The 72,089-nt window shown below is 36.4% G+C and overlaps 1 long non-coding RNA gene and 1 other non-coding gene across 2 annotated transcripts; both read right to left on the minus strand.

Moving 5' to 3' along the window:
* Nucleotides 1-31,553: 31,553 nt before the first annotated feature.
* Nucleotides 31,554-31,660, minus strand: LOC125356980. The gene has a single exon (XR_007212013.1). It is a non-coding gene; the product is annotated as a U6 spliceosomal RNA (small nuclear RNA).
* Nucleotides 31,661-35,456: 3,796 nt separating this feature from the next.
* Nucleotides 35,457-42,967, minus strand: LOC125356850. Its single transcript, XR_007211967.1, has 3 exons — nt 42,858-42,967; nt 42,141-42,170; nt 35,457-35,467 (listed from the first exon to the last, which is right to left on the minus strand). It is a non-coding gene; the product is annotated as an uncharacterized LOC125356850 (long non-coding RNA).
* Between the last annotated feature and the right edge of the window lie 29,122 nt (nt 42,968-72,089).

Raw genomic sequence — 72,089 nt, forward strand, 5'->3', positions numbered from 1 at the left:
TGTTGGCCAAAAGGGAACACCACTACATTGTTGGTGGGAATGTAAACTTCTTCAACCACTCTGGAAAGCAGTGTGGAGGTTCCTCAGAAGGCTAAACATAGAGCTTCCCTATGACGCAGCAGCCCCACCGTTGGGCATTTACCCAAAAGATAACAAGCAAGATCACACTAAAGCCACAAGATCACACTAAAGCCACAAGCACAACTCCGTTCATCTTAACACAATTTGTCAGTGCTATATATGGAACTAAACCAGATGCCCCTCAGTACAGGAGTAGATCAGGAAAATGTGGTACATATATACAATGGAATTCTATGCCTCTATCAGAAAGAATGACACTGCCCCATTCATAAGGAAATGGAAAGACTTGGAAAAAATCATACTAAGTGAAGTGAGCCAGACCCCAAGAAACATGGACTGTATGGTTTCCCTCATAGGGAATGATTAGCACATGTTTAGGTTAGTCACAGCAGAAGATCACAATAGCCCAATAGCTATACCCTTATGAACACATAAGATAATGCTAAGTGAAATGAATGCCATGTTATGGAAACAAGTGGCATATCATTATTGTAGTTATTTTCAACGTATCATATGAAACCATACACTTTCTCTTCCTCTTTTTCTCTGTCTCATATTCCCTTCCTGTGGTTTTACCCCTGCTCTCACTGTATCTGATCCTGGATACTGTATATATGTGTATTTGAACTAGGGAAGGGAAAGGGAATACCAAAATTAAGAGACAAAGGATAAAAAGACAAACCATTCCAAAACAATACTTGCAAAAACCATTTGTCGTAAACCAACTCTGTAACTCATGGGGGGAGAGGGAATGGAGGAGGTTGTGAATGAGGGAGGAGGTAACAAGTTGGATAAAAAAAATGTATTCACTGCCTTACATATGAAACTGTAACCCCTCTGTACTTCACTTTGACAATAAAGAAAAAAAAAGAAAAAGACTTCAGGGTGTTTAGTTCAAAGTTATTCTTCCCTCTAAACTGATAAAAGGAAATGACTAAAATACAGTGCTGGGTTAGAGCTTATTTAAGGTATTTTACATATTTTAATTGATCTATATAGTATTTTAACCCTAAATTTGCAGTAAGCAGGTACAAAGTGGCAAGGTCTGGCTATGAGGTTTTGCGATCCAAAATGATTGCTGATCCTCTTGGGTAGAAAGCTCTGATCTTACCTTCTAGAACCAGTGAGTTTTCTGTTTGAATATATTCTGTGATACTTACCTTCTGTCTGGGTATTGCATTTATACTTGAGAATCAACTACTCAAACATTCAACTATTAGAGTTTTGTGGGTCTGGTTCATCTGTTGTGATGACGTCTTATTTGGTTGTATCAATGTTTAGGATCCTCAGCTTATGGCTGTACTGAAATGTTCTTTAATATATAATGTAAAATTTATAAAAGTTTAGAGTTCTGAATCAATTTCATCTGTAGAGTTTGGGCCTGGTTCTTTATATTTTCTGTGAACTATTTTCTTTAAAGAGTCTAATTCATTTATATTTAAAGCATATGAAGACAAAGATGGGCTTATTTATGTTATTTTTGACATTTCCTTGTTCCAGAGATAGGGAAACTTTTCTTGTCATAGAGTATATGGATATTTGTAATATGATTATGGGCCCTACAAAATTATCAGTTCAGATGGACCAGGGCAACTGACAAAAAGCATTGCTATTATTGTTGCTATTGTCCTGTACCAAATAATTTTGAGAACCTGGCTGTTTCTCTTTTCAACATGCCTTCTGGTTTCCTTTGTATTCCATTTCCCTGAAATATTGTTTCCTTTCATAGCAACTGCTTTTTCCATAACAAAAAATTAAAATTCCTTCCTCATGTACTTATTCTTCACATTTCCCATGGAGATTACATTTAACACCCCAAACTGAATTTCATGTAGCTTAGCTTCAATAGCAAAGAAAAACTCCTCCTTTCAAATAGCTCTGTCCTCACTCTTTATGATCAATAATGTCACAAAATTGCATTTTTAGAGATTTGTGCCCCAAACAGAATCTATATTTCTCTGTTACTTCATTTGTAATCACTTGCATAGCACCTCTATGAAGAACTCAAGTAGTGTGATTATTTAGAAAAACTGAGTCAAAACTCAACAAACTAAGTACCAGGAAATGGGTACTTGCAAGAGAGAGACTGGAGCCAAGTCAAGAGTGGTAAAAGAATGAAGGGGGAAGGAGGGACAATGTACTAGACAAGAATTCATTGTATATACCACAGAACTAAGAAAAGCAAGAGAAAGAGTGGGTAGAAGTCAGGTGAAAATGTTGAAGGGAGGACACAGCTCAAGATACATTGTATAAACTGTTTTGTTAAATAGAAAAATAAAATCAATATATAACCTCCCAAATTAAGAAAACTGAGGGAAGAAGTGGGTGGGAAGTAGGGGAGGATGTTGAAAGGGGTGACATTGATCAAGATGCACAGTATCAATAAACTGCTTTGTTGAATTATAACTCCTTTGTATAACTACTTAAAGATAATGAAATATTCAAAGAAAACACTAATATTCCTCTTAAAGTAATAGTCCTTAAATTATGTACAATATGAAATGCAGTTACAAAATGAAATTTCAGGAACTATATTATATCATATAAATCACTTAAATCATGCAGAAGACAAAAAATGGACATATAAATAGTTACCATGATACTAGCTCACCTTTATTGAAACATTTATCTGTTCATCCACCTACAACCTATTATTTTGTGTCTTTTCACTAACCATGACTTCCCTTAAGTATTCTTGCTGTACGGAATATTTGCACATAAAAAATTATTTCAGTTTTTCATTATCTAGAGATAACTATTTTGTTGCTATTTTCTCTTGCGGGGCTTGAACTCAGGGCCTGAGTGCTCAAGGCTAGTACTCTACCATTTGAGCCACAGAGCCACTTCCAGTTTTTGACTGGTTGATTGGAGATATGTAGTCTCATACTTCCCAGTTTGGGGTCAAACTGTGATCCTCAGATTTCAGCCTCCTGAGTAGCTGGGATTACAGGTGTGAGCCACCAGCACCCAGCAAGATATTTTATTTTCTCACACTTGTTTTCTTTTTTATCAGTCATGGGGCTTAAACTCTGGGCCTGAGCGCTGTCCTTTACCTCTTCAGCTTAAGGCTAGCACTCTACCACTTGAGCCACAGTGACACTTTTGGTTTTCTGGTGGTTAATATGGGAAAGAGTCTCATGGGCTTTCCTACCTGGGCTGACTTTGAACTGAGATCCTCACATCTCAAACTCCTGAGTAGCTAGGATTACAGGCTTGAGCCGCCTGGTGTTTACACTTCTTAAGGACTGTTTTTCAACATGTATAGTTCTATTTTTATTTATTGTTTGGTTTAGCCGATTGAATATATTACTCCACTATTACCTGACTCTTAAGTTTCTGATAGGAATAACTTATTTTGGACCCTTTGTATGTCACAAGTTAGCTCTCTCATTGTTTTCTCTGTCATATGGAAGTTTTATTACAGTGTTTTTCAATGTGGGTCTCTTTGTGTTTCTTTTATTTGAAGTTCTTTGATGTTTACATAGCTATCTTTCCACTCATTTAGGAAGTTTTCCATCATATTCTCAAAAATTCAAATTTATTTCCTCTTTCTGATATTCCCATCATATAGATTGTAGTTTGACTTAAAATGATTCATGGGTTCTTTGACGTTTGCTTACTTTTCTTACATTTTTCTTCTTTTGTTCCTTTGACATAATTTTCATTCTCTTTATTGCAATTTTGACAATTTTTCTTTTAAATTATGGTTTTATTATCTTTATGCACAAAGGACTAACCATCCGACATATCTGTTTATGAATACAATGACATCTTGATTGATGTCATCTTCTTTCATGACTTCCCTCATCTCTCCCAATTTTCAACCCTTCCGCAGTTTTCTTAATTTTGTGGGATATGCGTTGTTGTTCATGACTGTTTTCTCCTTCTTCTCTTTATTCTGTTATCCCCTACCCCCACCCCATACCATTACCCACCTTTCCAGTACCAGTTTCAGATGCATAAGTCATTGTTTTCTTTATTTCTTTTTAGATTGTTATTGTTACTATTTAGTAGTACAACTTGATTTATAGATTTGGTGCATCACTTCCTCACCATCTCATCAACTTCCTTGGACCAATAACACTAAATGTGGAATGAAAAATGTAGATATATTTCTCAAAGCATAGCAGCAGGAATAAGCATGATCTATGCTGGAAAAATGGATGCAGTAGTCTTTTGGAGATTCTTTAATGGAAAATCAGGCATGTCCTTTAGTATTGATGAGATGTCATAGACTCACTACTCTTCTCTGTAGCATATTCACCCTGACCCTGCAACAGTAGGAGACATGTAGAAGAAAAGAGCCTAGTATTCTTTTAAACTGAAGAATGAATATTCTCAGGCATATTTGTCACCATTTACTGAAAGAAATATCTATTGCATTTCATAGGTCTATGTATCAATTATATATAGGAAAGATGGAGAAGCATGGTAGGATAAGTAATTACATGTGGAATTAAGTTTGTTCTTAAAAAAGGATTTGAAATAGATGTTGCTTACTGGACAATGAAAATAGTTTAATTAAAATGGAAGTGGAGCTTTTGCTCAAGTGGTATAGCACTAACCTTGAGCACTGAAGCTCTGGGACAGGTCCTGGCCTTAATTTCTTTTTTTTTTTTTTCAAATTTTTATTATCAAACTGATGTACAGAGAGGTTACAGTTTCATACGTTAGGCATTGGATACATTTCTTGTACTGTTTGTTACCTTGTCCCTCATACCCCCCTCCCTCCTCCCCCTTTCCCTTTCCCCCCCTGAGGTGTTCAGTTCACTTTCACCAAACAGTTTTTCAAGTATTGCTTTTGTAATTGTTTGTCTTTTTTTACCCTGTGTCTCTCAATTTTGGTATTACCTTTCAATTCCTACTTCCAATACCAGTATACACGGTTTCCAATATACTCAGATAAGATTACAGAGATAGTGTAGGTACAACCACAGGAAGGTGATACAAGAACATCATCAATAACAGAAGCTACAATTACATACAGCATGTTGAAAGTAGTTACAACTGTGATATAACAATCGTTTCCATAACATGGAGTTCATTTCACTTAGCATCATCTTATGTGTTCATAAGGGTATAGCTATTTGGCTCTTGTGATGCTCTGCTATGACTGGCCTAAACCTGTACTAATTATTCCCAATAAGGGAGACCATAGAGTCCATGTTTCTTTGGGTCTGGCTCACTTCACTTAGTATAATTTTTTCCAAGTCCTTCCATTTCCTTACAAATGTGGCAATGTCATTCTTTCTGATAGAGGCATAACATTCCATTGTGTATATGTACCACATTTTCCTGATCCATTCATCTACTGAGGGGCATCTGGGTTGGTTCCAGATTCTAGCTATGACAAATTGCGCTGCGATGAACATTGTTGTGCTGGTGGCATTACTGTGATTTTGTTTGTGGTCTTTTGGATAGATACCCAAAAGTGGGGAGGCTGGATCATAGGGGAGTTCTATATTTAGCCTTCTGAGGAATCTCCATACTGCTTGCCAGAGTGGCTGAACCAGTTTAAATTCCCACCAACAATGAAGTAGGGTTCCCTTTTGGCCACATGCCCTCCAACAATTGTTATTGTTAGTTTTCTTGATATATAACATTCTTACTGGGGTGAGATGGAATCTCATTATTGTTTTGATTTGCATTTCTTTTATGGCCAGTGATGTAGAGCACTTTTTCATATGTCTCTTGGCCATTCTCATTTCCTCATCAGAGAAGTCTCTTTTTAAGTCTCTAACCCACTTGATGAGGGGGCTATTGGTTCTTTGTGGTTTTGTTTTGGAAGAAGGTAATTTTTTTAGTTCTGCATATATTTTAGAGATGAGGCCTTTGTCTGTTGAATGGCCAGTAAAGAATATCTTCCCGTCTGTGGGCTTTCTGTTTATCTTGCGAGCTATGTCCTTTCTGGCCCTAATTTCAAGTACCAGGACTGGCATGAGAAAAGAAAAAAATGTTTATTATATCAGAACTTGGAAGACGGCGGAGGAGCGGCTGTGCCCTGCAGAGCTCCCTCCGATAGCGTAGTTTCTCACCTCATAGAAACTGTTTCTCCGAGAAAGACAGCCAAAGTAAGTTCTAACAGTACAGGGATTCTCTACAGGAAGGAAAAATCGACTTTGCTGGTCTGAAAACACAGTTTTGAGCTCCAGGCGGCGTCCCGCCGCGGCGCCAGCGCCGGCTCCGGCACAGTGCCGGGCACAGCCCCTCGCACTCCGCGCAGCTAAAGCGAGAAATACTCCAGACGGCAGCCGAGCACGGAGGACCTGACATCGCAGAGACCGCGTGAGTACCCCGCCAAAAAAAAAAAAAAAAAAATTATTCTCGCTTGAGCCCACAGTCCAGCTTCTGGAAGGCATCCCTGTCCCCACCGCCAGAGCAAAGCGCCATCTTTGCCACTGGCATAGGGTCAGACCAGACTGGAACTGAAGCGGGCCTGGGGAAAGCGAGGTCAAAAAAGCCATCTTTGAAAAGGGCAGGAGGGGCGGAATCAGTGAGAACCAGCTCCGCCCAGAAGAACGCCCCCTGCCCTGGCGGGAGGCGAGTCCGGGGATTATACAGAGATGCCCCACCCTGCCCGCCGGAACTTCTAAACTTAAAGCAAAAGCTGCGAGCAGCTACCAGGGGCACGGAAACAACAGAAGGAGGAACAAACAGTTCCGGGGACAGCTAAACGGTCCCGTCACAGAGGAAACTAATTCCCAGCCCAAAACGGAGCTGCATTCCATAGCTACCTATGCCAAGGAGGCCGCCTCCCTCAGGCAAGCAACTCTTAGTGGAGCAACACAGGCTAGAGGCGCCACGCTCTGCTGAGTTCACAGTCTAGTCAAGACCAGGCATCAAAGGCAGCGGCCCCACAGCAGACAGAGGAGCCACAGTTCCTGTGACTGCCCACGTCCCCATCGACAGAGGACGCCCAAGGCCTGCCTGCAAGCTGTGCGAACCTCAGAGACCCACGATTGCACCAGCAGGGGAGAAAGTCAGAACAGAACCACCCCTTGCCAACTGAAATCAAGTCAAACCAGCCAATCAGGAAAATAGACTGCAGTCCATTGCAGGGAAACGAGAGACTGGTTTCTTTTTCTTTTCAAACATTTTTTTTTAACTTTTCTTTTAAATTTTCTTTTTAATTTTTTCACACCTGAAACATCATTGGCTGTTTTTGTTTTTTTTTCTTTTTTTTTTTTTGTTTGTTTGTTTGTTTTCCATTTTTACTGGTTTGTTTTATCAAGTTTTTTTGTGTGTTTGTTTATTTGCTAGGTTTGTTCCTTTTTGGTTATTTTCCTTTTTATTTACTTATACTTCCTTGTTAAATAATTTTTCTCTGTTTTGTGTATCTGTCTTCCAGTATTTTTACTTCATTTCTCTCATTGCGTCCTCTTCCTATAAAAATTACTTTCCTATAAATAACACCTACACCCTTTTCTGCTAACTCTCCAGTGTCTGTCATTTTATGAATGTTCTTTCTACTGATTCTACTCTTCTCCACATTTCCACGTCACTGAAACTAAACCAAAATCACCACCACCCCCCCCCAAAACACTTTATTCTCTTTACTACCTCCAACTTACCCTCCAGACTTACTGCCTGGACCTCCAGGTTCCATTGACTTCTGGCTATTGGATAGAGGATATCCCAGCTTAATACGAGTGAATCAAAGGGGTTCATAGAGAAAGCCAGTCCTAAAAGAACTTAATATAAAAACAAGAATTGCGTATAAGGTTGTAACAGTAAATAAGTAACTACTGAATACAGGGCCCAGGATCAGATGTTATATTGAAATTGTATTCTTTAGGAACACCAAATCTAACTTTATAGACAGGTATACAAGTTATCTGTTTATAATTGTGAAATTGTAAGATTTACACAACAGTGCTTGGTAAGGGCTGCTTTGTGTCTTAAACAGTGCTCACAGGTGCTGGTAGGTTGGCATTCCCAATTCAAATGGGCAGAAGAAACACAAGAAAGATGGCAAATAATGAAGTCTTATCCCCCACCCAAAACAAGCAGGAAGCAGAGCAGTCAATCAAAAACATAGAAGAAAACCCCCAAAATGCTCTACAAAGCTTACTGATAAACATGATAAATGAAAAGTTTGAATCTCTTCAGTCAATTATGTTAGAGCGTGAGGAGGCAAAGCAAAAATTAATGGAGAATTTCATGGCATCCACAAATAGAAAGATAAGTGAGCTTCAAGAGTCAAATGAAAAGATAGCTACCCAACTTAAAGATTTGAGAGACAACACTCAAAACCAAAGTAATGAAGTTAATGAAGTAAAGAAGTCCATACAGGACCTAAGAAATGACATGGAAAACATCAGGAAAGACCAGTCAGAAGGAAAAGAGATTCGAAATCAAGTAGTTAGCCTACAGTCCCGACTAACTGAAGCAGAGGATCGAATCTCAGGAGCTGAAGATTCCTTAGATTCTATGGAGAAAGATCAAAAATCAATACAAATCCAGTCCAAGCAACAAAACAGATCACTACAGGAGATTCAAGACACAATCAGGAAGCCCAATTTAAGGATAATAGGTATTGAGGAAAACTTGGAGAAAGAGGTTAATGGGATAGGCAACCTATTTAACAGAATATTAGCTGAGAACTTCCCAAATATCCAGAAGGAAAGGCCTATACAGATACAAGAAGCATTTAGAACCCCAAATCGACCAGACCAGAATAGGACTTCCCACCGACACATTGTGATCAAAACAGCTTCTGCAGAGTGCAAGGAAAAAATACTCAAAGCTGTTAGGGCAAAGAAAACAATCACATATAAAGGAAAAGCAATCAGAATTACCCCAGACTTCTCAGCAGAGACCATGAAAGCAAGGAGAGCCTGGAATGAAGTATACCAAACTCTAAATAAAAATAACTACCAACCAAGAATCCTGTACCCCGCCAAACTCTCCTTCATAGCCGAAGGTCAAATAAAAGTCTTCCACAATAAGGAAAAACTGAAACAATATATCTCCACCAAACCAGCTTTACACAAAATCCTTAAAGATGTACTATACAGGGAAAATAATCAGGATCCCAACACAGACAGAGAAATGAACCCTAATTAGTAAACACTAGATCAAGAAATGGGAAGACACAGCTTCAAACAAGACAGTGATAATGAAAGGAACAAACGATCACCTCTCAATCCTAACTGTCAACATTAATGGACTTAATTCTCCAATCAAACGACATAGGCTCATAAGTTGGATCAAAAATCAAGATCCATCTTTCTGCTGCCTCCAAGAGACACACCTATCCAGCAAAAGTAAACATCTTCTAAAAGTGAAAGGCTGGAAACAAATCTATCAAGCAAATGGCCCCCATAAGCAGGCTGGAGTTGCAATCCTAGTATCAGACAAAATTGACTTCAAATTAAAAAAGGTAAGAAGAGACAAAGAAGGTTACTACATACTAGTAAAAGGATCTCTCCAACAGGAAGAAATAACCATCCTAAATATCTACACGCCAAATGCAGGAGCACCCAACTTCATCAAACAAACACTACTGGCTCTAAAAACATTCATAGGCCCAAACACAATGATAGTGGGGGACTTTAACACTCCACTATCACCTCTGGACAGATCAACACGCCAAAAACTGAACAAAGAAACCACAGAACTAAACAATTGCATAGACCAACTAGACTTAATCGACATCTACAGAATATTCCACCCAGCAAGGACAGAATACACATTCTTCTCGGCAGCACACGGAACATTCTCCAAAATAGATCACATCTTAGGGCACAAAGAAAATCTGTACAAATTCAGAAGTATCAAAATCATTCCCTGCATTCTTTCAGACCACAATGGAATAAAATTAGAGCTCAACTCATTCAGCCACCACAGAAAATCCCACAATTCATGGAGACTAAAGAACACACTGCTGAACCATCAGTGGATCATTGAAGAAATTAAAACAGAAATTCAAATGTTTATGGACTTCAACCAAGTTGAGGGCACAAAGTACCAGCTCCTTTGGGACACAGCAAAGGCAGTACTCAGAGGAAAATTTATATCTCTGAGTACATACACCAACAAACTGGAGAAACAGCAACTCAGTAATTTAAGGAAGCACCTTAATTTTCTGGAGAGAGAACAGCAAGCCAAACCCCAAGTCAATAGACGGAAGCAAATAATTAAAATCAAATCAGAATTAAATCAATTAGAGACGAAAAAAACCATCGAAAGAATCAACAAAACAAAGAGTTGGTTCTTTGAAAAAATCAACAAGATAGACAGACCCCTGGCAAACCTGACCAAAGAACGAAGGCAGCACACTCAAATAAACAAGATAAGAGATGAAACAGGTAGCATCACCACAGAAATAACCGAAATTCAGAAAATAATAAGGGACTATTTTGCAAACCTTTATGCCAACAAATTCGAGAACTTGGAAGAAATGGATGATTTCCTAGAAAAAATTGATACCCCCAAACTCAACTATGAAGACTTAAACCTTCTAAACAGACCCATATCCAGTATTGAAATAGAAACAGCAATAAATGATCTCCCATCCAAGAAAAGCCCAGGTCCAGATGGATTCACCGCAGAATTCTACAAGGCCTTCAAAACAGAACTCACTCCAATATTTCTCAAACTCTTCAATGAAATTGAAAGAGAACGTTCACTGCCAGACTCATTTTATGAAGCCAGTATAACCCTCATCCCAAAACCAGGCAGAGACTCATCACGGAAAGAGGACTACAGACCAATCTCCCTGATGAACATAGATGCAAAAATTCTCAACAAAATTCTGGCCAATCGACTTCAACAAGTCATCAAAAAAATCATACACCACGATCAAACTGGATTCATCCCAGGGATGCAAAGCTGGTTTAATATACGCAAGTCAATTAATGTAATCCACCACATCAACCGGAGCAAGGTAAAGAACCACATGGTTTTATCACTGGATGCGGAAAAAGCGTTTGATAAAATCCAGCACCCATTTATGCTAAAAGCCCTGGAAAAACTGGGATTCCAGGGAACATTCCTGAATATAATCAAGGCAGTTTATGACAAACCAACAGCAAGCATAACTCTAAATGGTGAAAAACTAAAGCCATTCCCTTTAAAATCAGGAACAAGGCAGGGATGTCCACTCTCTCCCCTGCTCTTCAACATAGTACTAGAATTCCTAGCCAGAGCAATTAGGCAAGAAGAGAATATAAAGGGGATCCAAATAGGAAAAGATGAAGTTAAACTTTCTCTCTTCGCAGATGACATGATCCTATACCTAAAGAATCCCATAGACTCTACCCCCAAGCTACTAGAGCTGATACAAAACTTTGGCAAAGTTGCAGGATATAAAATAAACCTTCAAAAATCAACGGCCTTTCTCTATGCTAACAACCCGAAGACCGAGGCTGAAATCAGGAAAGCAACTCCTTTTGCAATAGCCCCCAAAAACATAAAATACCTAGGAATAACCTTAACCAAAGAAGTGAAAGACCTCTTTGAAGAGAACTTTAAAAGCTTGAAAAATGAAATTAAGTCAGAACTAAGAAAATGGAAAAACCTCCCATGCTCCTGGATTGGGAGGATTAATATAATCAAAATGGCAATATTGCCAAAGGCTATCTACAAATTCAATGCAATACCCATTAATATCCCAACACCGTTCTTTAATGAAATAGAGGAAGCAATCCAGAAATTCATATGGAACAATAAAAGACCTAGAATAGCAAAAACACTCCTAAGCAGAAAGAACAGTGCTGGAGGAATTACAATACCCAACTTCAAGCTGTATTATAAAGCTATAGTAATAAAAACAGCTTGGTATTGGCACCGGAACAGGCCTGAAGACCAATGGAACAGAATTGAAGACCCAGAATTAAACCCACAGAACTATGCCTACTTAATCTTTGATAAAGGAGCTAAAACAATAGTATGGAAGAAAGATAGCCTCTTTAACAAGTGGTGCTGGCAAAACTGGCTCAACACATGCAACAAACTAAAACTAGATCCTTATATATCACCCTGCACCAAAATCAATTCCAAATGGATTAAAGACCTTGAAATCAAAACAGGCACCCTGAAGACACTAAAGGAAGGAGTAGGAGAAACACTTGGGCTCCTTGGCACAGGACAGAACTTCCTTAACAAAGACCCTGAAAGGCTACAAATCAAAGAAAGGTTGGACAAATGGGATTGCATCAAACTCCAGAGCTTCTGCACGGCAAAGGACATAGCTCTCAAGATAAACAGAAAGCCCACAGACTGGGAGAAAATCTTTACCGGACATTCAACAGACAAAGGCCTCATCTCTAAAATATATGCAGAACTAAAAAAATTACCTTCTTCCAAAACAAAACTGCAAAGAACCAACAGCCCCCTCATCAAGTGGGCTAAAGACTTACAAAGAAACTTCTCTGATGAGGAAATGAGAATGGCCAATAGACATATGAAAAAATGCTCTATATCACTGGCCATAAAGGAAATGCAAATCAAAACAACATTGAGATTCCATCTCACCCCAGCAAGAATGTCATATATCAAGAAAACTAATAATAACAATTGTTGGAGGGGATGTGGCCAAAAGGGAACCCTACTTCATTGTTGGTGGGAATGTAAACTGGTTCAGCCACTCTGGCAAGCAGTATGGAGATTCCTCAGAAGGCTCAATATAGAACTCCCCTATGACCCAGCAGCCCCACTGCTGGGTATCTATCCAAAAGACCACAAACAAAATCACAGTAATGCCACCAGCACAACAATGTTCATCGCAGCACAATTTGTCATAGCGAGAAGCTGGAACCAACCCAGATGCCCCTCCATAGATGAATGGATCAGGAAAATGTGGTATATTTACACAATGGAATTTTATGCCTCTATCAGAAAGAATGACATTGTTCCATTTGTAAGGAAATGGAAGGACTTGGAAAAAGTTATACTAAGTGAAGTGAGCCAGACCCAAAGAAACATGGACTCTATGGCCTCCCTTATTGGGAATAATTAGTACAGGTTTAGGCAAGCCATAGCAGAACATCACAAGGCCCAATAGCTATACCCTTAGGAACACATAAGATGATGCTAAGTGAAATGAACTCCATGATATGGAAACAAGTGATATATCACAGTTATAACTACTTTCAACGTCCTATGTATATGTGTAGTTTCTATTATTGATGATGTTTTGTATCACCCTCCTATGTTTGTACCTACACTATCTCTGTAATCTTATCTGAGTATATTGGAAACCGTGGTTACTGGTATTGGAAGTAGGAAATTCAAAGGGAATACCAAATTCGAGAGACACAGGGTAAAAAAAGAGAAATAACTACAAAAGCAATACTTGCAAAACTGTTTGGTGTAAGTGAACTGAACAACTGGGCGGGGGGGAGGGAAAGGGGGGGAGGGAGGGGGGCATGAGGGACAAGGCAACAAACAGTACAAGAAATGTATCCAATGCCCAACGTATGATACTGTAACCTCTCTGTACGTCAGTTTGAAAATAAAAATTTGAGAAAAAAAAATGTTTATTATAAATAGAAATACAAATGCAATGGAGGCCTCAAAAAAGCTTATAACTTCATAACCTCTTGAAAATTACATAATGGAAACATAAGACGTAAAATTATATTTTGACCTAAGATGTAACATAGCAAACTATACATAGTTGAGAAATTAAGCTAATTTATTCTGAAAAGATAGTATAGATTCAAGCTAAAATCCATGAGGGTAAACAGCTCTAGGTACCAGGTTTAGATTATGGGAAAATTTGTAGTTGGTGAAGAATGATTTTCTCAGTCCCCATTCCTCTACAGAGTTACCTACTGGGCACAGATGAGGATATCATCATCATGACCAAGGAATGTTATTGCTATAAGTGAATTTATTGATCTCTGAAACTTTTCTCTTTTGAAATCCATTGGTTCCTACAAGTTGAGGTGGGCTGGCAGGAGACAGCATGAGAATCTAAAGGGGGATTTTCCTATGAGGGGAGGGAGATTGTAATGGATGACTTAACAGGCATGCCTTGAGAGTCGTGGATGCTTTCAAAACAGTTTATGGCTGAGACCAGAAGCTCTATATGGTCCCAGTATACCTAAAAATTGTCAGAAGGCTTCTTTAAATAATGGCTGAGGATTATGTGTACCATTGGGACATTGCACGCAGAAACACTGGCTACTTCTTTGCCCAGTAAGGGACTCTGGAAATTTGTGATGTGAATTCAGTGGTGAAAACAAAAGGAGACATTTTATAGAATGATTTCCCAATTCTATGGCACTGTACCCACTACAGAATGAGTCGGGAAAGAATGTAACACACTCTACTTTTACAAGCACACTGTACGGACAGTACTTTTTCAGGAAGGAGTTCTAGAGATTATATTTCCTATATGTATGTGCCTATGGGACTATACCAAAACGTTCAGTGGAACAGCATTCATTGGCTCCTATGTGTTGATGCAGGTATGTTCTTGGTGGCTACTGGTATGGGTCTGAATGAATGAAGACTCGGTGAACACAAAATGCCACTTTGTAATCAGTTTCCATTTATGTGATCTTTTCTGTCCAATAGAACATTATTCTAGTTTGTAAATGATGAAAACAATCCAAGGAATAAATGTAGTTAAGGGCAGGGGAGTGGGGAGGAAGGAATTGAATCACAACCGTAATCAAAATTTAATATTCTAATTCCATCTTTAAGGTCACACAGATCTAATCAGGTTATGGGTATATTTAATCCCTCAAAGGATTTCGTGTTATAATTAGGATACACGAAAACACAGAATAGGATTGATAAGCATGCTTTGCTCTCTGCTTTATTCTCTAGGATCATGTCTGACACTTTTCCTTTGCCACCTCTGTCTCCTGTTACTACCATTCAATGAGATCCTCAGACATTTGGAATCTTGTACATCTTTGTGACACTTGATTCAGGATCATTTTTATTCAGTTGTAATAAGCATTTATTTAATATCTGTTTTCTAAGCTACACCATAAACTCTGTGTTAGTAATTGTAGTGCTTATATAGGTTATTGTGCACACTTTGACTGATTTGAAGCACACATGAAATGCTCACCATAAGTTTTCTAATTCACAAAGTTGCTAGAAACAGGGAAGTTATCTTCTTAATGACCCTGTGCCTTCTATCTGGTACCAGGCAGATAAGATTTACTTTCTTTGTTCGGTTGGTATAACTTCTGTGCATTCTTCCAAATCCAGTTGAAGACTTTCTAGGGTAATTATTCCTGTTCTTTCCCATATTTCCCATTTTTGCTGATAGAACAACACAATGAAAATTTGACTACTTTCATTTTTTCTTTTATAAAAATATAGTTATCTCATAAATTCACTTTATTTTTATATAGTATTTCAAGAGACACTGAATTTTTTTTTCCTTTTTTTTTCTTCACTGAACCTAAAGTCTCTGAGCAACTTCAAGGTAATGATGATAGATTTGGAAGACAAGAATAGAGTAGTTTGGAGACGAGTTTTTTTCGACACAGAGTTTGGTCTGAAGCTGATCAAACAGAGGGCTTAGGGAAGACAGACTCACTATTTTTTAGGAGTGGAATGTCTAGAGATTGTAGTGAACATTTCAAAACATATCTGAGAAAATAGCAGGATAGATATTTGTCTCTGAGGATGCATCCATGGAAAATGTACTGACAAAGTCCACTGAAAACTAATAACAAAGTCAGTGCTAAATAGGGGAGATACTGTTTAAGAACTCCAAACAAAATTCACAGAAATGCAGAAAGTAAAGCATATCCATAGGAATTCAAATTATTTATAATAATTCAGGTATTAGGTGCTTTTTCATTGAAATAGCTTTATAATTTCCAAAGTATTGAATTCAATCAATTCAAGAATACAAAGGTTGGTGATCAGACAAAAAGAATTATTGAATAGGCTTTCTTTCTCCAGTATGAATAGAACTTGAGGATTGGGGAAAACTATTTGTTTCCTATTCATTCCATGTCATAAATCTTGAGAACAGAATAACTGTTTTGAAAATCCTATTCAGACAAGTAGCAGGGAACTCTTAATCTTAAAATCCAGTATGCCAACCTGCATTGGACTGATAGGTTTGCTTTGCTTTTGTTTTCCCCCTATTGCACAGTAAATTCCTGTGTTCCAGAGATATTTTTTGCACGCCTTTAAGGGTCTGCTTTATGTACGGTAGTTTTTCGAAGTGAAAACTTAAAGACGAACTAAAAGATGACAGCAATGTTAACAATAATATTTGAAAATTATATTTGGTAAAATAGGAAAATATATCCTATACAATTCAGAAAAAAGCTTTATTTATTTATTTTTATCTTGGAGTAGTTGGGAAAGAAGAGTTATTATCCAACATGCCAGTTTATGAGTATTGTGCATCTTGATCAGTGTCAACCTTTCCATCATTCTTCCCATCTCTCCTGACCCTACTTGTCCCTTTAGTTACCTGTTTCCATATTCCCTTACAAGTACTGAACGTTATTATTTTATTCACTCACTTTTCCTCCCTCAATTTGTCTGACCCTCCCCCTTTGATCGCAGCCTTCCCTTACAAGCCCTGTCTCAGAATCTGAAAAAAATGCTTTTGCAAACAGATGTAAAATATATAGGGATAGAGATGATAAAACCTCTGCCTGTTATCATTATAGAACACAACTTCTAGAATATCTGTCATTTGCTTGTTTAGTGGGAAAACACGTTGCTCATTCCTTTGAACAACTAACATATAGTCTAAAGAAATATATGCCCTAAAGCTGGAACTTAAGGTGTTGGGATTGGATAAGGTAAACAGGAGGAGGATAGACGAATGAAGAGGGAATGGTAGGAATGTGCAGTCAGTCATAATACTCCATATGCACATGGAACTAGGAAAATTGAGGGGATGTGTTGATGTAGAAGAGATAGAATGGTGAAAGGCACATTGTACTCACAGACTGACAGGCTGAATTGAAATCCATTTGTACAACTGCTTAAAAATTAATGAAAAACTCATAAAGAGTGAGTAAAAAAACAAAAATAACATTAAAAATTCAGTATGATATCTGAGGTAAGTCTAATGAGTAATATATTAAACTGACAATAGCTATATAAACCAGTGTATTGGGTATACCAAGTTGAAACTAATTGAATGGTAGCAGTATTCATTTTGAAAAGATGGGTGAGAACAATGATGATCTAGATAGCAGACACTAGCTTTTTCATCTCAAGACTAGAGAACATTTTCATTTCTTTCTTTCTTTCTTTTTTTTTTTTGCCAGTGCCGGGGCTTGGACTCAGGGCCTGGGTACAGTCCATGGCTTCTTTTTGCTCAAGGCTAGCACTCTGCCACTTGAGCCACAGTGCCACTTCAGGCTTTTTCTGTTTATGTGTTACTGAGGAATTGAACCCAGGGCTTCATGCATGCAAGGCAAGCACTCTACTGTTAAACCATATTCCCAGCCTAGGAAACATTTTCTTCAACGGAACTGCTGAGAACATATGGATGGAGAGTCATGATGGCTGAATTATGTCATGAAAAAGTAAAGTACATGTAAAGGTAAGCTGTGTTGGAGGATGGAAAAGGTGTCAGATAGTCTTAGATAGTCAGAGAGTCTTAGAGATCTATCTATCTATCTGTCTGTCTGTCTGTCTGTCTGTCTGTCTGTCTATCTATGCCAGTCCAACTCAGGGCCTGGGCATTGTCCCTGAACATTTTTGTGCTCAAGGCTAGCGATCTACCACTTGAGGCACATCACCACTTCTGGCTTTTTTGGAACAGTTTACTGGAGATAAGAGTCTAACCGTCATCCTCAGGTCTAAGCCTTCAAAGTACCTAGTATTCTAGGTGGGAGCCATCAGCACCCAGCTATCTTCAGTCTTCTTATGCCTTCTTATGTAGGCTGTTCTGGGAGTTGGTGATAGTGTACTCTTGAACTAAGGATCTTCCTGGAGAGTGCATTTGCTCTTCAATGAATTTAAGGAAAAAGGAAGATCCCCGAGGGCCTATAGGAACATCTCCATTTGAAAGGAAAGGCAATTTGATTTAATACAAAGTAAGTTTGTTATGAGGTTATTGTGCAGGGCTTGGTTTTCTAAATGTCAGAAGAAGACTGTATTTTTGTCTTTAAGTGACACTAATATTTTCATGATAGGAGATGAGTCCTACCCATTATACATACCCACCTATTACTTACCAGAGTAAATAGATATGCTTATTGATTGGTTCACTACTTGGTACTCAGGAGCAAGAGATGAAACAGTATTTACCAGCCGCACTGGCATTGGATCTGTGTAGTGTGAAATGTCATCTACAAAACTACCTTGTACCAGGAAAGAATGATCTTCCAGGCAGTAAAGCGCAGAGACTTTGTGTCTGAGGCACAAATATCACATTTTTTTCCTTCTATCCTCAACTCCTTCTGTGCTTGCTTTGTTTTCTCCTGGGATACTAAATTATTTTTGTAGCTTTCTCCTAGCTTCAGGATGTGTATACTTTCCTTCTGCATATTTTCTATAATGTTGAACCAAAAATAACCATTATGAGAAATTTCATGAGACCTGTGAAGCTGTTGATCTGCTGCCAGGGTACTCTATAATCTGCTTTTAATCAAGCAATCTTCCAAACAGCATAATAAAATATGCTCCTGAATTTAGCTGGGTTTTTTTGGAAAAGTTTCCTGTATCACACCTAAATGAAAATATATTATATTTATTTTATAATATTGTTTATATCAATAATTTTGAACATAATATGTTCATTTAAGGTGGGATAAAGTTATGTAAGTAATATAAGGTCGTTACAAATTGCTTCTTCTTGGTGTGCCATCTAGGCAAGGTTCATGCTGCACTTGGGATTGAGGGAACTGTCAGAACCATCAGAACTCATTTTATTCCAAATGCTAAGTCAGAGTTGAAAATTCAATATTTATCAACACAGAAACTGAGCCGCACAGTAGAATTCTAGAGTTTGCTTTCAAGAGTGGAGGCTGGATCAATTGCAATCACTTATGCAGAATCTCCAGCTGTCTTTCGAAGCTGTGTGAAAGGATGTAAATGAAACCATTCGTTTTCATCATTTATATGCTCTCTGAATATATATATATATATATATATATATTTCTATAGCTCAGAAAATATTTTCTAAGTATCCATTAGCATTAGTAAGGTGTAACACGTTTATACCAAAATCAATTTATTTTAACTGAAAAGAACATCATAAAGGGAGTATTTCTGCTTGTGAGATGGAAGGCATTAATTTTGTTGTGGTTGGTGTTGGTGTTGGTGGTTGTGGCTTGAACCGGGTTCACTGTCCCAAAGTTCTTTTTCTTAAGGCTAGTGCCACGATGAGCCACAGTACCACTTCTGTTTTTTTTTGTGATTAATTGGAGATAAGAATTTCATGAACTTTTCTGCCTGGGCTGGCTTTGAACTGCAATCCTCAATTCTCAGCTTCCTGAGTAGGTAGGAGTCCAACACGTGAGCCACCAGTGCCCGACTCAAGGCATTGTTGTTTAAGGTATGTGGTCTTCTTTAGGCTATACAAAGTTTTAGGTAAGCAAAAAGCTACAGAAACAATTAAAATGCTATGGAAAATCTATACCTGAGAGATTATCTGCAGATACATATTGAGTTTGAATAGTAGATACACCTCAAAAAATCCAAGTTGGCTTATGTTTAATCATTCAGAATTCATTATTTGGTACTTATTATCTCATAAGAGCCATCATTGTCTTAATAATGACATTTTAGTTTTCTCTTCATTTGTATTTGTGTCTGCATTGGCAGCATAGAGTTTTCTCTCCTTCCCTTCCCTCTCCTCTGCTTCCCTTTCCTCTTCTCTATTCCCTTTCCTTTTTCCTCCCCCCTGCTCTTCTCCCCTCCCCTCCCTCCACTTCCTTTCCTATTGGTTCCCTTTTTGGTGTTGTTTTGAGGCTCAAGGTGGTATTTTCCATGAAAATGATTATAGCAGAAAGTTGATTTTTTTTAAATATACTTGTTTCCTTATGCATCCATTGGAAACTATTTGTTAGGCATTTATAAATCCTACTTGATATTTTTGCTGCTGCTGGGGATAGAAATATCTAGCATTTATGATTTGTGAATCAAGGTGGTCAATATGCCATTGTACCAAAACATAGAGTCAGTGTAGAATGTAGGAATAAAATAAGAATAGAAGACTATTATGGGATAGTAAAACAAGGATATTTCATAATATCACTACTATTACCAAGAAAATTCTTGTATGTTTGTACTAAGAACTTCAACAGTACCCCTGACAGTTAACAGAAGACCCAAACATACATATATATATATTATCAAACTGAATTACAGAGAGGTTACAGTTTCATACATTAGGCATTGGATACATTTCTTGTACTGTTTGTTACCTCATCCCGCATTTCCCCCTCCCCCTCCCCTTCCCCTTCTCGCCCCCCCCCCCATCATGAGTTGTGCAGTTCATTTACACCAAACAGTTTTGTAAGTACTGCTTTTGTGGTTGTTTGTCTTTTTTTACCCTGTGTCTCTCGATTTTGGTATTCCTTTCCAATTTCCTAGTTCTAATACCAGCATACCCAGTTTCCAATATACTCAGATAAGATACAGAGAAAGTATAGGTACAACCACAGGAAGGTGATACAAGAAGATCATCAATAATAGAGGCTACAATTACATATGGCATGTTGAAAGTAGTTACAGCAATCATTTCCATAACATGAAGTTCATTTCACTTAGTATTATCGTATGTGTTCGTAAGGGTATAGCTATTGGGCTCCTGTGATCCTCTGCTGTAACTTGCTTAAACCTGTGCTAATTATTCCCTATAAGGGAGATCATAGAGTCCATGTTTCTTTGGTTCTGGCTCACCTCACTTAGTATAATTTTTTCCAGGTCCTTCCATTTCCTTACAAATGGGGCAATGTCATTATTTCTGATAGAGGCATAAAATTCCATTGTGTATATGTACCACATTTTCCTGATCCATTCTTCTACTGAGGGGCATCTGGGTTGGTTCCAGATTCTAGCTATGACAAATTGTGCTGCAATGAACATTGTTGTGCTGGTGGCTTTAGTGTGTTCTTGTTTGTGGTCTTTTGGATAGACACCCAAAAGTGGGGCTGCTGGGTCATAGGGGAGTTCTATGTTTAGCCTTCTGAGGAATCTCCATACCACTTGCCAGAGTGGCTGAACCAGCTTACATTCCCACCAACAATGAAGTAGGTTTCCCTTGTGGCCACATCCCCTCCAACAGTTGTTATTGTTAGTTTTCTTGATATAGGACATTCTTACTGGGGTGAGATGGAATCTTAATGTTGTTTTGATTTGCATTTCTTTTATGGCCAGTGATGTAGAGCACTTTTTCATATGTCTCTTGGCCATTCTCATTTCCTCATCAGAGAAGTCTCTTTTAAAGTCTCTAGCCCACTTGATGGAGGGGCTATTGGTTCTTTGCGGTTTGTTTTGGAGGAAGGTAATTTTTTTAGTTCTGCATATATTTTCGATATGAGGCCTTTGTCCATTGAATGGCCAGTAAAGATCTCCCAATCTGTGGGCTTTCTGTTTATCTTGTGAGCTATGCCCTTTGCCCTGCAGAAGCTCTGCAGTTTGATGCAGTCCCATTTGTCTAACCTTTCTTTGATTTGTATCCTTTCTGGGTCTTTGTGAAGAAAGTTCCATCCTGTGCCAAGGAGCCCAAGTGTTTCTCCTACTCCTTAGATTAGTGTTTTCATGGTGTCTGTTTTGATTTCGAGGTCTTTGATCCATTTGGAATTGATTTTGGTGCAGGGTGTTATATAAGGATCTAGTTTTAGTTTGTTGCATGTGTTGAACCAGCTTTGCCAGCACCATTTGTTAAAAAGGCTATCTCTCTTCCAGACTATTATATTAGCTCTTTTATCAAAGATTAAGTATGCGTAGTTCTGTGGGTTCATTTCTGGGTCTTCAATTCTGTTCCATTGTTCTTCAGGCCTGTTCCGGTGACAATACCAAGCTTTTTTTTTTTAATTTTTTATTACTATAGCTTTATAATACAGCTTGAAGTTGGGTATTGTAATTCCTCCAGCACCATTCTTTCTGATTAGGATTGTTTTTGCTCTTCTAGGTCTTTTATTGTTCCATATGAATTTCTGGATTGCTTCCTCTATTTCATTAAAGAATGGTGTTGGGATATTAATGGGTATTGCATTGAATTTGTAGATAGCCTTTGGCAATATTGCCATTTTGATAATATTAGTCTTCCCAATCCAGGAGCATGAGACCCAAACTTTTGCTATATTTATTACTCTATGACTTAGAAACTCCTTTGTATATGAATTTCCATAAATGATTTGTTGAGTTCTAAAAAAATATTTTTCTGTATTTGTGATCTGCTTCTTCTGAAAAGTCTCACACACAACTAATAATTTCAGTTTTAAATTGGTAAATTCTATAATTGAAATCAACTGTAAATATTTATAGTTATTAATTCATGACATTGCTGGCTAACTTGGCACCCAAATTCCTCACATCTCATCCTCCTATATACTTTGATACGATAGGTACATGTCTGAGCACCCAGCTTTGGCTGAGAAAGAATCATTCCCACTTTTCTGAGAAGGCTAAGGTCCTCTGATTCTCAGGTACGATTACAAGTGTAAGCCCTGGTATCTGATTAAAAAGGTGAGATATTTAAATGCCTGCTGACTTAATAAATAATAACATATATGTGGATATAAAACAATCACAATTATTTAGAACTTCATAGATGATATTTAATGTGTCCCTGCCCATGTGTAATATACTTGAGAGCTTGTAATAGATTTATTGGTTTGACACAAATCTTGTGAGATTAGAAGGGCAAATACTCATCTGTTTAGTCTGACAGATAAATGAAAACAAACTTGAATAATTTTGAAACATCTTATATATCACTCATTTAATAAGCAGCAGAATTAAACTCTTTGCTTAATCTATTATATTGTATCCTTCCTTTCTGCAAAGGTACAAAAACATGAAGAATTGGAAAAACATTGTCATTTAAATCCTTGGCAAGTGTATGTAGAGTCTGCTTTGATTTAAACACAATCAAAAGGTTAAATTTTAATCTCCATGGTGAGGTATTGATGATAGAATGTTAATCTGACTATAGTGTTTCGAAGTGGAAACGTGGGAGATGCTTTAGGGTTAAATGGGTGGATTAAGATGAGCCTCAAATCCTGAGATATGTATCGTAACTTTAAGTGAAGAAGAGACTTGATGTGAGGTAGGATGTTGTGTCTTTCAATGAGATGCTATGTATCATCTTGGCGGTCTGCAGTAAGCATTACAAGAGAGTCACCAGATGCACTGCCCAATCTTAAGCTTCCCAGTTTTTATTCCGTTATAACACGAGAAAATAGACTAAGCCTGAACCTTTCACCAACAAGTAAGCAATTTAAATGATAAGAGAAAAAGTGATGATGATATGTTAACTTTGTAGAGATGTGAAAAGACACTATTCATTTGAACAAAATAACACATAATTGTTACTTTTGACTAAAGGGTTAAAAAGAATTTCCAAGAAAACTGAGTACAGAAAGCAAGAGGAAGGAAAAAGAAATTGAAATGAAGTGGATAAATTCAATGTATGAGATTACAAAGGAGAACTTTAATATTAACTTGAATTATAATATAAATGAAAAGACTAAATCAACACATCCATTTCACTGAAATTCATGGCAGGTAGAAAAGGAAATCAGACAAATCCACAATAAATCCTTTTCCTATTATCTAGAGTATAGACAAAATGAATTCAAAATATCATTAAACTTTCTCCATCTGTGAATCTATTTATCATATTGTACTTTTATACCTTCTGTAAAAAAAACTGTTCCCCAAAGACATACCACAATCATTTTATTGCTTACTATCTGTCAATCTATTATTCACTGAAATGCATCAAGAAGAAAACTTTACATTGAATACATGATCAAATTATAACTGTTTTTCTGATCCTCAAACACTCTTTGCAAGTGACCATCCCTTACTTTCTCTGACAACATGGATGCTTCAAGCAGCTGAGTTTTATATTTGCTGTATTGTTTGCATTCACTCCACTAAAACATTACACATTTTTAAGTAATACTTCATGTGATTATGGTCTTTATCAACACTAACAAAATCACAAAAAATAACTCCGAAGTTTTCTCTCTACCTTATTTTGAATAGAGATTGTAAAATTGCAATATATCCTCAAATTTTCTACACAGCTGATCAAATGGATTTTCCAGCTTCCTCCATCCCTGTTGCTGTCAAGACCACATACAGTAGGTTGTTTTGTTACTGTATCCCTCTTAAGTAAGGTTTAGGAGGCAGACAGTGTAATAAGACAGTAAGTACAGAGCATGTTGGCTTAGAAGCATGTGAGACCTGTATTCTGCCATTTACAATGACAGAACTCCATGACCTCCCTCTTCACCATGAATTCTCTAATCAAAATGAGAGTGCAACATCATTAAAGCAACTTGTAGCTATGGGAGAAGGTTGAGACCTGGACAGTGAGTTGAAGAATGAACAAATCCAGCATATTGAAAAGAGAAGTTTCTGAAAAAATGTGTTCAGTGTTAGATAGAATGTAGATTAGCAACGAATCACATTTATATAATTATCTTAGGCAGATAAGTAGTGGCACCTTAGGACTAAGCCAGCCAGGCTTAGCCAGGCTTGCCAGGCTGACTAAATCACTGGTCTCTTAGCCCCCCACGGACGCCTTGTTCTACAATTTCTAAGCTATCTCTTGACTCTTACTTTCTTCCTTTGCTTTCCTGTGTGGATATTGGTCAGTTTCTTATATCACTCTTTGAATTACCTGTTGTTAGATATTGCTAATTAAATCAGTTAATTTCCTAGGCAACACTGTTGATTGATACTAGCTAGATTTTTATCCCTGCCAGCATGACTGTGTATATACACTGCCTTTGTCTACGCATACTGCACAAATGTGTCGTCAGAATTGTTATGCCTTTGCATAGAGGAGACGAGGCAGACAGTACATGAAAAAAATCTTTGCTCCAGAGAAGGACTGCATTGTGTGGATCAGCGCTGAGAGGTGCTTGTCTCCTCCAGTGATTGAGCAATGATTGGACAGATGGAGGGTGAGGATGGAGGGAAGAAAGTGCCGCTGGGAAATACAGCAAATATGCTCAAAGTTTTCAGGCCAAGTGGAGTTTCTGCAGGCTTATTGATTTTTTTGTTTGAAATACCATTTGAAAGACTTCTCTCAAGTTTGAGAGAGAGAACATTTTTAAGCAAGGCTGGGGCAAAGACATGTTTATGGCTGACATTGTGTCATTTCTCTGTTTATGATACCTGTTTGGGGAATAGGTTTATACCTTGTTTAATGCTGGCATTTACCAAGGAAAGATGCCACTTGGATAGGCTGATTTATTATTTTTTTTTGCACCATTGTATTTTGAAAGACTTTCAGGTAACAAGAAGCCTTTCGAATTAAAGCCATGATTTTAAGATTAATAACAGTAATTACAGGGCTCTGTTACAGTAGAAAAAGCTGGAACTTGCCTGTGAGATTGAATATGAAAGCATCCAGGTCCAAGGGAATAATAAAACTTGTTCTTTCTGCAAGGACATCCGGGAACACCAAGACACTTTCTCCCTAGAAAATACACAGGGGTGATTAAGATTGAAGTATTTCTGAAGTTAAAGTGATTCTCTGTAACCTGGCTCTGAAGATCAATTCAAATCATCATCATTTTAGCTTGATATTATTTTGTATTTTTATGATGACACTACTCACCTGGGGAAATTAGGATTGTTTTGACCCTTTCTTTCTTGCTAAAGATTTCGATGTTTTCTGATTTAAAATGTTCTCTATGGGGCTGGGAGTATAGCTCAAGTATTCAGCACCTGCCCAGCAAGAATGAAACTATCAAGTCAAATCCAAAGACTAAAAAAAACAAAAACAAAAACAAAAAAACAGTATTCTCAGCCAGGAACTGCTCATGCCTATAACCCTAGCTACTCAGGAGTCTGAAAATGGCTGCTCAAACCAGCCCAGGCAGGAAAGTCCATAACACCCTTATCTCCAATTACCCTCTAGAAAAGTGGAAGTGGAGCTGTGGTTCAAAGTGGTAGCTAGCCTCGAGCAAAAGTGCTCAAGGACAATCCACAATCCCCAAGTTACAATTCCAGGACCAACATACAACAATCAAAACAAAACAGTACTCTAGAATCTACAACTAACCGATCTACAATCGGGTTATTCAGAGCAGCCAGAGTTAGGCAGTGACTAGGCAGTCCCACCTACAATACTAATGATTTTTCCCAGTTAACTTAGCTTTTTATAAGAGTTCCTTTGGGAGGAGGTGTACAAGTATGAAGAACAAATGAGAATGGAAATTAGCAGGAAATTGAGCCATAATTGAATGGAGATGCAAAGACATTTAAAAATACTGGGAAAAACTAAGGAATATTGGAAGAACTCAGGGTAGAAATTATGTAAGGGGAAAAGAAAGAATGAGAAGAAAAAAGAAACTGATGGAAAGTCATGAGAAGGCTCTAGTCTGCAACTGTATTATTCAAATTAGTCAGTCCTTCAGGTGTTTGAAGACCTTGCTAATTGTTTCCTAGCTGCCATACTATAAGCTGGCCCATCCAGCTTCATCTTGTATCAGATCTTTCATCTGTCCCAGTATACCATGTCCTCCTACAAAACACAAGTTTAAATATTGTTTGGTGGGTTTAGGTAATATCTGTCAGGCAATATATGCCCGCTATAGTAACTCCCATTTAAACACTTGAAGGGAAGGAAAATATTATTTTATATGGGTAGGATCCTGGTGAAGATCTTACTTCAAACAACTTCATATTTTATAGGTCATCCTATCATCTACTTACTTTTGGGCTAGGTGTTATTCTCTGAGGACAGGGAAGTAGTATCTTGAGGTAGAAAACGAACAGAGGAGCTCTTTACTTAAAGAACAGGTTAAAAGCACTTCTAGCAGCATAATTGGGATATCCAAGAGATCATTATTCTCTTTTCTGCTCTTACATCACAGACACATTTTTTTTCATCAGATGTGTTTTGACTTTGGAAATAATCGATGAAACAGATATTCCGAGGTTTGGAATGGTCAGAACACTGTATTCATAGTAAGAGAGATAATACAGTTTAATTTCCCCAATCAATAATGTAATCTAATCCTGTCTTTTCTATCACTTTTATTCCAGTTCAGTCTAGAGTGTTAGGAAGAAAAATCCACAATTGGAGGACTTGAGAGTATTTGCCATGCTCTAATATTAGCTTTGGTACTGTTGCATGCCACTCAGTTTGGGCTTCAATTTTCTAACAGAACAAATTTCACAAATGCATCTTAGAAACCTCCATAAAGGGAAAAGATGTATGATTAATTTTTCTATTATTATGGGCTGATGAAATATTCTTAACACTTAAGAATAAGTATTTCTAGAGGTGTATTTACTTCCAAACAGTTTTATTAACTACTTATGATGATGATCAATGTTACTTCTGAATTATAAATGTGAGTGCTCCATAAACTAGAAATTTCCTCCTAGGAAACAAAGTTACAACCAATTGAAAGTTTGTCTACTTAGTATAAAATGCCATGCATCTTCCTAATGTGCTTGTATAGGTCCGAATTATCTGATCACCTGAAGGAGCTCATTTGGTGGAATATTTATCTCATAAAACTATTGAAAATAACCTCCAATGAAAAATAAATTTAGGAAGATATTTGATGAGTATTTCCATTGAAACTTTGATTTCTCTGTTTGATGGGCATGAATGCCATCATTCAGGCATGTGAGAGCTTTCATTAGATGAAATACTCATACCTTTTATGTGCTCACCACTCACAAACTCAAAGAACAGGTATATACTTCAAAAAAATAGTTAGTGAAGCAAATCATGCCTTTTGGAATTAAATATTCTTTGTCATAAGAACAGGCCCCAAGACCAGTGGAATAGAACTTAACCCAGACATGATCCCACAGACCTATGGCCACCTAATCTTTGATAAGGGAGCCAAAATCATCAGATGAAAGAAAGACAGTCTCCTCAACAAATGGTGATGGCAGAATTGGCTGTAAACATATAGAAAACTGGAGTTAGATCATTATATATCACCCTGCACCAGAATGAATTCCAAATGGATTAAAGACCCAGAGGTAAGAGCAGATACACTGATAATATTACAGAAGGGATAGCGGATATGCCAGGGCTCCTTGGCATAGGTTGAAACTTCCCAAATAAAGATCCCAAAACACATAAATCTCAGGAAGGCTAAATAAATGGGATTGCATTAAACTCCAGAGTTTCTGCACAGCAGAGGATATAGCTAGCAAGATAAGTAGAAAGGCTACTGATTGGAAGATCTTTACTAGCTTTACCACATTTAAGGTCCTTATATAAAAAAATATACATGATGCTCAATTTTCTGTGTACTATAGAGGTGTGAGCCACCAGTGCCTGGTGCTCAAACATTTTTTTAAGTTCTATGAGTTAAAAGTTTGTTCAATCATATCTGATCTGATGGTAAATGTTTTTCTCAGGAAAGTCCATGACCTAAACTGTTGCTTGAGAAGATTAATCTGGCAGCTGTGCATGTGTTGTACTAGAAAAAGGGAAAGTAGTAGGTGACTACTTGCAAAGAATCTTGAACCAGGACTGTGGACATCCTGTCATTTTAGTTTATTTTATTCAAAGCATGGATTTTATCCAAAGTCTGCCTTCTGTCTTCTGCCTCCTGATGAGGCAAGTATTTTTATTAGGGGACTTGGAAGGTGGATGGGTCATTGTTTATTTCCTGGCTTTCAAAAAGGTTCAGCCCTGAATTTACTACACATCTGGTAGTGTGGATGAAGAGGGTATTAACAAAGGGTAACATAGCTGATGTTACTTTACTCTCTTGGCAAAATAACAAAGATTTGATAAGGTTTAGCATGACTCATAAATATATTAATATGGACTGTGGGGAGGATTGAGAGGAACAACATCCAAACAAGGTCTCAGTCTCTGTATGAGTGCATTTCCTTTTGTAAAATGCTATGAAAATTACATATTCCTTCCTTTTAGTCATTTTCAGTTGAATGCCTTATCATGCACTACAATTAATCCTTAGTATTCATAACAATAAATTTCTATTTATGTTCAAGCTTTAAAATGGCAGCGAGGTTTCAAGTTCATGTGAGGTTGAACATAGTTTGGGATGTATTCCAATAAAGCACTCTGAGCATAGCCTATGTAAATTGTAAAGCAGTTGCAAAGTAGGAGTCAGGCTGACTTCACATTCATAGTTACCTAGGAAAACAAAGACCTTATGCAGAGATATGTGGTTTCTCTTACGGGTTATTTAGTTAATAGTGTAGGACTCTTCTTAGGCTCAAGACCTGTGAAAGAGTCTAAGAACTTACACCTTAGACAAAATGGTCAAAGAAGGATCCTCTTTCTAGCCTCATATCAGATAGACATGACTTGTAAGAAGCATCAGCGTGTTTGAATTCTCCTTTCAAATAAAGACAAGTTACAAACTTTTGCTAACTGATTTTAGTATACTGCCACTATAATCATAGGTTTGGAACCAACCAAAGTGCTTTTCAGTGAGTGAATGGATAAAAAATTATGTATTCAGTTACCAAAAGAATAAAATCCTATTACTTGTAACAACATAGATGGATGATTATTATATGTGAAGTGAAATAAGCCAGATATATAAAGGCAAATATTGTTATGTCCTCACTTATTTGCAGAAATTAAAATTCCAATCTCACAAAAACATAAAAGGAACTAGTTAAAGAGTTTAGATAAGGGCCAATAGTACCCAGTGAGATGACTAGATTATTTCTGTTTTTCGATAGCCCAGGAGGATAACGATTGTGTACCAAAGGCTATGGTATATTTCAAAATGTCAATGAAAATCCTGGAAATTTCCAACCCATAGAAATAATCTTTACCTTGGTTTCAACATTATACATTAGATACATGTATCAAATTTCAAACTGCAGAGATGTCCAACAACAGATGAATGGATGAAGATCTGGTATATCTATGAATGTATATATGGCACATACATATATAGACATACATACATATACATATATATACATATATACATACATATATAGTATATGTATATGTGCCCACTATAAGATATTACACAGCCTTACAGAAAAATGAAAGTAGATCATTTGCATGAGAATGAGTGCAAATGGAAGACTTCATACTGAGTGAAACAAGACAAGCTCAAAAGACAATGTATCATATTTTTTTCCTCATATATAAGGTAAACCTAAAAGACAAACAAATTCATGGACATATACATATGTGTGTATATATATATGTATGTGTATATATGTATATGTATATATACATATACATACATATATATACACATACACATACACATAAATATTCCTTTGGTAGAAGGAGAATGAGAGGAGAAGGGAAAATAGAAAAGAAAGAAGGTGGGGCTGGGGATATGGCCTAGTGGCAAGAGTGCTTGCTTCGTATACATGAAGTCCTGGGTTCGATTCCCCAGCACCACGTATATAGAAAATGGCCGGAAGTGGCGCTGTGGCTCAAGTGGCAGAGTGCTAGCCTTGAGCAAAAGGAAGCCAGGGACAGTGCTCAGGCCCTGAGTCCAAGGCCCTGGACTGACCAAAAAAAGAAAAGAAAGAAGGTGAATAATTTTGTAATATATTGTACATATGTATCAAAACAGACTATGAACCTCAGTGAAAGCTGTTTATTGATAAAGATGGGTACTGGGAAAGAGAAATAGGCTCAGAGGGGTTACTAACAGAAAGGGGCTAGGCTAACAAGGAGGATGAAAGAAGTTGGATATTGTTGAAACAGAGTGTTGGCCTTTATTTGTCATAGCTAGAATCTGGAACCAACCCAGATGCCCCTCAGTAGAAGAATGGATCAGGAAAATGTGGTACATATATACAATGGAATTTTTCCTCTATCAGAAATAATGACATTGCTCCATCTGTAAGGAAATGGAAGGACCTGGAAAAAGTTATACTAAGTGAAGTGAGCCAGGCCCAAAGAAACATGAACTCTATGGTCTCCCTTATAGGGAATAATTTGCACAGGTTTACGCAAGTCACAACAGAGGATCACAGGAGCCCAATGGCCTTTATGAAAATAGAACAATGAGATCTGATAAGATTGTTTTAGGAAGTTGGGTAGAGTGATAAAGAGGTGAGGTTGATTAGATTATGTTGTAAATAGGTGTGGAAATGAAACAATGAAGTCCTCTCATTCCTTGTATAATGAAATGAACTAATAAAAATTAAGTTAACAAATCAAACTGTATTCTATAAGGCCTACACATATTAAGTCACAATAAGAAGCTAGTTTGTTTTAAAGAAGATAATATGTTTCTTTATACAGTCATTGCTTCCAGAAATTTCTAACTGAATTCCACATCAGCTACTCAAAGTTCAGCTCCTCTGAGCTGTTACCTGATAGAAAGGAGATGTTTCTCACTTATCTTCAAATCTCATAAAGTAGAGTCATATTTTTGGTATTATAACTTTTTAAAAAAAATATGGAACACTTCACGAATTTGCGTATCATCCTTGCGCAGGGGCCGTGCTAATCTTCTCTGTATCGTTCCAATTTTAGTGTATGTGCTGCCGAAGCGAGCACTGGTATTATAGCTTTTTCATTATTAACACTGAAGCCTAGAAAATGAATCAAAAATGATTATCCTATTTCTCCTTAGCCATCCTTTTTTAGCTTTTTTAGCACTTACTCTTGTTCCAGGAATTTAGCACAGCTCCATGTCTCAGCAGAACAGTTGTTCAAGGAACACTGACAAGTAGTTATGGCTTAGCTGTAATCACATCAAGTATTTGTATTTAATACTTCAAAATACAGAGGAGCAGTAAAGGCCATGACCTGGTCAATAATCACACACACACACACACACACACACACACACACACACACACACACACACACACGTAGAATTTAAATGAACACCACCATACAGGCCAACAGGAATCCCTTTCTGATTTCCAAATCTTAGGTCACAGATTAACTCTTTTTTTTTTTTTTCATTTCTTTATTGTCAAAGTGATGAACAGAGAGGGGTTACAGTTTCATACATAGGGAGGAAGTAACAAGTTGGATAAGAAATGTACTCACAGATGAACTCTTTTCTCTTACCTTTTGCTTTTTCCTCTGGTTTGTTTAGAAGTCACTGTATTGGATTTCATTATTGTCCTATTTAATGCTATAATCCCAAAGAGCCACTTGAGATACCTGTTCTCTGTGGCCTCATAGTCCCTGGAACATTCATTCCTTTGGCATTATGCTTCATCACCCACCACCTTTTCTTGATTAGATTCATTCATGGAGATGTCATTTATCTGAGATGGTTCAAGATAATCCTGCATTAATTTTTTTTTCTAAGGTAAAGAGACATACACTGATGTGGGGTACTCTAGCTAACATCTGCAATCCTAGAAAATCATCAGAATGAGTTTAGGAAGATTGCAATTTCACAACACCCTAGACAAAAAATTCACAGGACTCCATTTCAACCACTAGCTGGCTAGTGCACACCTTTCATCCTAGCTATTATGGGAAGCATGATTAATAAAAAAGAGCCTTGTGGTATGTGCAAATCCAGGCTGAAAACTATAACCGATTATAAAAAATACCCAAAGCAAAAATGGCTGGGACTTTGGCTCAAGTAGTATAGAACCTGCCTAGCAAGAAGGAGGGCTTGAATTTGAACTAGCAAAAAATAAATAAAAAGCAAATATAAATAATAACTGAGTAACTCACACTTGTCTTTTTCAAACAATTTAGTCTTTTATACTTGTCAGTATTCCCTGGTTCCAAAAAAGTAGTTTCCACAACTATTGTTTTTTCATTAAGCACTTTTGCAGCATTAAAAATATCCCACTGAACCCAAGATCATTTCTAATTGAGCTACTAGTTGTGGTATTGATATATATGTCTTTGCTACATCAACATGTAATATTTGGGGCATGTAGTCTCATGCTTTACAATAATCATATACTCTTTCAGTTTACTTGAATTGTTCATTGTTCATGTATGTACAGGAGTCAGCTTTGAACAGTCTTTCTCCAAGGTATTTCACAATGATATTCTACTCAATTTGATTTCTACTAATATAGGTGTCTTGCCTATCAGACTTCAAATGCCATTAGATTTCTTGAGCCCTCATTTTTTCTTCCTTCAACACTCACCAATTATTGGGAAATGTAATATTTAGGATGAACACAGAGAGAAAACACACACCTTCTGCATTCAAGTAGTATGATAAAGTCAGCAAGTAATCAAGAACCTTGTAAGGTCATTTGCAGTATACAGGAATTAAAGACAGGGAATTGTAGTGAGTCTGAGGAGAAGACAGTTTGTTTACTGCTGGGGGTGAAGAATGAAAGCCTTCACCACAAAACAGAATGTTGAATATTGACTGAAAAGTTATGATGGAGGGATGTGACATACCTCAATTGAAGAGCAAATCAAACATGGTTGTTCTTGAAATTACTGAGTCAGTTGTGTAAAAGATAGATTAGATTGTAAAGAAAACACACAACTCACTCAAAATTGCAGAGTAAATTTGGAAATGCTATGGAATTTTGCTGCACCAATTCTTCTTTAATGTTACTATTGAAGGATGAAATATCATATATTTTAAAGTATTATATTTGATATAAAAACTTAGAAGAACTTCAAGAAGTAATTGTAATATCTATAAGTATTTCCTTCATAGAGAAGAGGAAATTACTGAAGGTAATTGAGAAAGTCACTTGTATTGATGAAACATGTTAATGGATTTCTCTGTCAGGGACATTAGAATACAATGTCATAACAGGAACAATTTGTGGAAAGGATAATAGTTTATACAAATACAATTTCATAAAAACTAATGGTCAAAGTATAAATCAGAAAGAACATTTAAATAATAGATTGGGAGAATCAGTTGAGTGAAAATATGAAATATGAGTACATTTAGAAATTAAGCACTTAAATATTTTTATTTATGAATTGAGACTCCTAGGTGTGATGTGATGAACTCTATTCCCAAACAGTAACCTCATCTACCAAAAAACCCCCAAAAAACAACCCACCATTTTTAGTTTGTAGTACCAGGATTTGAAATCTCAGGACTTTATGCTTGCTAGGTAGGTGCTCACTTGGGCCCTGACTCCAGCTCTGTATGGCTCTAGAAATTTTTGAGATAAATGACACCCACCAGCCACTACACTCAGCTATCAAATGAGAAGGGTGGTCTGTGAAATTTCTGGCGAGGTTAGTCCTGTTGCCACAGTCCTCCCAATCTCTGCCCGAGTAGCTGAGATTTCCCTTGGGAGCCCCTGGCCTTCTGCTTGAAATGAGAAAGGGTTATCTTGAAACTGTGCTGGGAAATAGGGAAAGATACTTTCCTCATAGAACCTATTTGAAGAATTTCTTATTGAATATAATATTAGTGTGACTATTGAGAAAATACTAAGTACTAAGATTTAGAAGAAGCAAAGCCTTACTGTAATGTGCTTCTCTTTAGAAGTAGAGATGGAAAGGAGACAAAAGCAGAACCCAAGAGGGCAGATTGCCGCATAGCACTTGAACTTGTCTGTGTGGAAGCAGCTGAGCAGGAACTTCAGTGAGCCAGCATGCTGGAAGGGGCTGGCCAAGCCAGGTTTCCCATGACTGTAACGGAAGCAGAGGTCCATCAATGTGTCGGAAAACAGCCCAAGAACAGATGGGCAGCACACTGCCAAAATGTTTTCCTGAAATGGAGCAATGGCTAAAATGAAAGTTTGATTCTGATATTTAGCCTCTGGCACAACTTATTTTTTTTTCTTCATGAAATCAAAAAAGAAACTACACAGGAAAAATTCCTATCTCATGTGACCAAAGACCACCATCTCTCCTAACTTCTGTTAGGGTTCCAGTCACTGAACTATTGTTCATTTAAATTTCTATCGGCTGTGAAAACAAGTGTTCTCAAGAAACCAAATAAAAATGGCAGAAGGAAATAGAAGAAAACAGCAACTTTATTTACTCTAGTAATACTTGTCCTAGGTCAGGATGATTGTGATGATGATGATGATAGAGACAGCCAGAGAGAGAGAGAGAGAGAGAGAGAGAGAGAGAGAGAGAGAGAGAGAGAGAGAGAGAGAGAGAATGAGTGAGAGAGAGAATCAAAATAAAATAATAATAAAATGTAAGAGATGTTCTAAATGGTAGAATGCTTTCTCTCCAAGAAAGAAATGGCAGAAATGTATATTAAATAATTATGTAATACATGTATAAGACTTTAAATTATTAAAATAAATTGGATATCTGTGATATAAAAATAACAAAGAATCAATAATGTTTAGTCACAATTAAATACTGTCCATTCAAAAATGGCTTGTGACAAGTAGAAAAGGAGCTGGCTACCTGAAAGTCTGGAGAGACTTCTGAGTCTTGCTTCAACAATGTCTTAGGGATATTTTTGTCTTCTCTCCTCCAGACTTTGCTTTCTTTATTTAGATACAAATTTTCTTGAAAAAGTGCTTTTCAGTATAAATGCAGAGAAAAAAATATTTTTCTAATGATTTTAATATGAGCACTCTTTTGTGGAATCCAAATTTTTGTTTAGGTTACCTGCACATAATATACGTGGGAGGGACATTTGTATCTCCATTGCATCCAGCTCTGAGTGTGGGATTGGGTTCAAACTCATCCACAACACAGGGAATGAAAATCAGGCCATGATTATTCTTTGTGGCAAAAGTAGGCAGGTAAAGAAAGAAGGAAACATGCCAGATATATGGTAATATGCAGCCTCCACTGTATCCCATGCTTAGGTAGTTTAGAGACAACATGTCCTTGTTTACATAAAACACAGCACAAAATGAACCCATTTAGTACAGTAGAACTATGTGGCATGTCCTTAAAAAGACAATATCAATTTCTGTATAGCTCCATGTGCTGTATCTTTGAATTCTAAGAATTTTTCATTTTCCCATATCTAAAATAGATGAGAAATACAAAACAACTGCATGTAAAAAAAAAAAAAACACCCTGCATTTGGAAGGAGATAAAGAGTTGGGCAGTTTGGTGATCTGTAACGCATACCTTATCCTGAGAGCAATACTCATGGTCACTTTTGGGGATGAATCAAAGACTATTGTCTGGATCAGAGTCAGCTCTCAGGGAAAATCTTCAGCATCTATTTACTCCACATTCATGTAAGATGGGACATAAGAGACTTACTCATTTAAAAAAAAGTCTGCAATATTTGATAGTCCACTTCTTTTTGTGTCCGTTTGGCAGCTAGAGGATTGAGAAATCAATAGTCACTTTGAGCTAAGCCTGGACTTATCTCAAAATGCAATTACCTTAATTGCCAGAGACTTTGTAGAGATGATTAAGAGGGCCATCTGGCTTCCATCATCACGGAAATCTCTCATTTTCATTGCCCTTAATGAGCCCATTTTGGTAACTGCATCTTCTTATACCAGCCTGGCTTAGGTAGCACAGGAGATACTGAGCTTCTAGAAAGGTGATCCTGACACGGATACCCTTCACAAGTGTGTTTTTTCCACTTTAGTAAATAGATATTCCTCTCTGTCTTCTTACACGGGTGCACTCTCTGGAAGCATGCTACGTGGCCCTGCAGGAGTGCTACCTCTAGAGCCTCTTGCTCCCTTCCTCCATCCTCTGCCACAGCAGTCTGGAGGCTAATACGGCACTGGTCATCGTCCTTGTGAATCCTCTCGCGCACAGACAGCAGCACCCATTCTCAGAGCTCTTATCTGGATGTTAAATTCATATCAGAAAAGAATATCTTACCTCCACAATCCCTCACATCACCAACTTCATGCCTTTGCTTCTCAAATCCATTATTCTTGGCCTCCAGATCCATACATTGTCTTCTGGCTCCCACCTGAAAATGTTGACTCACTCCCGCAGTTTCTTTCTTTCTTTCTTTCTTTCTTTCTTTCTTTCTTTCTTTCTTTCTTTCTTTCTTTCTTTCTTTCTTTCTTTCTTTCTTTCTTTCTTTCTGTCTTTCTTTCTGTCTGTCTTTCTGTCTGTCTTTCTGTCTTCTTTCTGTCTGTCTTTCTGTCTGTCTTTCTGTCTTTCTTTCTGTCTTTCTTTCTGTCTTTCTGTCTTTCTTTCTGTCTTTCTGTCTTTCTTTCTTTCTTTCTTTTTGGCCAGTCCTGGGCTTTGGACTCAGGGCCTGAGCACTGTCCCTGGCTTCTTTTTGCTCAAGGCTAGCACCCTGCCACTTGAGCCACAGCGCCACTTCTGGCCATTTTCTATATATGTGGTGCTGGGGAATTGAACCCAGGGCTTCATGTATTCCAGGCGAGCACTCTTGCCACTAGGCCATATTCCCAGCCCCCCGCAGGTTTTTAAGGATAGAGTCTCATCTGTATAGGTGATAGGCTCAGAGTTTCTCTAAGGAAGTGATGTTAACAAACAGGTTTACTAGTAGGGAAGTCCAGTAGGGAGTGAAGAATCATCCTGAGGGATATGTCTCTGATATCTCTCTAGTCCTAGGAAGGATGGAGTGATTGATACCTGGCATTGGTGCTCCCCAAATCTGTGCTTAAATGAATCAATCCAGTACACTTAGCCTTAGTCTCTGGCCTTCACTGCCAACCAACCACTGTTTTGACTGAGTATATACAGCATTCCATGTTGACAATTGCACTATCAGTGGTGTTTTATTGTCTTTATAACTTAGTGAAAAGATTCTTTTTTTTCTTTTTGTGGTCTACTGTTTTATTTATTTATTTATATGTTTATTTTAATTTTGGAAGACAGGATGGATAACTGGATCTAGATGCAAACCATCTCTCAAGTTTTCGATTCTCTCTTCTGCATGGTGGGTTCCTGCTGGGCAAGGTCTCAATGTTCTGAGAGCAGGTGTGGTATCAGATTTTCCCTGATTCCCCTCTCCAGTGTGGACTTGCGTGCTGTGCCCTCCTTTCCTAATCCTCAGGGCCACACAGCAGCTGGTACGGCAGACTGTTCCTGCTGTTTTCTGGTTCACTTTTTCCCCCTATTTTTTAACTGTCCTGTTATCTCTTCATCAATCGTAAGTGCTGCAATTCTCTTTACTCCTTGGAATTAGTCTCTACTTTGGAACTTTGAGTCTTGTCTCTCAGAGCCACACATAGGGATCTTCTAGCCTACCATCTCACCCTACAACTTCCTTTTGGATTTTACTTATTTTTGTTAATGTGCAGTGGCCATAAACATAAACCCAACCATTTTGCAGTGGACAAATCAGTAGCCATTAGTACAAGGCAACTATCCCTCCTACGTAATTCTAAAACCTGTCCATCACTCCAAAATCAAATCCCATGTAGCCATTGAATGGTTATTGATTGCTTTTCCTATGCCTGGTAACCACAGTTTTGCTTCTTGTTTCTAAGGATTCACTTATTTGTATATTTTATATAAATGAAATCGTAGAACTTGCGATGTTCAGTATCTAGTTTCTATCACTTAACATTTTGAGATGTACTAGTGATTTTTATTATGTGATAATATTTTTAACATTGTAGCATTGTAGTAGTTCATTTTTTATTATGAGTGAATAATACTTCATTGCACAATATGCCACATCTGTGTTTAATCCATTGAAAAATATGGTTGTGTATATCTTGTTCATATATTGATGCTGTACCTTTTCTCAATTGTTTATGTGTAAACTTAGGTGTAACATTTCTGAGTTATTCTCTTTTACTTTCTGAAGAAGCAAAAACTGTTTTTCAGCAGTGGAATTATTTTATATGCCCAGTTAGTATTTGCTTTTACCAAAGTCAGTAGAAAACTTTTAAAGATGTCTTCATAGAGACATTTATTTTTTTTCTCACATTAAAGTGCAGAGATAATTAATTATCTATGTTGTGTACATCTTGGGGTGGCTGGGGAGGACAGAAAGTGGGAGAAAAATGAGGGAGGGGGTAACAAGTTTGGCTAGAAATGTGCTCACTACCTTATGTATGTAACTGTAACTCCTCTGTATATCACTTTGATAATAAAATTAAATTTAAGGGCCAGGAATGTGGCTTAGTGGTAGAGTGCTTGCCTAGCACGATTCCTCAGTACCACATAAACAGAGAAGGCCAGGAGAGGTGCTATGGCTCAAAAGGTAGACTGCTAGACTTGAACAAAAGGAGCTCAGGGAGAGTGCCCAGGCCCTGAGTTCAAGTCCCAGGACTGCAGAGTTAAAATAGTTGACATAAAGATAGTATGGCCTCAAATATTTAGTGAAAACTTGATAAGTTCTAAGTATTTTTATAACCTGTCATTTTGGCTTTTTCCTTATAATCCCAGATGCTTGGCTACTCATGATATTCTACTCCTGAGCCTCAAAATGAGCAGATCATGCCCTTTTCTGTACAATAATATTCTTTGATGAATTGCTATTAGATTCATTCTTCTGAATTATTCCTATTTCCATAACAACTAGCTATAGAGGAGGACTGGAAAGACAATCCTTATCCCAGTTATCTTTGAATCTATCTGCTATTGAGGTTGCCCAGGAAAAAGAGTAAAGAATGAACAAGGCATGCTTAGTGTGCAGCAAGCTCCAGCACTGAAGCAGCTCCCCAAAAGCACTTGGCACACATGCCCCCAAACTGCCACATATTCCCTGAGAATCATATCCTGTGGAAAGGTAAGGCAATGCTCCCTGCAAAGAATATAAGAACAAATTTAGGTCCTTCTTTCTTTTCTCCAGTATCTAACAACAATTAGAGAAAGGTAGATCTGTAATAAACCTCTATCTTTCCTGATAAACTGAGTGATTTCTGAGTTCACTAGGCCTCATTTTCTGGTTAATTTAGAAGTCTGATTAAAGTTTTACCTCTCATAATTGAGATCAATGTAGCATAATCTCTAGTTCTAATTAGATTTCCAAGGTTTTGCATTTGGAGAGGGACTCAAATTCAGGGAATTTCTGTTTCAATGGCATAATTTTATTTTCTGGATAGGAAAGACTTTAAATGCTGTTTGTATTTCTTCCTATGAAGAAATAGATACAGGAGAAATAAGAAAGAGGAAAAGTTCACATTTGTTTTAATTTAAATGTATTTTCCATGTGGGTACAAATTCAGTGTCAAAGGACAATGTGTTCATACTTGTGTAAGGCATCAGAAATTGTCAGGCACAATGGTGTATGCCTATAATCCCAGCTATAAGGGAGTTGTAGGTAGGAGGACTTGAGCCTGATGCTAGCTCTAAGCAAGAAGTGCAAGACTTATCTCAAAAATAAAAGCAATGGAAAGACTAAAGAGGCAAGGTGGTTGAGGGCCTGCCTAGTAAGTTTGAGACCCTAAGTTCAAACCTTACCTAAGTTCAAACATTAGCACTTCCATTTAAAAAAAAAAAGCCAACCCCCCCCCAAAAAAACCCCAAAAAGAACTAAATGATGTATTAAAGAGGCCATTTGTAGCACTTTATTTTCCATTTTACTTCTAACTAGGGTTTATATTCAGTACTTCCTTGCACTTAAAAAAATACCTTTAAGTAGTTGTACAAAAGGGCTTCAATCCCCCATGTCAGTTTGAGTACAGGGTTTTGGTCAGTGTCATCCCTTTCATAATTTTCCCATTTTCCACATCTCTCCCTATCCCACCTATACCCTCAATTTACTTAGTTCCATTTTCACATATGAACACTGAATTTTATGACTGCATTCACCCATACTTCCTCTATCCATTTGTTCCCCTCTTAACTTCACTCGCCCCCTGAGAACACATAGTTCAGATTTGGGGTATCCATTTTGTTAAACTTTAAGTTAGTTATGCAAAGGAATTACACCATTTGGATACTCTCCTGTATAGTTTATATTTTAGCTAATATATTTGTGCATATATGCATGTAGCTCTGTAAATGTTTCCTATATATTTCTCATTTATATCTTACCCAATTGAGTGAAAACTTGTTTCTTTTGTCTTTCTGAGCTTGACTTACTCCATTTAATGTAATTTTTCTATCCATTTTCTTACATTGACATAATATCATAGATTCCAGTGTGTGTGTGTGTGTGTGTGTGTGTGTGTGTGCGTGTGTGACAACTTCTTGATCTATTTGTCATTTGAAGGTTATCTAGTCTGTTTCCATATCTTAGCTATGGTGAATGAACATGGGTGTGGAAATGTTTTTATTTCTGTATCCTGTCTTATAATCTTTTGTATAAATGCCTAAGAGTGGTAATGCTGGATCATAAGGTAGTTCTATATTTAAGTTTTTGAGGAATCTCCAAACTGCCTTCCACACTGGTTGTACTAGTTTACATTCCCAGAAAAAGCTATTAGGGTTTTGTTCCCTCACATTCATACTTGGATTTGTTGTTTATATTCTTGATGATGGTCATTCTTACACTTTCTAGACAGGCATTGTGCCATTGAACCACCTCCAGCCCTTTAGCAATGGTTATTTTGAGAAAGGATCTCATTCTGACCATATAAGTAAGTGGCTCTCCATGCAACCATTTTAGCTGGGATGGCAAACATTCATGCCTTACCACGCTTAGCTTCTTCCACTAGAATCTTATGAACCTTTTTTTAAAATTTGGGTTGGACTGGAACTATTACCTTCCCAATATCAGCTTTTGACATAAATCAGATGATAGAAGTGCACCACATTGCCTCACAATTGATGAGAAATCATTTAGCTGCGTAGGCCTGCTCTGGTTTTGAGTTGTGATCCTCCTCATTATACTGTCCCAAGTAGCTGGGATTACAGCGGTAATTTCCAGCACTGTGTTGATTTAAACATTTCTAATTTTCAAAGCATAAAACCCTCAGTGAGAACTTTTTTGTTTTGTGAATTTTCAACAACCTAGATATAAAATAAGATAGGAAAATAATGAGATGTTATGAATTCATAATATGCACTAGTTCCATTATTAGGTCAGGAAGAAACTAATAACTACACTCTGAGTAAATGTGATTAGTAGTATTCCTTTATACCAAATCCATTCTATTTATAAACTGTGCTCATCCATTACACTTACAGAACTCTGTTTCACTTCCTTTGTTTTTCAGTTTTTAATTTAAGTTATTTAATTATTTCTCTTATTTTTCCTGCTGGTATTGGGTCTTGGACACAGTGCTCTGTTCCTTAGCTTTTTCACTCAAGGCTGGTTCTCTACCACTTGAGCCACCTCCAGAGTTTTAGTGGTTAACTGGAAATGAAGTCTCAAGTACTTTTCTGTACAGGCTGTGTTTGAATCACAGTTATCAAATCTCAGCCTCCTGAGTAGTTAAGATTGCCGATGTGAGCCAGCAGAACTCAAACGTGGTTGTATAATTTTTGACAAATTCATGGGACACATGGTCACTTATATCCTAATGAAGATACAAAAGCACTCTGTCATGTCTCTCTCAAATTTTCTTGTGTTATATGTTCTTGCAGTCCTTCTTTGTGGTCTCAACAATAGACAGCCTTCTGAGTTTCCCTTATATATACTATGATGCACTTAACACTTACCCATGCTAATGTAATTATTCATAAGGCCTTACTTTTGTTGATAAACAATGTTAATTCCTATTGACATAAAATAATGCCATTTAATGTCATTCCAGGTATTTCCAATCCTTTCCATCTCTATATATAATGTCTAGAAACAGTAATATAAAATTTTCACATGGACTGTACTTTTGTTTATGTTGTTAGTAGTTTGATTGCTGGATTGTTTTGTAACTACATTATTAATTTTTGAGGGGGAGGGGAAATTGCCTAACAGCCATTTTCCTTTTCTTTGTGCCAGTCCTGGGGCTTGAACTCAGGGCCTGAGCACTGTCCCTGGCTTCTTTCTGCTCAAGGCTTAGCACTCTATCACTTGAACCACAGCACCACTTCTGGCTTTTTCTGTCTTTGTGGTACTGAGGGTTCAAACCCAATGAATCATGTATGCTAGGCAAGCATTCTACCACTAAGCTACATTCCCAGCCACTCCATTTTCCTTTCTTACTAGCAATTTATGAAAGTTCCAACTACTTTCTCTCTAGTGTTGGGTACTAGCAAGGTTTGGGTCCATTTCTTTCCTTTTCTGCCTTCCTTTCCCCTTCTCCTACTTCCCCTCTCAACCTGAACTCTCAAGGGCTCACTCAATTGGCTCCTGTACCACTTTGAAACATTCCAATCAATGTGTATGTTTAAATAATTCACTTATATTTTGTCCTTTTGTATAATTCTGGCCCCAGTGTACATTATTATGAACTTTAACTAGTTTTTCTGTCTCCCTATCTTTGAATTTTAATAGTATTTTTCTTGATGTCTTTCACAGAGTAAAACATTAAATTATGATTAATTCTGATGTGTCTACATAGAAATAGATCATAGTATGGCTCTAAGAATTTATTACTTGTGCAATATCACAAATATTTTCTGTAAGTTTATTTTCTGTGATGGTATAGTAGTATTCCATTGTACACCAAGTTGAATGATTGACTGAGATATTTTTAAATCTTCTATGACACATGGGTGGGTTGAAGTTTATTGTTTACATGTAGATGTGAATCATTGCAGTATCATTTCTTTACCAGTTTGTGATTTTTTATCAATTGAATTGTTTTTGCACCTCTTCCAAAACTTAATTAACCATAGTTGTCATGACTCTCTTATCTGTCTCATTGATCAATGCATTTTTGCTTTCATTCTTGTCCATAGACTCCCTTGATATCTGCAGTTTTGAGGTAACTATCAAAGGCATTTTTGTGAGTACTGAAGTGTTTTTCGTTAATTTTAGGGTATAGTTGCTATCACATTTTGTCTTTATATTTAATTTTATCACAACATTATTCAAATATCCATTTAGGATTTAGATTTGGGGTGCATTTAATTTATAGATAATTTTGTGGGATGCGATATTTTTATTAACATTTTATCTTCTGATCAAAGAAACCAGTGTATATTATGCTGCTTATTTTTTTTTCAATTTCTTTTGGTTTTTCATTTGAGAGGATCATTGCCTTGAATCAAAATCTAGGACTAAACTCTATTACTATAGGTACTGCTGTAGCTTCCTAATAACCCTTGCTCTTATGATATTCATACAGTAAAACTCTCCATTCTTTCCTATTATCTCATCCTTCTCATTCTCTCTAGGTGTTACTTGGTACTTTCTGGAAGGGTCTTTCTTGGTTTCCCAGCCAATGGCTAAGATGTGGATATGCCATATCCAAAGGTCATTTATTTATATATATCCAAATATTCAAAGAATATTTGTATGCAGATCCTAGGTATATTATTTTCTGTATTTCATAGATGGGGTTGTATGTCACCAATAGTGAATCTAGAATGAGAGATAAGAACTAGGTGAGCCTCTGAAAGCAACATTTCCTCATTGGCAGGCATGGCATTTATGGGTTTACTCCTCCAACTGCTATTCATAGGTTAAGGTTTTATGATGATCATAAGGGGCATCAAAATATTATGCAGGAAGTTTTCAATGTCATTGGAGTTTTAATTTTTAGGAAAAAGAAATGCTAGATATCTCATATTCCTTGTTTAAAAAGCCATTCATGGAAAGGATGAAAGGATAAAATTCCATTATGTATGATCATATAAGATGATGAAAAGCAAAATCAACTCCAAGATATGGATACAATTGGTTTCTCAGTGTTGTAATTTTTAATGTACTATGTGAAATTCTTCCTAAATTTTTTTGCCTTGTTCTTCAATATGGTTTAGTCCCCGTTGTCGCTGCATTTGATTTGGGTATCCTAGATATTGTGTATACATTTATGTGAATTAGGGAAGGGAAAGGGAACATCAAAATGGTGAGACAAAGGATGAAAGGTGAATTAATGCAACAATGATACTTACAAGAAAATATTTTGTGAACTAACTGTGCAACTTGAGGGGTGGGGAACTTGAGGGAGGGGGGAAGCTTGTAGAAAAATGAGGGAGGAGATAACAAGTGTGACAAGAAATGTACTCACTGCCTTATGTAACTGTAACACTTCTGTATGTCACCTTGACAATAAAATTAAATTTAAAAAATCATAGAATACAAAAAACTAAGGATTGCAAGTTTATAAAATAACTATATAACTTGAAATTTTGTCATCAATGTCTTTTCTATGTTACCATAAAGCCCTATGAAACTAGGTGTAAAAGAGATAGTAGCAGTAGTGACAACTACTATTAAAGCCCAGAATCTTTTAGCATGGTTAGAATTGGTTAGCATAGTAAGAGGAGATGGAAATGGTGTTTCAGATGGTGGTATAGTTCTTTATGTAGCTTAGTTGGCACTATAGGGATTTTGTTCTTCTCCTTAAGTTAGGGTGATATTTTTGAGCAGATTTATTTTTTGTTGGCCTTTAGTTAGAAGAGAGATAAACCGTGATTAATCTTAAAAGAAGTATATAAATAAAAGTAATAAATGCTAAAATCAGAACCACTCCAATGTCTTGGATATGAGAGAAAGTTGATTATATACCAGCTGAAGAATGAAATTTCATAAGGCTTCATTGAGTGTTGTATTATCTTCCTCTAAGAAGCTTTGTTTTCAGCCTTTAGCTTTGGTAAATTCAATTAATTTTCACAATAACCCCATAAAGGATGTGTAATATTTGCTTTTTATGGATAGAAAACTAAAGAAACAAAAAAACAGCCAACTTGCACATCTTCTATTTTTCCTAACTGATCATTTGACTCAAGTCTAAAAGTTTATAATAACCTAAATGTTATTTATTTATATTTTGTTTTTAGTATTCAAAGTGACCCAGGAGCTAGTTGCAGAATAAGCAGTCAAATTAGCATAACAAAACCAGCATGCAACTCCTAAAGGAGATACTTGGGCACAAAAATAAGCATTGTGCTCAGGCTAGAGTGCTCATGGGAGCAAGTGTGTATAAACACATAAGCAAAAGGGCACTATCTAAGCAATCAGTTTCTGCCATCACCTCTTGAGCATTTTATGCTGCCGGTGACAAAGAACTCTGCTTATGGATGGATAATAAGCAATCAGCAACATCAACAAATATGTGAACTACACAGGACAAAAAGATCATTTCTGTTCTTGACTTTGAGACTACTGGGCCCATGGATGGTTATGGAGGAGAGGACAGTGACTGAGGTTTAGCCCTGGTCTTGTTTTCCGTGACAATTGGAGTTTCTAGCTCCTCTCACTTTTGGAGGAGGTATAAATTTCCTCCTTTGAGCAAATTACACCTGCTAGTTCTGATGTGCGATGTTTATTTCCTTGTTATCTTCCAAGCAGAAATAAAATTCGGTGTAGGATTTTGCAGGATTTTTTCATTATGATACTTTCAGAATGTCTGGATTTCTAATTAACTTTCTATATGGACTATGACAATCATTTGGGCAAAGCAGGAACAGGTTTGTACTCCTTTCATATCTCTATCAGGAAGGGTACTCTACCCTTTCTGCCATTTCATGGTGTCTCAGACTTGAGAAGAAATTTGGTGTGAGCTTTTGTCTCTTCTGATTTCTGTGCCCTGAACAGGTAGAGTATTTTATCTGAGTTCAGGTGATGTCTGGTGGGTATAGACAACTCAGGTCTGTATCTCTCATCTTAGTGAGATTTGTTTTTTCCTGCACTCATCATGCTGAATGGGAAGTGTTGCTATTATCAAGGGGGACTGGGTGAAAGTTGGCTTTTTCTGGATCTCAACATTCAGATGGTGTCATTACAAATATAACATGCACAGAAGCTTAACAGCAGCTTGTCACAAACACAGTATTATCTTATTCCTCCCAACTCCTTTATTTCAATATTTTGACCAAATCAGTTTTTGTCAATTTTGAGATTTAATTTACCTGAAATTGATCTTCATCTTCACAATGATGGCATGCTCATTGTACTAAAAAATCAGTTTCTCATGAATGAAAATATTATTGCTAATGATGAGATCTTTGATCTTGTTAAATGTGGTATATTAACAACTGGTTGAGTTCTGGGTCCTGTGGAAATAAAAGCATGCTTCTTTTATGAATGAAAACCATATGCACTGAGAGCTTACTCACATAAAGAAATGAGTCATTTATGCCACAAAGATTGCCCAGTTTTACACCAAAAGGTCACTTAATGGCTTCACTTGAAAAATTGTATTGTCATTTTTTTTCCCAAATGAATACTGCCCTTACCCACCAGTAATTTTCTGGAATTTGATTTATGGAAAAATATTTGTATAACTGTAGGAAGTGGCTTCTAAAAGATCCTCTTGATAAAAGCTGTCAATTACATTCAGTATATCAAGAAAAGGGTATTATATATTTAAATATCTTTAATGCTCTGTGCTTAATCATAACAAAAATAACTAACGTGTAGGCTTGTACAATCTAGTAATCTACAGCTATTTCTTTTCAAAGTGGAGATCTTGTTTAATAAAAGTTGATTTAGTAATGGACCTTTGTTTACTGTGTATATTCCTGACTTGCCTAGAAAGAAACAAATTCTTGATAGACAATAGCTTTCTAGGTTTTAGCACATTCTTGGGGGACTTCAGTGAGCAGTCAGGTTGCAGCTAGTGGCAAAGGCAGAGAATACAGTAGTCTTGGGTGATGGTGGACATAGCACTGTCTCCTGAAGTAACTGCCCGTGAAATACTCACAGTAAAAGAGAGTATATGACCAATTAATTGTTAGAAAGTTACGTATTAAAATCTAAAATGACTGAAGTAATACAATATGACATAAGAAAATATCAATTGAAAAAAGTGCTTTGAAATAGAATGGAGGGAGGAAGAGTAAAGAATACAATCATCATATTCAATATATGTATGTATGTGAAAAGTGCGCTAGGTACATTGAGGGAATAGGTGGGGTTGGGAGAGAGGGGAGGGAATGTGAAGGTGCAACATTGATCAAGGTGAATTGTACTCACAAACTGACATACTGAATTAAAATTTCCTTTAAAAAGAAACTTCTTTCTTTCTGATAGAGGCATAAAATTCCATTGTGTATATGTACCACATTTTCCTGATCCATTCGTCTACTGAGGGGCATCTGGGTTGGTTCCAGATTCTCGCTATGACAAATTGTGCTGCGATGAACATTGTTGTGCTGGTGGCATTACTGTGATTTTGTTTGTGGGCTTTTGGATAGATACCCAAAAGTGGGGCTGCTGGGTCATAGGGGAGATCTATATTGAGCCTTCTGAGGAATCTCCATACTGCTTGCCAGAGTGGCTGAACCAGTTTACATTCCCACCAACAATGAAGTAGGGTTCCCTTTTGGCCACATCCCCTCCAACAATTGTTATTATTAGTTTTCTTGATATATGACATTCTTGCTGGGGTGAGATGGAATCTCAATGTTGTTTTGATTTGCATTTCCTTTATGGCCAGTGATGTAGAGCATTTTTTCATATGTCTCTTGGCCATTCTCATTTCCTCATCAGAGAAGTTTCTTTGTAGGTCTTTAGCCCACTTGATGAGGGGGCTATTGGTTCTTTGCGGTTTTGTTTTGGAAGAAGGTAATTTTTTAGTTCTGCATATATTTTAGAGATGAGGCCTTTGTCTGTTGAATGTCCGGTAAAGATCTTCTCCCAGTCTGTGGGCTTTCTGTTTATCTTGAGAGCTATGTCCTTTGCCGTGCAGAAGCTCTGCAGTTTGATGCAGTCCCATTTGTCCAACCTTTCTTTGATTTGTAGCCTTTCAGGGTCTTTGTTAAGGAAGTTCTGTCCTGTGCCAAGGAGCCCAAGTGTTTCTCCTACTCCTTCCTTTAGTGTTTTCAGGGTGCCTGTTTTGATTTCAAGGTCTTTAATCCATTTGGAATTGATTTTGGTGCAGGGTGATATATAAGGATCTAGTTTTAGTTTGTTGCATGTGTTGAGCCAGTTTTGCCAGCACCACTTGTTAAAGAGGCTATCTTTCTTCCATACTATTGTTTTAGCTCCTTTATCAAAGATTAAGTAGGCGTAGTTCTGTGGGTTCAATTCTGGGTCTTCAATTCTGTTCCATTGGTCTTCAGGCCTGTTCCGGTGCCAATACCAAGCTGTTTTTATTACTATAGCTTTATAATACAGCTTGAAGTTGGGTATTGTAATTCCTCCAGCACTGTTCTTTCTGCTTAGGAGTGTTTTTGCTATTGTTCCATTTGTAAGGAAATGGAAGGACTTGGAAAAAGTTATACTAAGTGAAGTGAGCCAGACCCAAAGAAACCTGGACTCTATGGCCTCCCTTATTGGGAATAATTAGTACAGGTTTAGGCAAGCCATAGCAGAGCATCACAAGGCCCAATAGCTATACCCTTATGAACACATAAGATGATGCTAAGTGAAATGAACTCCATGTTATGGAAACAATTGTTATATCACAGTTGTAACTACTTTCAACATCCTATGTGTATGTGTAGTTTCTATTATTGAGGATGTTCTTGTATCACCTTCCTATGGTTGTACCTACACTATCTCTGTAATCTTATCTGAGTATATTGGAAACCGTGTTTACTGGTATTGGAAGTAGGAAATTCAAAGGGAATACCAAATTTGAGAGACACAGGGTAAAAAAAAAAGAGAGAAATAACTACAAAAGCAATACTTGCAAAACTGTTTGGTGTAAGTGAACTGAACACCTCGGGGGGGGGCGGGGAGGGAAAGGATGGGAGGGAGGGGGGCATGAGGGACAAGGTAACAAACAGTACAAGAAATGTATCCAATGCCTAACGTATGAAACTGTAACCTCTCTGTACATCAGTTTGATAATAAAAATTTGAAAAAAAATAAATAAAAAAATAAAAAATAAATAAAAAGAAACTTCTTTGTTAAAAAAAAACAACAACTCCTTTTTCCACAATTTTTTTTTTTTTTTTTTTTGGCCAGTCCTGGCACTTGGACTCAGGGCCTGAGCACTGTCCCGTTCCTGGCTTCTTTTTGCTCAAGGCTAGCACTCTGCCACTTGAGTCACAGTGCCACTTCCAGCCATTTTCTGTATATGTGGTGCTGGGGAATTGAACCTAGGGCCTCATGTATACGAAGCAACCACTCTTGCAACTAGGCCATATCCCCAGCCCACAATTCCACATTTTTAACATATTACATATCATTAAAAAAATTAATGTTGAAGGAAATTTTCCTAGAGGAAAGAGCAACCAAAAATTCATCGAATTCATCAGTGCTGCTTCATTACAAAAGTCTTACAGCATAATCTAAAGAGATGAATAAAATAGGTCCTTAATAACTCAAAAGGTCCCTTTATTGATATAGGCTTTACTTTCATTTTTTTAAAGTTTTTATTATAAAACTGATGTACAGAGAGGTTACAGTTTCGTACGTTAGGTATAGGATACATTTCTTGTACTGTTTGTTACCTTGTCCCTCATACCCCCCTACCCCCCTGAGGTGTTCAGTTCACAGTGCCTAGATATTTTTTAAAGAGATTTTATTTTATTTAAAAGATGTTTATCCAGTAAATATGAGAAATGTGGAAATATTCTATAAAGGGCCTTGAGCTAAGTTCTTATCTATTTTTTAACCAAAATGTAGATGCTAATATCTTTGAGTACACTAACAAATATGTCACATATAATATATATTTAAATATAAAACATAATAGTATAGAATTCTTATAAAGAAGCAGGCTTTATAAGCATGGCAGGAAATTATTGATACACCTAAGATATTGCTTTATCATATTTTATATGCATATATTAGATGTACAAGTGCATTTCATTATTTTATTACCATGCATACAAACAATGTACCTGGCAAAATTCACCAAGTACCCTTCTTGCTTTCTTGGAAATAATTTCCACATATTTGTTGTCTTATTTCCATGCATGTGTACATAGGACTTTGACCATATCCACCTTACTGCTCTTTTTTCTTTTGCCCTGCTTCCCACCCAGGGGTGCTCACCATCACACAGCAAGTGCTTTATATTCATAACATTAATTTTTTTTTGGCCAGTCCTGGGCCTTGAACTCAGGGCCTGAGCACTGTCCCTGCCTTTTTTTTTTTTTTTTGCTCAAGGCTAGCACTCTGCCACTTGAGCCACAGCACCACTTCTGGCCGTTTTCAGTATATGTGGTGCTGGGGAATCGAACCCAGGGCCTCATGTATACAAGGCAAGCACTCTTGGCACTAGGCCATATCCCCAGCCCCATAACATTAATTTTAAGATCTAGATTCTGCATATGAGAGATGATAGAGTCTCTCTCAGTCAAGAGCATTTAGTTTAACAAAATAATTTCTAGTCCTTTCCATTTCCTGAAGACATTTAAGAGCTAACAAAGACATAAAGAAACACCAAATTCAGAGTCACAGATTAAGAACCTATTGTGGCAACCTATCTGAATGAATTGAAGAAATGTCTATTTGGAAATGTCTTTTTAACATTGCAGTGTATACTACAGCAAAGATACTTAGTGTAGAGCATGGATGAGCCGTCAGGGAAAACTCTCTTCCATAGCAAAGTATTCCTTATTTTGTAATTAGAATACTGGGTAGGACTAGTCAGGCCAAGCCTGTGTTTTATCCAACTACACAATGCAACTTGACAGGCCCTAGATCCAACCCACAAAAGACAGAGTTAATTAATGGTCAAGTATCCCTTAAAAGACTCCTGTGGTAAATACATAAGATTTCTCATATGATAAGGAAAGTTAACTACTTTCTTTTTCATTTATATACATGGATATGGAAGATAAGCATTTTGTATTTATTGTTAAACTAGCAGGATAATAAATTCAAAAACAAACTGTATGACTTGGAGGGGGATGGGAGAAGAAAAAGTGACAAAAAATGTACTCACTACCTTACATATATAACTGCAATCCCTCTGTACATCACCTTGACAATAAAATGAAAATTTAAAAACCCACATCAGGTTTTGACAATTACTAAAACATAAAGTTAATATGTCCTGTCCAATTCCATTCTTTCCTAATTTTGGTTTATTTTTGTTGTTTGTGGGGCTTGAACCCAAGGCCTGGTGGCTTTTGCTCAAGGCTAGTGCTCTGCCATTTTGATCCACAGCTCCACTTCTGGCTTTTGAGTGGTTAGAGATAAGAGGCTCATGGGGACTTTTTTTCTTGGGCTGGCTTCCAACCACGACCTTAGATCGCAGCCTCCTGAGTAGCTAAGATTGCAGGCATCAGCCACCACTGTTAGGCTCCAATTCCATTTTGAATGATACTAGAAAACACAAAGAAAAAAGGAATCTGGCATAATATCTGGGGGAGAAAGAAAAGGAAACAAAGCTGTTTAGAAGAAGAATAAATGATCCCATTCAAGTAACACATGCTTATGGAACCTTGGGCAGACAATGTCCAGTACAATGTGAACTGAGGGGTAGAATCTGAGAAGAGGAATGTAATCCTCGGGTCCTTTCTTCTACTCCCATACTTAGTAGGGCAGTCTTCCCTACACCATGGAAGCTTAAATTCTAGTGAAGACTGGATACAGATAGATTGTGAAGAAGGACAAGAATGCATAATGGTTGATTTGGAAAAAAATACAGCCTAAAGAGAGAAATACTGAGTTTTATCTCTGATGACCAAGAATAATTTGGTATAGAACAATCATCAATGATGTATGTGACAAAACAGTAGGATGAAATGAAATCTGATGAAAGGAATAGGAAAGACAGCAAATCAGAGACCATCTGAAAAAGGAACCCCACAGAAGAATGAATCATTCAATTCTATTTTCCCACATAGGTATTTACTAAAACACAGTCGTGCCAGAGACACCAAGAAGATGAAAATTCCCTGATAAGTGTTGAAGACGAGTCTCTGGTATGAATGAGCCCTGCCTGCAACACACACTATGCTTCTGACGAATCCTAGTCCCCAAGGTGATATTGAGAGGTGGGACGTTTGGAATGCCCACTTACGAGGAACACATTTCCAGTGTTCCTCCTAGGGCTTTAGTGCTCCTGAAACAATACATATTTGCTACATCTACCTTGTGAAGACAAAAATGTATTAAATACTGAATTAATTGGACCCTAGATTTTGGACTTCTCAGGCCTTCAGAAACATGAGGAATGTTTCTAGTGTTTACAAATGACTCAGTCTTTTTTTTTTATTTCTTTATTGTTAAAGTGAAGTACAGAGGGGTTACAGTTTCATACGTAAGGCAGTGAGTACATTTCTTATCCAACTTGTTACCTCCTCCCTCCTTTTCTCCTGTCTCCTTCCTCCCCATCCGCCCCCCATGAGTTGTACAGCTGGTTTACACCATATTGCTGTTGCATTGGTTTGTCTTTATATTCTTTGTCTCTCCATTTTGGTATTCCCTTTCCCTTCCCTAGTTCCAATACATGTACATACAACATCCAGGGTACTAAAATCAGTTACAGTGATATCAGGGGTAAAACAATGGGAAGAAATACAGAAGAAAGGCTGGGAATATGGCCTAGTGGCAAGAGTGCTTGCCTCGTATACATGAAGCCATAGGTTCGATTCCCCAGTACCACATAATATAGAAAATGGCCAGAAGTGGCGCTGTGGTTCAAGTGGTAGAGTGCTAGCCTTGAGCAAAAAGAAGCCAGGGACAGTGCTCAGGCCCTGAGTCCAAGGCTCAGGACTGGCCAAAAACAAAAAACAAAAAACAGAAAGACAGAAGAAAAAGGGTATAATTTCACATGGTATGCTGAAAATAACAATGATAATCACTTCTTTCTATAACTTGGAGTTCATTTTGCTTAGCATCATCTTATGTGTTCATATGGACATAGATATTGATCTACTGTAATTTTCTTCTAGGACTATCGTAGAACTCTACTAATTATTCCCAATGAGGGAAACCCTAGATCTATGTTTCTTTTGGTCTGACTCACTTCATTTAGTATGATTTTTTCCAAGTCCTTCTATTTCCTTATGAATGGGGCAATGTCATTCTTTCTGATAGAGGCACAGAATTCCATTGTATATATGTACCACATTGCCTTGATCCACTCATCTACTGAGGGGCATCTGGGTTGGTTCCAAGTCTTAAGCCTTTTGTTATTATATTCTGAACTAAGATAAATGGAAACGTAGGACAACTATCACTTGAGCTGCACTAATAAAAACTAAGTGACTAAGTTACAAGTCAGCATAGAGGCACTGTGTCCCTATGATAAGTGCCTGCTAAAAGTTGAACATAATTCCTTCTATGCCAGAGGTTTATTGGGAAATTCAAGTTATTTATTTTGCTGAGAAGTAAATGCATTATCATAAATGAATATATAATTATATTCTCAATGAAGACTATACAAAAATTATCCGAAATTATGCCACCGACTTTTGGTCCAATTTTTACATTTAGTTTAGAATATCATTTTTAGGCTGCATTTCTGTTTCTCTCATTGCAATGTAAATTAGATATATACAGATGGGAGATTCTTTGCTATTACTGTATCCGCAATATTGAATGCAGTTCTTGACCTGCCATTTGCATGCATTAACTGCTTGCTAAACAAAAGGATATCTATATTCATGTGTACAATATTCTCATGTTTACATGATCTGTGGGGAATGTTCCAATTGTTTAGTAACTATTGCACCTTGTTCGTGAAGACTTATAATATTTTTCCTGATATTTCCTAATTTTCTATACTTTTCACTATTACCATGTATTTCTGGAAGCATCTTGCACATGCTATCTTATAGAAAGCCACTAAAAGAGAAAATATCAGAGTCTCTTTTACAGCTTCTATGTTCAAACTCAGAAATAAATTATAAAAACATTACATGTGCACTTCTAACTCAATCATGCTGGCTAAAATCACATCACCTCTGTGTTGTCCATTTTTACATACCTGTGAGTTGGCACAGTTAGGCTGCAGGACTGTGGCTTGGGACAGATCCAGGTTAGATTTTGAAAATTATTCATTCCAGTCTATTTCCATAGTCCCAGCACACTAATTTTACACAGTGCCAAGAAGACAAAGAGAAGGAAGATCAAGTCCCCCAAAGGCTCCCTTCTAAACAATGTACAGGTCATATGCTCCTAAGGCATTTTACTATGTACTTCTCTGTGTTAGATTTTTTATACACAGATTTAGCATTGTAACCCTTAATTTAATTTTAAAAACTATAATGATCCGTTCTTAATTTTATTAAGAATTTTATGTCAAAATATATAACTACATTGACTTTATTAAGTTGCTATAATTATAGTATGCAGTAAAAGGACAGTGATTATTTACTTGAATTGCTAAATAAGAGGTCTATAAGACTTTATTAGCAAGAATTCCCAGCTTAATGAAAATATTTTTGTAGGTGGAACCATAGATGACAAATATCAGTTGAAAATTAAATAGAAGTAAAATCTTTTCGATTTGAAGTATGTAGTTCCAGGTGCGAGTAAACATGCAAAACTTCAGACCTATCTGTCATCACATTCCTAATGCCACTCACATCACTTAATGACACATCCTGGAACTGAAATTGCTTCTGTAAGAATACACACATCTCAGACTTAGTGTTCTTCCGAGGAAAGGTAGAATCACATCTTATTGCTCACTATAAACGTAAGCTTATAAGTCCCAAAGGCACACTCTAATGTCTTTCCTTCTTAAAAATATATTCTGAGGGCTGGGGATATGGCCTAGTGGCAAGAGTGCTTGCCTCGTATACTTGAGGCCCTGGGTTCGATTCCCCAGCACCACATATACAGAAAATGGCCAGAAGTGGCCCTGTGGCTCAAGTGGCAGAGTGCTAGCCTTGAGCAAGAAGAAGCCAGGGACAGTGCTCAGGCCCTGAGTCCAAGCCCCAGGACTGGCCAAAAAAAAAATATATATATATATTCTGAAATGCGCTTGCACATGTGCACGTGCACACACACGCACACGGGCGCGCGCATGAAGATGAGAAGATGAAAGAAGTGAGAGTAAAAGCCAAGACTCTAGTAGACGTTTGAGGCATTTTAATAGAATTCCTCAGTTGAAAGTTAAAGACAAAAACCAAACCTTGATTTTTTGTGTTGGAATCAGGCTTGAACACAAAAACCTCACATTCTTTCTCATCTTTCTTGTTCAGGGCTGCTATTCTACCACTTAAGCCCAATCTCCAGACTGGCAGTTTGCTGGTTAATTAGAGATGAATTCCAACAGACTTTTGCTTAGGATTATTTCACACCTAGATCCTGGAGGCCTCAAGCTGACTAAGTACCCCAGGAAATCTCAGGATTTTAGGTGTGAGCTATGGTACCAACCTCAAAATTAATCTTGTAATTGAAACCTTTGATAAAGCAAAAATGAATCCGAATCTAGAAGAATCCTTTAACATGACATTTAGAATATATCTACGAACTATATTTCATTGAGGAAAAAATAGGATGCTATTTAATTGGGAAAATGTATAAAAAAGAAAGCATATTACATAGAATAATAAAAAAAAATCAAAGAGAGGAATTGGAAAAAAGTAACCAAAACAAATAAATGGAAGTGGTAGCTAGAAATTTATTCCCAGATAAGTTTTTAAAATTTTTTTTACAAATCTTCAAAAGCATCTATTCCTTGTAAATATAAATGATTTTAATAAATATAGATAAGGAAACATATCTAGATCATTTCATAAGGTTAGAAAAATCCTGATAAATATATAAGGTTAGCCTGAAAGCATAAAAACATATATTAGACATCAATACCTAGGAAAATATAGAAAATTCTAAATAAGTTCTTTACAAGATATTTTTACTATACTTTGTAAGAATATATGGAATGGATTGGTTTTAATTTCAGACTCTACAAAGCAATTCATTATCTCAACAGGAAAATAAGATGAAAAAGAAATAATTATCTTACAATATAATTAGACTACATTAACAAAGTAATGGATAAAATCTAATTTGATGAAGGAAGATAGTACTTAATAAGATTCAAAACTCATTATCTAAAAGATAATTTATATAGTAACATGATAATGAATACGCATTTGTTGAGAAGATTCAAATACATTAATAGTTTAATAAACAAATTAAACTAGAGATGGGAGGTAATGTCTTTACTAAAAATTATCTGAATATCTTTGCCCTACAAGAATATCTTATATACTAACAATATCCTCCATATTAACAAGAAAATGGATGAGTATTATCTCAAGACCAGAAACAGAAAAGATAAAGTTAACCTCACCATTAACATGTAGCTTAAAATTCTATTATAAAGTGTGGACAATAAACTACTATCAGAAATGATAAAATATAAAATATTGTAATTAGTAATTAGAATATTAGAATTATTTGTATAAGAATTATAGAGGAATGTTTGCGAAAAAGTTTTTTTTAATCACAATAGGGCCCAGATGTAATAATTGTAAAAAATAAAACCTAAAATTTCCTAATAGAAAGAATATGTGTATGTAATTTAAAAACAAGAGGAGATACTCAAGATAGAACAGAAATTAAATGTATAATAAACCTGTAAAATTTTGTGTATACTGGTACTAGAACTAGGAAAGGGAAAGGGAATATCAAAATCAAGAGAAAAAGGATTAAAAAGACAAATAACTCCAAAAGCAATACTTACAAAACCATTTTGTGTAAACCAACTGAACAACTCGTGGGGGGAGAGGAAAAGGGGCAGGGGAGAGGGGGAATGAGGGAGGAGGTAACAAATAGTATAAGAAATGTACCCACAGCCTTATGTATGAAACTGTAACTCCTCTGTTCATCACTTTGACAATAAATAAATAATTATTTTAAGAAATCTTAAAAAAAAGAAACGTACGCACTGCCTTACATATGAAATTGTAACCCCTCTGTACGTCACTTTGAGAATAAAGAAATAAATAAAAAATTTTAAAAAGTAAATACTAAAAAATGTGTAAAAATTTTCAAAATGTTATTGAAAGGAAAGGAAAAAATCCAAATACTGTAAAAAAATCCACTACCAGTTTTTTAAAAGAACTTTAATCAGTTTTTAAACCAGTTTTTTGGCTCTAGCAGGAACTACCATAGAAATTAGCAATCTAACTCTATAAGTGATATGCAAAAATTAACAACCAGTGAAAAGTGAGCAAACATTTAGGGTAATGGAAAGCTGATGTTAATTTAAATCAAAACAATCAATTTGAGGAAGAATTTTTTGTTATCAAGTCAATTTTCAGATGAGTTGAAATGTCACTCCATAATGTAAAACACAGATTCATTTTACATTCACGAAGTGTGTGTCTTGTAATTGCAGAACTATATCCTCTCAAGTTAATGATCAATAAAAATACCAACAGGATAATCTATCACATATTACTATATATTCCTATGATACAAAACCACAGAGCAACTTGACTAAATCAAAATACCAGTACTTTATGTTGGACTGAATAAGAAAGATCCAGAATAATATATATACCATAATAGATTGGACAAAACAATAATAAATATTGTTGATAGGTATGTATGTACACATGTAAATATTTATTGCAAAATATATATCATTTATATAGTGTTTATCAGTAAGAGACAAAAGCAATACTTGGTTTAAAGTAAATATTAGAAAGCTTTTAAGCTTCCTGCTTAACGATTTTTAAATGATTAAAATTACAATTGAGTATATTTGTATTCATTATAATATACTCTATTATCTTCTAAGTGTGTTTTTAATTCAATATATAGTTGAATTATTAATTTCCTAGTTTTAAGATTTTTCTAAATTATCTTTTTTTTTTTTTTTTTTTTTTTGCCAGTCCTGGGCCTTGGACTCAGGGCCTGAGTACTGTCCCTGGCTTCTTCCTGCTCAAGGCTAGCACTCTGCCACTTGAGCCACAGCGCCGCTTCTGGCCATTTTCTGTATATGTGGTGCTGGGGAATCGAACCTAGGGCCTCGTATATCCGAGGCAGGCACTCTTGCCACTAGGCTATATCCCCAGCCCCTCTAAATTATCTTTAAGTGATTGTACAAAGGGCTTTCCTTGATGCAATCATAGAGTTCTAGGTAGTAAGTTACTGCTTATGCCTATGTGTTCCAGTGTTTTGCCTATTATTTCCTACTGTAACTTAAAAGATGCAGGCTTTAAATTGAATCCTTTGAACCATTCTAAATTGATACAAAGACAGAGCAAGGGATAGGGATCTGTCTAGCTTCAATATTCTGCATGTGGTTGTGCAGTTTTCCTAGAACCATTTGTGGAAGAGTCTATCTTTCCTCTAATGTAGACTTTGGTCTCCTTTGTAAAAAATCAAAGGACTTCAGCTGTGTGAATTCATTTCTTGGATTAGTATTCCAATCCATTGGTCTTCATGGATATATATATATATATATATATATATATTATGCATATATATTATATGTATTTATAATTATGCACATTATATATTATATTATACATGGTTATATATTTTACATATACATATAATATATATTATAATAAGGCTGGGAATATGGCCTAGATGAAGCCCTAGGTTCAATTCCTCAGTACCACAAATATAGAAAACAGCCAGAGGTGGCGCTGTGGCTCAAGTGGTCAAGTGCTAGCCTTGAGCAAAAGGAAGCCAGGGACAGTGCTCATATAATATATATATATTATAATAATAAAAATTTTAAAAGCCATATGTTAGTATCCTGCTTCTTAAATGTTTATTATTATAATATGTAACATAGCCAGGTGCCTATAATCAAATCCAGCCTGTTCAGGGAAGTCCACAAGACTCTATCTCCAATAAAGTACTCAGAGAAAGCTGGAAGTAGACCAGTGGCTCAAGTGGTCGCCTAACAGCCTTCAGCAAAAGCAGGCTCAGGGGCAGTGCCCAGGCTCTGAGTTCAAGCTCTAGGACAGCAAAATCAACAGAGAAAGTAGTACAATAGGTTTTGCATAGTATAGTTTGAAGGCAAACATTATAATGCCTTAGTATCTCCAGTATTGCTCTCTTTGTTCAGAATTGCTTTGGCTATCTGAAGACAAAAGGCCTTCCAAATGAACTTCAGGATTGATTTTTTTTTTATCTCTGTGAAAAATGTCATTAGAATTTTCATGGATTCTTGCACTGACTGTATAGATTGTTTTCAGTAGATGGTCATTTTCACTATATTGATTCTGCTGATCCATGAGCAAAAGAGGTTTTTCCATCTTTATATAACTTCTTCAATTTCCTTCTTTAAGGTTTTATACTTTTCACAAAAAGCAAGTTTAAAGCCATAACTAGCCTGAAGCGATAAAGAAGTCTTTAAAGAAGAGGTTTTTCATTTTCTTGGTTATTTGTTCCTAGGTATTTTATTTTTGAGGCTATTTGTGAATAGAATTGGTCTCCTGATTTCTTTTGCAGCCTGTTATTACTGGCATGCAGAAGAGTTGATTTTTATATGTTGATTTTTGTATCCTGCTATGTTGCTGAAGGTGTTGGTAAAGACTTAGGAGTTTTGTGTAGAATTTTATGTTTAAGATCATATCATCTGATTTGACATCTGCTTACCTATTTGGATTCTTTATATTTCTCTTTCTTTCCTTATTTGTTCAGGTAGAAATTCAACATTACATTGAAAAGAGTGGAGGATATGTATACACTTAATCTTATTTCTATTTTGGTTTATCTCTATTTAATACAATGTTGGATATAGGTTTGCTGCATATAGACTTTATTATGTGGAGGAACATATTTTCTATTCCTAGTTTCATCTGAATTTCTTTATTGTTATTGTCAAGGTGATGTACAGAGGGGGTTACAGTTACATAACTTAGATAAAGAATTTCTTTTTGTACTATGTCACCCTCCCCCCTCCAAGTTTTTCCCTCCCACCCCCATCCACAAGTTGTATAGTTCATTTTCAACTTAGTGTTTGAGTACCACTGCTGCATTTGTTCACCCTTTGCCCCGGTATTTCCGTGCCCCCCTTACACACCCAAAGACAGATAAATGAGCAAACAATGAAAAAGAAAATAGAAAACAAAACAGCAACAAAGGAAAAAAAAACTCCTTGTTTCCATTTCCTAGAATTCATTTTGATAAATATTATTTTATATGCTCAGATAGGATGTTGAATTTTTGTCATCTTTTTCTGCATCTACTGTGTTTTTTGTCCTTGGCTCTGTTCATGTATTTTGTTTTGCTAATTAACTTATGTATATTGAAGTTCTTTGGTGAATGATGATATCTTTTAATTCTGAATTCTGTTGTCTGAATGTGCTATTTATTGATAAGAGTGTGCTGGTCACTATTACTGTATTACTGTATGTGGACCTACCTACCCTTTATATTTAGTAATGTTTGCTGTATAAACCTAAGGTCACTTACATTGGATATATATATATATACATATATAATACATATATAGATACATATATTGAGATATATATGCTTTGATATATTTTATTAATATATAATTGAATTAATTCATCTTCTGCTACAGAAGATTTGAAATCTGCTTTCTCTGATGTGAGTATAACTACTATGTGAGTAATTACTTATTGACTTCTGCTTGCTTGGTATATTTCTATTCTTTCACTTTGAGTCTGTGTGTGTGTCTTTACTTGTGAAATTTATTTCTCACAGACAACAATATGTTGGATCATGATTTTTAATCCAGTCTGACAATTGGCAATTTTTGGTTAGAAAGTTCAATCTGTAAGGTTATGATTGAGAGAGATTAGCTGTTGTGGTTCTACTATTTACCTACTAGCTAAATTTCAATGCATTTTTACCCCTTTCAATAAGATTTATCTTCATTCTTTGATGCTTTCCTCGCTTAAGCATGTTGGATATTATCTCTATTCTCCTCCATTCTCCTTTTGAGGTTCGTTTTTTCCTGGATTATTCATTTATAATTGTCTTTTTCTTTTATATTTAGAATCACCTTAAGTCTTCTGCAATGCAGGGTTTGTGTACATGAGCAGGTTTAGATTATTCTTTTTCTAATAGATTTTTATTTTTCTCTCAAAAATAAATGATTCCTGTGCTGTACAAATTATTGTTGATTTTCAGTTGTCCTCTGGTTTTGAGAATTTTGTTCTACAATTTCCTACGTGTCTGGTTTGTGCTGAGAGGTCTGATGTGATTCTTATGTCTTTCCCTTTGAATATAAGGGGACATTATTTTCTTGCATTTCTCATTATCCTTTTCTTGTATTCCACTATTAGTATTTTATTATGGTGCAACATAGTTATTGTTCTTTGGTCATGTCTGTTTGGAGTTTGTAATACAGCCTGTAAATGAGTATCTATGACACTCCTAAAATTTGGGAAAGTTTTAGTTATAATACTATTGAATATGTTTCCTATGCCTTCATTTCTGCTTCTTATTTTACCACATGAATCATTAAGTTTCATCTTTGATGGTGTCTCAAAGATCCTATAGATATTACATTGCTATAGTATTATATTATATAGATATTATATAATCATAGTTATTCATTTTTGTTGTTTGTCTTAATATATTAAGTCTTCCATTGTAACTTCTATCTTTATCATTTAATCTCTATTTCTGATATTTTTTCATCTACTTTTCTTGTCTCCTGATAATACTCTCCACTTTGGTTTTTACTTGATCTTTGAAGCTTTTAATTTTAAAATTTCTGCTTATTATTCCTCATAACTTTTTGGTTGTGGAAATTCTAATTCTTATTACTTTTTTGTTTAGCTCTTGAAATAATTTTTAAAATGTGATTCATCTATTTATTCGAATCCTCTTTGTCATTAATCATGTTCAAATAAACTTTAGAATATTTTTTTCTGATAATTTATCTATTTCATTATCTTTGGTTCAGTAGTAGATGTATTGTGAGTGTTTGGAGGTGTGATACTACCCTTCACTTCATATTGGATGTGATTTTGGCATTTATTGTGGTGAGTTAGTCTTTCAGTTCTGCTTAAATGAGAGAAAGTTGACTTTAGTTCACCTTTGGACAAACTCCTCAAATTTTTAGTAAATTAAGAAATAGCTGGAGATCTCTGCTTCTTTCCCAAAATTGTGTAGAGGAATGAAACATGTTCTTGAGCAATAAACTCAGAGCTAAACAGTAGTTAGAATTACAAACATTAAATATTTGGTAACATTAAGAATGGATGGGGACTAAAAGGGAAGAGAGAGATATAGAAAATAATACTGTGAAAAAATATTTAAAAATTATTGCATGAAAATGCAGAATGTTTTGGAATGTAGTGAAAAGAGAAAGGAAAACGAACAAACCAGAAGAAATAAAACCACACAGCAAGCTTATATGCCAAAGACAAATAAATAAATTTAAAACAATTCAGTCTTTCTTATTAAGAGGAGATGTGGGAATAGGCTTGGCTCAGTAAAAGCGACTGGCATACTCTTCCAGCCTTTGGTCTTTTGAGAACCAACTGTGTTTGGTATTGTTACAAATTTCTCTTTTATTGGAGTCATAGTAGGGTTCTCTCCTGGAAATAAAGTCTTCTTCAAGACTTCCAAATCCACTATGAGTCCTCTGGACCCTGGATTGTTGGGTTCAGCCCGAGTGCTGTGTTCCATGAATGGTTAGGGTTCTGGACAGTGGTAGTTGCTGGAATGAAGTGGAGCATATTCTGTGGAGTAGTAGTAATTCCAGGGCCTGGGATTCTCTGGATTCTAACTGAGGTGGGAAGAGTTTCTGGGCAATAATGAATGGCAGTTTTGGGTAGGGGCAGGGTATCCAAGAACTTGGATTGGAAGTGCTCTGCGATGCTTGAAGCATATACCTTTCTTCCCACAGTGAATCCTGTGACTGTCCTAACTAATTTGTGACAGCAAAATTACCTTCCTATAGGTTTTACCAACTATGCTGGCAATGAATTCATGTTCACTTGTTACATTGGGCTGGGAAGTACCTTCAGCAATGAAGTATAGACAGATTTAAATACCCTTAATACTAAATTCAAACCTGATCATTGGCTAATAAATAAAATTTTATAAAGTGAATAATTCACCAGTAATATTTTTAAACAAACAAAATAAAATGCATCTCTTTGCTTCTTGCCCATCTCTTATGTTTAGAGTGGATCAGTGTCATGTAGCCACTGGCCCTAGGTTGGGGATCTTTTATCTGCCAGGTTCCTAGAAGTTGATCCCTTGAGATAATGAGTTCAGCTTTAGTTTTTTAAACTATGAAGACAGAGTATTGTTTTAGTCTCAACAATTTTTTTTCCTATGGTAAATCAAGACTTGCAATACAAAAAAAGCTTGATTACCAGATAGACAAGAGTTAATCATTGAGTCAGTATCAATAGTAAGCAAAGAGTAGGCTCTAAGATACTTTATAGGTAATGCATGCCTTCTATACAACATGAGGGAAAGAATCCACAGAAATCCTATTAACTCCTGTACCTCATATATTTTCATCTGTAAGTTTTCAGAAGATCACCCAGAATCCCATATAAGCAGAAGAGCAGAATGCTTGCAAAATAAAACTATGGAGTATTTTCTGTGATCATTCTTCATTCCAATCAGATACCATTACTCACTAGAAAATACATGACATCCAGGTTAAATTACGTAGTCATTTACTTGTGCTTGGCACGACTCCAGAGGCACCAGAGGGCTGACTTGAGCTTTAGAGAAGAAGCTAAATTTCCTAGGGGTATTCTTTGGGATTGCTGTATAGCTTGAGGTATTTCTATTCATAGTTTTCTGACTTTTGGCATCCGCCCATGCATATTGAGAGCTTTCTAATTGGAATATAACAGCTGTTGTTTCAAAAGTCTCCAAGAAAGTGTCACTTCTCTAGGGAATATTACTATGCATTTTCAACTAAGGAAATGGAAGTCCCTACCGTTTAACTTTGAGAAGAAAACTTTATTGCTGTACGAGTGAGGGCTTTGACTTAAAGAAGTAGTTTTCTGAGGCTGTTTATGTAATTTTCAGTGTCTGTGCTCACAAATACATTGACTGCCACTTGGTCCCTGTAAATTTAAATTTTACATGATGACATCTATATTCTATCTTATTTTACTTTACTGAAATGCAGAAAATATTTATCTATATTTTCCTTTTAAAATTTTTACTTTTGCACTAGACACACAGCTGAGAAGAACAGGAAGATTTTCTGCCTTTGATATTTTACTTTGAACACAAACATGACAAAAATTAAACAAGAGAAAATACATAGCTGTGTATTTAAAAGATAAGCAGTTTGACTTATTTTGACTATACAGAGATCATCAAGCAAATCTTTCAAGCTAATATGTCTAATATTGGATGATTAATAGCAAATTATTGGGAAAGTGACATGTTTTTAAACATTCAAATGTGTGTATTCAGTACAATGCTTTAGGAGGTTTCTTTTTTTTGATAAGTGATAGTGATGAAAAGATCACTTACTTTTAAGCTAGAAAAATGATTTGTGATTATGGGCTAGCAATTGTGACTCTTTCTGTTGGACATGAGTTTTCTCATTTATCAGCTGGGGGATAACATTTTAGAGAGTTATTGTGAGGAGTCAGTTCTCTATTCTGCATGCCTATCATCTATGTTTTTGCCAGGCACATACTAGGGAACTCAAAAACTATTATTTTCACAAAGTCTTTTTATGTGTGTATGTATACACATGTATTCTATCCACATGCAGAGATGCCTATATTCATGAGAAAGATTGCTACTGGCATAAGGAAGTATTTATTCCATTTTTTTTACTCCTCTGCCTTCAGGATAGGTATTATTACTAAACAAGTGAATATATGAATTTCGAATGTGAATATGTGAATAGCTACCGAAAAAATAGAGTTGAGTCAGCTTCTCCTTCAATATCACATATTTCCATATCTCGTAATGAAATTGTTCTTCAGCAAAACATATAACTCCTTAGCATGACGGAGAGAAATGTATATTAGGTTAGTGGCAAGTTGAATATATGCTCTTTTTACACATACCCTGAAATAAAACTTTTTCATCTCTAAGTACCATGGCATACCAAATGTATATGAAATCATTAACATTCAATTCTAGATAGTTTTAAAACTCTTTTTAAGTAGGCTTAGTTGCCAAACCTAAGTCCTGATGTATCTCTTGTCCTTTGGAAAGTGTCTATAACTTTATCTGTGCTATAGCACATAATTAAATATGTTATAATAACATCAGGATGACATAAAATGTATATTCTTCAATATATCTTTGCTTACTCCTCATTAACTATACATGAAGAAGTAAAAATATCCATAACATGAAGGAATGAAGTGTTTGAGTCGCGCTTTGGAGTCAGAGTGCTGTATATGTGGGTTACCTTCACTATGTGGGAAAGAACAACCCAATGTGCTCAGTAGAATTAGTGGTGAGTCCAAAAAATTGTTGTGAAGTGTCCATCTTCCACTATATATAATGTACTCTGAGCAACTCATTGCAAATGAGATGAGCTGTTGTTTCCTTGACAGCAACCTCATGCAAAATTGGGAGAATACTAAAGATAAAGTCCAGCTGTTTATTAGAGACATACTGGAAACCAGAAAACGCCAAATACTTAGAAGTAAAGAGATAAATACTTCATTATGTAAAAGATGACACAAAAGTATGAGAAATAGGAAAATATGACATAAAAGCACACAAAAGTTCAGTAAGAATGCAATGGGTCAACGAGAAATATTCATGATTGACAAAATACAAACTCAATACTTAAATTATAAACTTTTTTTATTTTATTTTATTTTTTTTTTGGCCAGTCCTGGGCCTTGGACTCAGGGCCTGAGCACTGTCCCTGGCTTCTTCCCACTCAAGGCTAGCACTCTGCCACTTGAGCCACAGCGCCGCTTCTGGCCGTTTTCTGTATATGTGGTGCTGGGGAATCGAACCTAGGGCCTCGGGTATACCGAGGCAGGCACTCTTGCCACTAGGCTATATCCCCAGCCCCCAAATTATAAACTTTTGAGAACTTAAAAATGAAACAAAATAAAATCTCATAATCACGGTGGCAGAAATAAATCAGAAATTCACTCAACCAGTAAAACAAGGCTCAGCAAGAAAAAGCTTCAGTCAATTTTAAAAATGAAATGAAGCATGATGAGCAATAGAGTCATCATTCTGTTATTTTAAATTTTATTTCTTAGTAGTTTTTTTCTTTTTTAAATGTCTTAAATTTTTTTTTCTCCAGGAGCTCGTAACTCATGCCTGTAATCCCAGCTACTCAGGAGGCTGAGATCTGAGGATCAGGGTTCAAAGGCAGCATAGAGCAGGAAACTTTGTGAGACTCTTATCCCTAATGAATCACCAACAAAAAGCTGCAAATGGATCTGTGGCTCAAGTGGTAGAGGGCCAGCCTTGAGTGGAAAAATCTCAGAAACAACATCCAGGCCCTAAGTTCAAGCCCCAGGACTAGCACATACACACAAAAGTTCTACCAAATACAGAAATAAATATAGCAATTACACTAAAGAACCAGATTTAGAAAGATGGGTGTGGTGGCTCATACCTGCAATCCTAGCCAATTATGAGGTGTAAATTGGGAGGATTACAGTTTGAGGCCAGCTAGAGCCCAAAAGCTTACGAGACTCTCAAATCACAACCAGTGAAAGCTGGGAGTCATGGCACATGCCTGTAATCTCTGCCATGCAGGAAGGGTGAACTAGAGGTAGTGGTCCAGCTTGGGGAGAAGCAGGAACTAATTCAGATAAACCACAAAGGCAAAAAAACACCAACACACATAACTGGAGGTGTGGCTCACGGGTAGAACAACTGCCTAACAGGTATAAGATGCTGAGTTCAGACTCCAAAACTAATAAATCCAAAATGAACAGTAGCAGTTTAGAAGCCCCACTGGCTCCTTCCTGTGGCTTTCAGACATTATCCCATGCCACAAGTCACCAGGAAGCAGCCTCCCCCCAACCCCCTCAGCCTAAGCAAGCTGGCCACAACTCTATAGCCATTTTGTCTGCATCCCTCTCTCTCTTTGTTGGTCCTGGGGCTTGAATTCTGTGCCTGTGTGCTGTCCCTGAGCTCTTCACATCAAGGCTAGTGCTCTACCACTTTGAGTCACAGCTCTACTTCTGGTTTTCTGATGGTTCTGAGTCATCATTCTTTTACACAGACTCACAAGCATTATTAGGTAAGAAATCTGTGTGGATCTGGCTACGGTCACAATGATGAATATGAAGACTCAGGTAGTCTTGGTGGTTCCTAAGATTCAACATATGATTGGGTTAGACTCAGTGGCTCAGCAAAGCATAATGATCTTCACCCTTCTCCAGAGGGCCATAAGCCTGATTTCCAAATCAGAGACTTTGGTTAATTAGTTGTACGGCTTCCTTCATACTCCAAAATCCATGGATACTGAAGTTTATTTAAAATGGAACAGAAATTTGTACCTAATCAATGTACATCTTACCACATACTTTCAAATTTAGATGTCAGTTCTATAGAAATAGGCATAGTTTTAGTTATCAAATATATTGTGTTTCTTAAAGAATAATGACAAATCATCTGATATATGTCCAGTGCAGATGTATTTTTATGAATATTTGATGCCTGCATATGGAACTTGCAGATACCAAAAGAAGATTGTATTAAAAAAACAGTAAAACTGAATAAAATAGAAGCAGAAAATAAAACTTTGTTAATATTATACTATGAATTGAACTAATGTTATGCATTTCCATAGCACTGCAAACACTAGTATGGTATAGCAAAGCAAATACTTTTAAAATATTTTAAATGAAAGATTAAAATACAAAAATGTAGGGGGCAGATTTTCAGAACTAAAGTGAAGAAAGAGAGGATCTCTCATAAAGTTGTGATTGAGATCTTAAGCCACAAACAGTAAGTAGAGGGAATCTGCTCAGAAGTCTGAAATTAAACATCTATGCAGACTGTGGAAACAACTTTGGTGGTCTATGTGGTTTAGGACAAAAAAAATGAATACACTGAGGAAAGGATGGAATCAAATAATGTTAGCTGATCAACAGGTACATACTTGTACACATACATGTACATAAACAAATACACACACTCAAGATACCAACTAAGTTATTAGACAAGCCTCAGACTGGGAAATTATTGCAATGATTATAAGATTTTAATTTAAAAGGGTAAAAGCAACTAAAAGGAAAACAGTTCTAAGAGATAAAGAAAACACCTGTAGAAGAAGAAATCCAATTATCTATGTGAGATATATTTACCTCCTTAGGTTTAAATAAGATGGAAATTACTGAACTAATGATGAATCATTTGCAACAATCACATATTTTAAATTGGCAGTACAATTTATTGGCATTAACCAGGAATAGATTAATCAGGAAACAGATATTCTCAGCTCCGCTAGTAGCAGTGTCTGCAGATGACCTTTACAATATATGATAATTTATTTATGGATTTGCAAAAATTGGAGGAAATAAATATAGTTTAGGAAATTACAATATAATTCAAGGGCCATAGAACATGCTAATGGAAGAAATTGAAAATAGACCTCAAATTCTGCACAAAGCAGTTATCTTATGAAGTTCTTTATGTGATTTTTGATCAAACAACCCAGAGTAAATTATTTATTTCATGTGATGTGTAAACTAGTCAGAATTTGCCAGGCTCCTTCCACATGAGACAACTAGAATTTTAAAATTATGAAGAGAAATAATACACAAAATTTAAAAAACCATATTATTTATAGAGATCCAAACATATCAAGTACATAATTGTCAAATCAAGTCTCTTCATGTATTAAAATAAAATATTGTCAGTGAAGAGCTCATCTTAGTGCTAAATGGAACTTCAGTATTACAAATGTATTAAAAATATTTTACTGTACATTTAAAAAACAAATGTATATAAAGAACTTGTTATTCATTTAATTTGTTTAAAAGTTCATATTATGCTTATAAAACTTACAAGGTATTTTCTTTAAGGTTTTACATATATAGATACATACATTGTCAATATATTTCTACATATACTTGTTTATTTTAGAAAAAATATCCTATGTATCATCTATCTGTATGCTAGTTCAACCACTTTATAAGACAGACTTTTTTTTATTTTGATATTACTAGAGTTTGGATTCAAGAGTTTGTGCTCCTACACAAGTGCTCTCCTCTGTATACCTCCATACTTCAGATACAAAATATATTTAGCTTTTGTGTTTCTTATTCACCTCTGCCTCATTTCTTGTATTTTATTTTAAAGGTGATGTACAGAGGGCTTACACTTACATAAGTAATAAGTACATTTCTTTTTTAGCAGTGTTACTCCACCTTCATTTCTCCTACTTTCCCCATCCAACTCCCCTCTTCCACCAAGTCAGTTCATGTCCAACATAGTGTCTTATGAGTATCTTATGTTGCCTTGGTTCATCCTTTGCCTTGCCATTTTGTGATTCCCCTTCCCTTCCCCAAATCAATTAAATGTATATACATGACACAGGGTACCAATATAAAATTTTTTAAGTGATAATGGGATAAACCAAAAGAAAAAAAAAGAAAAAAACAAATAACTTTACACAGCACATTAAACAAAAGCTCTTGTTTCCATATCTTGGTGTGTATTTTAATTAGCATTATTTTATTATGGCCATATGTACATTGCTACTGAGCTATTGTGCTCTCTGTTAGGACTATTCTAGACATAGGGTAAGTATCTTTGGGTCTGGCTTACTTTGCACTTCAGTAAAAGTCTTTTTGATCTTGTTTTTTTTTTTGTTTTTTTTTTTAATGCCAGAATTAGAGTTTAAACTTCAAGACTGGTTAATGAGAGATAGGATCTCACAGATCCATCTTGATTGCCTTCCGACCATCATCCTTAAATCGCCACCCCCTGAACCAGCAGCACTCAGAACTGAACTCAATTGTCTTCACATGTTCCAGGTTCAGTTTTAAAACGTAAATCTAACATTTCACCAAATTTCATCTAAATCTGATACAAGTGAAGCTTAAGGCACAATTCCTTCTGAGGAAAATTACTTTTCTGCTGTGAACCTGTGAAATCAAACAAATCGTATGCTTCCAAAAGAGAGAGTTAAGAAAGATGAAAAGAGAACAAAGGTAATTTTCTTCAATTCAATGCTCTGCCCTCTAGGCCTGCTGGTGTCAGAAGAAATTCCCTCCCTCTGCATAGTGGGGGGGATGGGGAGTGGGCGGGACTTCTGCCCTTAGAGCTTAGTTGGGCAGAGTTTAGGCACCTGAAGCCCTGTGGCTTTGCTAGGTCTCCTCTGTGTCCTCGCTCCTTGAGGCAGTAATTGCACAGCAGTGGCTGTGCTGGGCTGAGTCTGCCTTGGTAAGGCTCTCTTTGGTCTGCTTCTAAGTCCGGCCTCTGAGCAGTGTAGTCCTGTGAGACATCTGTAATCTGAGTGAAAGCAATTGTCCTCCTATTGTGGGCAGAATGAAATGTACCTGCGTCCTCTGGAGCTGCACCTGGGACAGAAGAGAGCAAAATGAGGGGATTGCGTACCAGAGACCAGGATGTGAGTAGTGATGGAGAGTGGGGCATCTCCTTCGAAATGATTCTGCTTTTTCCCCAGCTCTTGTACTCTGGGCCTGTTCTGAGAAAGGTAGCTCCCATGACCTTGGAGGTCACTTTTCTGTGACAAGAAATTCTGGTTAGTTTTTAGATTGTTGAACTCCTTGTGTAGCTCATTCTAGTATTACATTTTATTTTTTAAAAATTATTCTTACTTTTGATACATTGTTTCCTTGAGCATGTGTGTGCTTAATTTGCAGATATGTTATAACTTTAGCTGAGGGGTCTCTAGTAAGAGTATTCTTCCAGGGCTAGCAGCAGTAAATGGCTCAGGTAGTACAACACCTGCCTGGGAAATTCAAATCTAGTAAGGGCAAAGCTCTGTGTTTAAACTACTGCAGTATCACTAAAAGATATACACACACACAAACACACAAACACACAGAAAACAACATGAAACAACAAAAACCTAGTCTCACCTTCCACAAAGACTTATTTTCATACTACTTTTTGGTCCATGCCAAGATGCTCACAGAGTAAAACCAGGCCCTAAATCCATCCATGCTCTAGCCTGACAATATACAGTCTAAGGGGAATGTAGGTTCCTTATATCTAGTGCCAACGTAGATGGATCTCCTGACTGCCTTTCATAATGATGTCTCTTTCTTCTCATTATTTTCTCTATTATACAATGAGTAGTTTATTTATTAACTCTGTGTTTAATTATCTGCCATGGACCCAGTATCCATAATGGTGATCTGGATTAAGCGGAATGAAAACATACACATATCATTGAATCATGAACTGTTCTATTCCAAACACAGACAAACCTTCAGGGCTAATAGGGATGCAATAATTAGTGTCTCAGTGTCAAATAATAAACATAGGCCA

Source organism: Perognathus longimembris, chromosome 8 (genome assembly GCF_023159225.1).
Source record: "Perognathus longimembris pacificus isolate PPM17 chromosome 8, ASM2315922v1, whole genome shotgun sequence".
Classification (NCBI taxonomy): domain Eukaryota; kingdom Metazoa; phylum Chordata; class Mammalia; order Rodentia; family Heteromyidae; genus Perognathus; species Perognathus longimembris.